We start from the raw sequence: 71,852 nt of genomic DNA, 5'->3' as shown, positions 1-71,852 counted from the left end.
CAGCGTGCTTCCATTTGGTAATCCAGATTCTACCCCTTTGAAATCGGTGCTGCAGATCGTATAATGCACCAGTATTAGAAATCCAGGATTGTCCTAAAGTCTCCTTCCTGGAATTGAGTGATTTGGTTATTCAACCCCCCCCCCCCCTCCCGGTATTCCTTGCCCTTACCTGAACTTATGGAGGGCTGACGTTTTCTTGGGGGTGAATGTATTATAGAAGTGGGGGCAGTGGGTGGTTATTAATAAGGTAATGTGTGTGTATACTTTATAAATTTGTTTTTTTTTTCTTGTTGATTGTAGCTCACCATGTATTTCCTCAATGAAGAGTATAGCAAAATTGAAATAAATACTATTACCATTATGTTTGTTTATTATTTGATATACTGCCCAATTAATGACCTTTCTGAGCTGTTTACAAAAAATATTAAAATAAAATAGGGTGTACTGCGATGGATTTACAGCCTGCTTCACTGACACAGACTACAGTAGACTCTTTTGGATTCGTATTAGGTAAATGAGACCTTTATTAGAGGTTCTAAAAAAAAACGCAATGATTAGCTATATAACTGAAAAGAAATAATACCTATAATCACTATAAACAATCATTGCATCACTGGTCCCTACATCTAAGCAATGCTAAAAGTTCCTAGATCAGGAAAAGAAGCAATGAAACAATCATCACTAGGCCTTACATCATCCAGGCTCTTATCAGCTGGGGGGGGGGGGGTCTGCTCACAGCAGAATGCCAGGAGCTTCTTTGACCAGGAGTTTTGGTTCTGCGCGGTGCATCCACCCATAGATGAGCTTCCCACTTTACTGCCAGAGGCCCCCCTTTTTTTTTTTATTAAGTTTAGAACTCATGTTCAAAGCTAAGAAAAATTACAGAATGCTTGAAAAACAAGCCATACTGTGGTCACATGTTTCCCAGTCCAGGTGGCTAATCTGATCTCAAACAGGCTTCACCTCCCCCTTCACATACCAAATTAATTAGAGCTGTGTCTTATCTTCTACATACTAAATTATTCTCAATCAAAGTCAAACAATCATTTCCAAACATAACCACTTCTAATCAAAAATACAGACCCTGAGTGCACTGGTAGATCAAGGCAGAGTTGAAAAACAATGTTTAAAATTCACTTTTATTACATAGGGAAATACAATCATCCGTGAGGTTCAAAAAGACACAGAAAACCTGAATTTAAAACTAGATGCCTCACAAAAAGGAATTGCGATACTAGAGACTAAAACAACGAAGCTGGCACAAAATACAGTCTTGATACAAAAAACTCTGATGCTATTCAGAAACTTTAACTTGATCTAGAAGATCTTTCTAACAGGAATCAAAGAAACATCATCAGAATAATGACTCCCAGAAAGAACAGAAGGTACAGAGAGGATTACTTTTCTTCTTTTATTCCTCAATTACTAAATATTAATTTCTCTGAACATTTAGAAATTGAAAGAGCACACCATGTTCCTTCTAGACAAATGCATAACTCCCCTCAGCCGAGACCGATAGTGGAAATAATTTTGCACTATCAACATACTTTAAAAATACTTTCATCTGCTAAGGAAAAAAGACAACCATTACATCAGGGAAGGAAAATTCTGATAGTGCCTGACCTGGCTAAGTCCACAGCCCTGAAACGTAAAACATTTCTGCAAATGAGCTCTGCACTTAAAACTCTTCGAGCAAAATATGGATTTGTTATCCTGCAAGAATTAGAGTTACAATTGATAATAAAATTGTGAATTACTTAGAACCAGAGAATCTTCAGGACTTCCTGGCTCATTATAAAATGCAATTGAATTCAAATGAATTTTCACTAATTCTACATTCTAAAACAGGAGTGATGGTTCCTGTCTATTTATTTATTTATTTATTCATTCATGACATTTATACCCCACATTAACCCCGAAATAGACTCAAGTTCTTCTCTTTAACAGAATTTGATATATTGTTCCAATGACAGATCATACTTGTGGATATTCAAAATGAAACTATGGAACAAAACTGTATGATGAACTTAATGGAGTCAAAGCCCTTGAGTGAAGGGGCGCAGCTGGCATCCTCATTCAAGATTTTGCCTGAAATTTACATAGTCCTGAACTACTGTAGCCTATATGAAAAAGCTCCTCTGACTGAAATATACACCTTGGAGAAAAACAGCTAATTTAACACACTTCTTTAATAAATACAGAAGTGAAATAACTTTTTATAATGTTGGAGAGAATCCTTACTATATATATTTCTACAGGATGGGGATTTGTATCTTAAACTATAGGCATAAATCCTGTTTGCGTCTAAACTTACTTTACTATTGCTAGTTTCGTCCTACCTTTGGAAAAAGAGAATTTCTTCAGTATTACAAGGTTATCAATAGAAATCAAACAAAATAAAACATGGAAAAGAAAGTAAGATGATACCTTTTTTATTGGACATAACTGTTTTAAGTTATGTCCAATAAAAAAGGTATCATCTTATTTTCTTTTCCATGTTTTATTTTGTTTGATTTCTATTGATAACCTTTAAGAGTGGACTAACACGGCTACCACACCTCTCTACTTCAGTATTACAACAAATCTTTTAAGGTTATCAATAGAAATCAAACAAAATAAAACATGGAAAAGAAAATAAGATGATACCTTTTTTATTGGACATAACTTAATACATTTTTTGATTAGCTTTCAAAGGTTGCCCTTCTTCGTCAGATCGGAAATAAGCAAATGTGCTAGCTGATAGTGTATATAAGTGAAAACATTCAAGCATTACTATGATAGTCTGACAGGGTGGGAGGATGGGGGTGGGTCAGAGGTATGCATGGGGACATCAAAGCATATCATTGATATTCTAACAGGATGGGTGTGGGTAGGTGAGGGGAGGGTGATCAACAGAGACATACAGTTTTATGGTTTATAATGGGCTAGGAACCCCAGGTCCTTGTTAAGTCCTTTCTGTTGGGTGTTAAAATATTCAATCATTCTAACTTCAAAGGTCTTACGTTCTTGTATGGTTTTAAAGTTACCTTTCGGTATTCTCACTGTGAAATCACTGATACAGTGTCCTGGTTCTGTGAAGTGCTGTCCCACCGGGGTGGGGGCCCTACTGGCTGTATTGTTCATGTGATGTCTATGTAAATTGAATCTTGTCTTAAGCATCTGGCCTGTTTCTCCAATATAGCATCCTTCGTTACATTTTTTACACTGAATGATATATACCACATTGGAAGATGAGCAAGTGAAAGATCCCTTTATGTTGAATATCTTTCCTTTGTGGATGACTTTGGGGTCCTGTGAAATATTTTGGCATAGTTTGCAACTGGATAAATTACAGGGAAGTGTGCCCTTCTGTTCCTTTTCAGTCTGTGATGGAAGTTTACTTCTGATTAGCTTGTGTTTTAAATTGGGTGGCTGTCGGAAGGCCAGTACTGGTGGGGATGGGAATATCTCTTTCAGTAATTCATCCTCCTGGAGTATAGGTTGTAGATCTCTTATGATTTTCCTCAGTTTTTCCAGCTCTGGATTGTATGTCACTACAAGCGGGATTCTGTCTGTGGATTTTTTCTTTTTGTACTGTAGCAGATTCTCCCTGGGTGTTTTGAGGGAGGAGGCAATATTCTTGGAGATTATTTTGGGGTTGTAGCCCTTCTGTTTGAAGGATTCAGTCAGGCTTTTAAGGTGTCTGTCTCTGTCCCCTGGGTCAGAGCAGATACGGTGGTATCTTGTGGCTTGGCTGTAAATGATGGATCTTTTTGTATGTGAAGGATGGAAGCTGGAGTTATGGAGGTAGCTGCATCTTTTGAACTAACACCAGATGGCACTATTGCTCTTTGTGGCTTTACTGTTCACTTCAACCACGGTGCCTGGATGTCCGGGAGCTTCTACACACTGGCTCCACCGGCTCTAGTTTCCTGTTCTGAAGTTTGATAATTGATCTGAAGGTTATCAGATCTTATCTGCAAGACTTATAATTACGCACTACGCCTCACAAACAAACTAGAATAGTAATTTCTGTATTATACCTGCAGCTCAGCTGACACTTGTATCCCCCACGATTGAAGACGAAGCTCTGGGGATAAGGGAAGTGCCTGCGACTTGAGCATATTTAATTTGAAACCAGATAGGCGACCATATTGGGCAATAAGGCGTATTAAAGAAGGTAAAGATCGCTGATGGTCTGTAAGTGTTAAAAGAATATCATCCACAAAGGCCATTACTTTTAGCATGTGCACTGAATAGACACACCCTTTAACTACTCAGACCCTCTCAGCACACACAACACAGGCTCTAAAATGAGAATGAAAAGTAAAGAAGATAGTGGACACCCCTGACTTGTGCCACAACAAATGGGAAATGAGCACTCGGGTACTCATAAAGTGCACCCACCACTCTGGCAACCAGCCTGTAAAACCCACCTATGTTAAGGTCTCGCATAGAAACAACCAGTGAACTTGGTCAAAGATTCTCTCTGCATCCAAACTAGTCACCAGAAGATGGATCTCTTTCCACTGACAGTAAGAGAGAGAGCCAAAAACAACCTATGTACATTGATTACAGAGTGCCTGCATTTCATAAAGCCTACCTGGTCTGATGGATAATCTCCGGAAGGCCTTACGCTAGCCTGGAAGCTAGAATACGTGTTAAGATTTTCAAGTCTACGTTAATTAGGGAGATTGGGTGGTAATTTCTGGGGTGTTCAGATGAGCGACCTGTTTTTTAGGTGTATAATGAGGGCCCCCCCCCCCCCCACGTCCTCGTCATCTGGGCCAATAAAACTCCCACTTTATTACCAAAGCAGAAGAATTTATTCTGTTTGTAATACATTGCGTAAGAGACCAGTTCATGTAAATAGGTATTCAGGGCCACTTGTGTTGCTTGCAGTGCTTCAAAAGCAGTTGAAGTGGGTCCTGCCACATAGGTTCGTTTAGCAGCACGCAACTTATGCTCTGGCGCTACTATTCCTTGAGCCATACGAGTGCATACATAAGCAGTAATTGTCCCCCTCATAACTTCTTTACTCGTGGGCCAAAAGAGCTCCGGCTCTATGATATGCTGACGATTATTGCTTCTGCAAATATGTTTAAAATTCAGGAGATGTATATAACACGGAGGAAAACCACCACCCTATTTGTTGCCTAAAGTAAGGGGCTAAGTCTAAGTCTGTCCATATCATAGCATTATCTGAAATCTCCTCAGGTCCAATTGAAGCCTCTGTTACCTGTCAGAACAGTTTACTATGAACTAAGATATAATCTAATCGTGAAAGTGTATGATCCCTTTCCTCTGGGTGGAGGAGATGCCAGGGATCTAAAAGATCTAAAGCCTTACAGAAGGAATGCAACTTACTTTCCCTCATCCCATGTTTAAATTGCACACCTGAGGAGCAATCTAGCTCAGGATTATAAACTGAATTCATGTCACCAGCTACTAGCAAACGGAGATTTGCATATCGTTGACACTTGTTTAATAACGGAGAATAAAATGTACAATCCCGGGGAACCAGACCATAGACCCCAACCAGAATCATGTCTTTACCCTGTAAATTTAATATATCTCCTACATAATCCCCTTGAGAGTCCTGAAATAGTTGTTGGGCAGTGCATCTTACAGATTTCCGTACCAAGATGGCTACCCCACCTCTACGTCATGTAGCTGGGGAACAAAACACTTCCCCCCACCCACTACCATTGCAGCTTCTTATGTTCATCTAAAGGTCAGTTGCAGATCAGGACAATGAAGATCCAGGAAAGTGAGGATCCATGAGGTCCCTTAAGCGTATCAAGCAGTTCCTCCCATTTGACCTATTCAGGACACTTATCCATTCCCTCGTCTTGAGCCACTTCGACTATTGCAATAGAATTTACACCGGCTGCAAAGAACACGCCCTTAAGAAGCTCCAGACTGCGCAGAACACGGCGGCGAGACTGCTATTTGGCAAATTGCGGTTTGAGGCTGCAAAGCCCCTTCGCGAGAAGCTCCACTGGTTCCCAATCAAAGAACGTATTGTATTCAAAGTCTGTGCTCTTGCCCACAAGATTGTCTATGGGGACGCTCCAGCCTATATGTTCAGCCTAATTGACGTCCCACCCAGGAATTCCGTGAAGTCGTCCTGCACCTATCTCAATCTCCAATTTCCTAACTGCAGGAACTTAAGATACAAGTTGCTCTTTGCCTCTTCTTTTCGCTTCACGTGTCCACGTTTCTGGAACGCTCTACCATCAAAGTTAAAAGAGACATCTGATCACAGCCAGTTCAAGAAATCCTTAAAGACCTGCCTGTGTGATCGATCTTACTCCTCTACTGCTTGATCTTCTGCATCCCCGCATTCCTCTCCCCTTGATTCCCTCTCTACCCCTCGTCTACTTTGTACCCTGATTTGCACTTATTATGTTGTACTTTTCCTTAACACTGTAAGCCACATAGTGCCTGCCTTGGTGGGATATAAATGTTCACAATTAAAAAAAAACAGCATACTCATGTGGATATATTTTCTTCACAGCAGTACTAATTTCTCACATTAGAGGATATTGTAATTAGTTTTGTTAAACTATTTGATGCAGGATACTTGTTAATGAAAAAATGGAAAGCAGGTCTCTCCCCTAACAACTCTTGTTGGCATTATAGTATGATTCTTGGCAACTGGAAAGATGCAAACATGTTAGATGCTACATTCTGGTGGAACACAGCATGTACGATATCAAAATTGGAATTAAAATCTGCCGGGAAAAAAGAACCCGACAGGCCATTCTTCTGACATGGAAACTTTTGGATACATATTTAAAACAAGAACTGTTATCAGATTGACATTCTATTTATGGATATATAAAGGTTCAAGGCAATGAGTGTCTTATATCTACTCCTAGCATCTCCCTTTTTAAAAAATGTATTTTAGTATTTTAATATTTTTCCATAATTGTTTTAATAGTTCTATTCATTTGATGAAAACTTTTGTATATGTTTTTGTTACTTTACTTTAAAAAAATGTAATAAAAGATTTGAACTAAAAAAAAAAAAAAGCTAAACGTTATTTTGCCTTTTCCATTTGTGAACCTTTTTTCACACATAACTCTGTAAATTTATACCTTGGACACATTGCCCTTAAATCTAACTCTTTTGGGTAGTCCATCCTTGGAATCTCTGGTTTGTATCACAGGCAATAGAGAGTGAAAATGGCTTGGCCAGCTTCCCTGTTCTCAGGCCACTGCTGCAGAGCTACCAAGTTACTCTGCTCCAGGAGGGAGACTTATTGACCAGTCTAGTTATTTTTTAACTTGTAAACCAATTCAGTATTTTATTTGTAGTCCTTGATACCACCAATTGAAATCAGGACTTCAGCTTCCACAATGTACCAGGATAGGTTGCAAAATTCCAGGGCTGGCTCAGAATTTCCCTCCTGGCACTGGGTAACCTGGCAGATGCCCAGGTTGAACTACGAAGCCTCTCCATTCAAAGCATGTGCTTACACAATCCCCATGCTCACTCACAAACTATTACTGCTATCATATCCACAGCTACACTGCGCACTTTTCCCTGCTACTTCTGGAGAGGTGAAATGATGGTGTAGGGGGCCCACAAATATGTTTGCCTAGAGTCCAATATAGTGTCAATGGGTGCTTTTGTCTTTTTTAGCAGCCTTTCTGGCTTGTGAACATGGATAGTGTGAACCATTTTCTTTGTGATTCCCAGTAACAGAGGATGTGGATAGTTTCTCACAGTCTGTGTCTTCATCACTGCTGGATAATGTTCATTTCCCATGCTCACTTCCTTGGGAATTTGTGTTTCTGCTAATTAATACAGCGATACATTATGCCTGAAGGTATATTTCAAAGCAGATGAGCAAGAATAAAGGCCTAGCTTTTTGGAAAATTTCTAAGAATATAAAATAGCACCATATAACAATAGGAGACTGGATCATCACAGCTATTTATCCAGATGACTACATTATCAACACTGTCTTACATTATACCTGCCTTGATTTATAATATATGTATGGTGCTTTCTAAACTGATGGAGAAATGAACATATGCTCAGCTTATAGGCCAGAAAGTTGTACTAGTCAAGATAAGATATCAAATTTAATAATCACTGACTAATGAATACAAAAAGGCGTGCTTTGAAAATGAGCCCCAATGTCTCTTACATGCTACTTAAATATTTTTTTTAAGTCCAAGAATTTTATTGGTTTTAGAAAAAGACAAATAACTTATCAATAACATCAACTGTAACACAGAGAAAAAAAATTTAAGTTACCTAAAATTATAAAGGTTTCTGATAATTATCCACGAGACCAAGTTTTAGCAGTAAAACATCTCACCCGTTTTGTCTGCAACAGAGGTTTCAAATTTATGAATCTGTAAAATTGAATGCCACCAAAAAGTAGAACTGAGATTAGAATTATCTTTCCAATGCATAAGAACCAGTTTTAGCGCAGCAACCACTAAAATGTTCAGTAATTTTTGTTGGGAAACATCCAATTGATCCAAAATACGAAAGCGCAGCACCATTGCGCGAGAAACTACACTGGCTCCCACTCAGGGAACGTATCACCTTTAAAATATGCACGTTAGTGCACAAAATCATTCACGGTGAAGCCCCTGCATACATGTCTGACTTGGTAGACCTGCCACCTAGAAATGCCAAAAAATCATCCAGAACTTTCCTCAACCTCCACTTCCCTAAGTGCAAAGGCATAAAGTATAAAGTACTACATGCATCAACCTTCTCCTACAAGAGCACGCAACTCTGGAACGCACTGCCACGCGGCCTGAGAGCGGTCTATGAGTTGACAGACTTCCGCAAACGATTGAAGACCTATCTCTTTGACAAAACATACTGCAAGGATCAAAACATATAAATCCCATATACACCATAACAAAGCCTCAAGATATTACCCCATGTACTCCACTTCCCCGTACTCTCCCCCATTCAACAATCTACCCACAGATAAAAAATGTCTACCCCATCGCCCTCTTGCTATTACTCGATCAGCGTAGTAATTCCCCAACGTCATATCCTTAAGCTTCTACGCCCCAAAGGTGATTGATCTGACTCTGTCTTCCTTAACTATTCACAATGTAACCCATAATCGTAATGTAACAAATTGTACTTCCATCATTTACAATGTATTGTAAGCCACACTGAGCCCGCAAATAGGTGGGAAAATGTGGGATACAAATGCAATTAAATAATAAAAAAAAAAATCTTAGAATAGCACAGAACCTAACATAATAATTGAAGGAATAATTGGACCCTGTATAGGAAGAATATTTGAAATAAGACCACACCTGACACCAAAATTCATAATTCTACAATCAAAAATCATATGAAGCACAGTGTGCGAGCCACAGGACCAACATTTGTTGTTATTCGAAAGACCAGCTACCGCCAATTTATGCGGAGTTCAAATCGCCCCATGATGGAAGAAAAATAATGACTGTACGTAGCTGGCCGAAGCTATAGGCCTGCTCACTTTAGACCACAGATAAGACCGCTGATTGGGTGATATCTGAAGTTGAAGATCGTTTTCCCAAACAACATAGGCTTAGTTTGCTGCTTAAACATTTTTGTATAAAAAAATTTGTAAAATTGTGATACATGGCCTTTGTAACATATTTTAGAGAGGAAATCATGTATAGGAGGGGACTTTACATTTAGGTTAGAGAGATCTCTGTTCTGGGTTAAGCAATGTTTAATATTGCACGACTCAGGATTTCGCCCCCACCATAGTACTGAAACCGTCCTAGTCACTCTCCTGGCCAAATTCAAGCAAGAAATAGCCACTGGTAAAAGTATACTTTTCCTCCAATTAGACATGTCGAGCGCATTCGACATGGTCAACCACAATATACTACTAAGACTCCTTGGCCACTTTGGGATTGATGGAAATGTACTTAACTGGATAAAGGGTTTTCTAACCACTAGAAATTACCAAGTAAAATCAAACTCAAACATATCACCACCGTGGAAAGCTACCTGGATCACCATTATCACCAATATTCTTCAACATGATGATGATCCCACTGGCAAAGTCCCTATCCAACCGAGGCCTCAACCCGTTCATCTATGCAGATGACGTCACAATCTACATTCCCCTCAGTCAAGACCTAACAGAAATAATCAATGAAATCAATGATGGCCTGAACATCTCCTGGGTAAACTCATTCCAATTGAAACTGAACACTGAAAAAACACTGCCGCATCCTCTCATCTCAACATAACAAGTACAAACCCACATCCATAAACATTCCAGAACACACCCTCCCTACTTCAGACAACCTAAAAATACTCAGCGTCATAATCGACCGTAATCTTACCCTTGAGAGTCAAGTAAACTCCGTAATAAAGAAAATGTTTTACTCAATGTGGAAACTCAAATGAATAAAACCCTTCTTCCCAAGGGAAGTTTTTCAAAACCTAATACAATCAGTGGTCCTAAGCCATACAGATTACTGAAACAGAATCTATGCAGGATGTAACGAACAACTTGCAAAAAAAAAACTCCAGACCGCCCAAAACACAGCAGCCAGGCTGATATTTAGTAAAACACGCTTCGAAAGTGCTAAACCTCTCTGAAAAAAGCTACACTGGCTCCCAATCAAAGAATGGATCATCTTCAAAATCTGCACCTTGGTCCACAAAATTATCTACGGCGTAGTCCCAGGATACATGACAGACCTCATAGATCTACCAACCAGAAACAGATTCGCATCATTACGATCATACCTAAACCTACATTACCCAAATTACAAAGGACTGAAATACAAAACAATTTATGCATCCAGCTTCTCCTACCTAAGAGCACAACTATGGAATGGACTCCCTAAAGCTGTAAAAATAATCCATGACCATCTGAACTTCAGAAAATCATTAAAAACCACCCTCTTCAAAAAGGCCTACCCCACCGATCCAACGTAAATCCCCACACCCAGCAACACAACACAACTATGATCATACTGGACAATATACAATCTTCATCCCTCTCATCCTCATGGTGCCTGATGCACACCTACCTCATTTCGACTGCAATATAACCTATATTTGTTATCAACCGACTGGCGAACGCCTGTATGGTACAATGTAAACCACATTGAGCCTGCAAATAGGTGGGAAAATGTGGGGTACAAATGTAACAATTAATTAATTAATTAATCTGGAGCCACTTAAAGTATTTGCTGACTGGTAAAGAAAAGCCAGAACAGCGATCCTCAAAGGGAACCACTGAACTACCAGAATACACATGAGCAATTGTCCTCATCCCCTTTTTTGCCCAAATTTCCCAAAATATAGGATGCTTATTAATTTTGATTAATGGATTGCCCCATAAGGTGGAATGTAGGGAACAAGAGCTTGAAAATTCCATATAATTATCAAGTTCATGTAAGCTAGAGAAAGAGGAATTAATTATATTATTATTTTTCTATCGTTCTGGAATAGATAAAGGCAAGAGATGGGGACTTAAAGAAGAGCCCCACACCAGTTGCTCCATTGCGACTTAAATATTAATAAACAGAACAGTTTTAGAATATTACAACTAGAACAACAACAAGCATTTGTATTAAGTATATAGAGAGCTTTAATGGAGAGAAGCAAAATTTGATGTTGATCTATTTGTCGTCAAGAGCATAATTTTGCCTTGGGAATAAAACTCTGTTGGATCATTTGTAGAATCTAAATGCAGCAGAAAAGGAACAAACCCCATTGCTTTCAGTTAAAGAAGGGAATATGAGTCACAAACGTATGTGCTAAACTAGTCCAATAAAAAAAGTCCTTGTACCTCCTACAGCTTGGTCATTAGCTTTTATTTTTTAGTTATACACATGGACTAATACAGCAGCTATACTCCTTTAGCCTTACTAAGTCCGTAAACAAAAAATACAATAAAATACTCATTTCTAGCTTACTGTACTGAGGCAGCCTGGGCAAAGAAATCATATTAATTTGGTGTTTAACTTTGGTTCAGTCCTGTAAAGTGATGGAATGTCATCTGGGTTTAATTTACTCAGAAGTCTAGCTTTTGCTAGACTAGAGGTTAGAAAGGTCAGAGAGAAATGAAACTTTCTTTGTCCCTTTTTGAGTGATGGATTGTTCATAGGTATTATTTACCACACATTCTCAGTAAGGCATACTGCAGTTTTAAAAAGAGTAGGCTGAATGCTGTTTAGATAATTCTAGATGATTTAGATTTTGTCTTATAAGGAATTCTGATTTCTGCTTATTTTAAAATAAGTTTTATTCTGTTTAATTAATAAGTTCTATTTCTATGTAGAATATCTTTTTAATCCAGTGTCTGATTTTCAAGTGAAGCTTTGTCTGCAGTTTAAGAGGTCATCATCTGGTTTGAATTATCCACAGTCCTAGCTAGGTGAAAGAGGTCAGGGACAAGTCAACTCTCTTCTCCTTGATGAATAGCTAAATGTAGGACTGGTTTTCTGAAAGTAATAACAAACCATGTCTGTGTGCCATTAAGCAAGACTGGCCCCTTGACCCCTTAATGAATGCCAGAACCCAGTTAGTATGAAGTTGATTGGGAATCTGATTATGAGAAATAATAATAAAATACAGGAAATAGGTGCCACATTGTCTAGTTTGAGAGGCCCCAGGTCATAGGTCAGTTTAGGAAATATCTCAAACCTATGTAACTGATATTTTTAAGTAATGTGTAAGTAATAATTAGTTCAAGACAGGGTAATCAATCTATTCTTTACCATCTGGTGAGAAAGGGGGGGCTAGAGAGGTGTAGGACTCTGTATAACTGGGAGCAGAAGCAGCTTACGTCAGAAGAACTAAGTAGTAGTAGTAGTAGAAGAAGAGAAGGAGCTGAGACGAGAGAGAGCTCAGAAGAAGAGACACAGAAGGACAGGACACAGAGAAAGCTAGAGCTGATGTCCTACTTTGTTTGCTGGCAAATAAAGAAGATTTATCTCTCATTCTGGTGTGTGGTGTTTGACTCCTGAAGTACCACAGATTCTGCTAACAATAGTGGTAATTCCTGCAACAGTACAACTGTTTTTTTTTAATCTGAAAACACCAGCCGGTATTTATTTGTTTATTGCACTTGTATCCCACATTTCCCCACCTACAGTATTTGCAGGCTCAATGTAGAGGCGAGCTACACTAAAACACCATAACAGTCCAGTACAAGCAGGGAAGAAATACAGCATCTCTCCATGTACCACCACCACCTGCGCATCCTCTGCCCACGTTACACCGGCACCGCGCAGCAACTGGCGCGTTTCCCACACAGACAGCAGCAAAGGAATCAGTTCCACAAGTGCACAGCACGCCGCTGCCTTCCGCTTCCACACAGCGCCGCTCCGCTGCGTCCTAACCTCCTACTCATTATTATAGAAGCACGCCGCTAACAACTAGCGGAAAGCGGGAGAGGAAGTCATTGCTGGTCCGACGAAAGGCGGAGCCGGCTATTATGAGCCATCTCCAGGGGTTAAATGGGCAACGCACGAAAACGACACAGCATTTGGAACAGCCCGCTGTACCGTGCACCTGTCTGAGAGATGCCAACAAGGAGGAGGTTGGGAGGTACCACAGAAGTCCTGAGGGGGGGGGGGGGGGGAAGTGGAGAAGGAGCAGCGGGCCGTTTCCCATAGCAATCGCGTCACGTGGTGGAGGAGCTGCAGTCTCTTCGCAGATTGCGTCGGGAGCATTTCTTTCTGTAGGGGAGGTATTAAGTGATTGCTAGAGAACTAGGGAGGAGAAGGCGGCAGAGCTCTCCGAGGTGTCTGAGTTAGAACTGACAATGGAGCTGTTGGGTTGGGGGACGCGTGGAGGGCTTGCCGAGCTGGTGTCGGATATGATGAATGATACGCTGCACTTCTACAGATGGAGCTTGACCATTGCAGGTAGGGAGCAGCTGCTGCGGGCTTTGTAGGGGTGGTACTAAGCCCCCTTCCCACGATGGCCTTATTGCCCCCATGATTTTTGTTTTCATCATGCTATTGTTTGGATGCTGGTGGTTCCGCCGTTGATCATTTCGCCAGACCCGGTGGGGGAGCATCTTTGGTTCACTGCGGAGGATTTTAGTAGCTTGCCGCTTACCTGCTCTCAATACCCTCCTCCCCCACTCTCACGCTAATTGAAGAGCCTCGGTGCGAGGGGAGGGGGGGAGGAGAAGCTTTGCCTGAATTATTTATAACGGTATCTTGGGACTGAGAATGCTGCAGGTGCTGGATTGTGTTGCAGTCGTTTCCTGTTTCATTTTCTCTACTGTTAGATACCTAGAGGGGGGGTTGCAGTGTTAATATGCGGTGCAGTTTGTGCGCCTTACTGGGATGTTTGTGTTGGTGGGAGTGGTGTTCTTTATTTCCCATATTTGAATTTCAGCTCGCATTAGACAGGTTAGTGAGTTGAGAAGACTGGAAAGTGGTTGGGGTGCTGCATACAATGAGTTGGCTTTTTCTAGCCTATATGATGCATCCAAAGTTGGTTTGAAAGGGAAGGGGGAGCCAAATGATTGTGCTGGGCCCCAGCACCACCAATGACCCCAGGGCGAAACTGAGTGCCATTATTAAGGCAGAACTTAAGGAAGGTTGTTATTGGCTAGCACATTTTCCTTAATTTCTGCCCTGGATCCCAGTGCATCTAACACTTGTCCTGGATGCTTCTTATAGATGTTGCACAGACTATCGCAAACAATTAACTAAGAACAAAGAGAAAGAGGTTAGAATTTTGTGTTTCGGGGGGGGGGGGGGGGTGTCACGTGACCTTCACCAGTATGGACGCGTAGGGCTTTCTATCTCGCCAGCATTTTATTTTAATGAACCATAGCAGTCTGCATTCCTTCTACTTTCTCGTGGTTCTGGTACACCTGGTATGATGGTGTCAAAAACCAGCAGAAATGATGGATCACATACTCTCTCTTCAGTCTCTAAGCGAAATAAATCTGATGTTTCCATGCCTGACAAGGACCTTCTAGCGCCATTACCTCAGGAAAAAATGGAATCCCTTGCTGAATGCATCAAGGCTTTACATGTTCTGATGCAACAAAATCTTACTGCTACCTCTGAAATCAGATCAGAGTTAGCTACGATTTCCACTCAGCTCGTTCAGTTTAATGCCCGAGTCGAATTCCTGGAAGATCGCATGTCAGCTCACAACGCGTTTCAGTTGGAGGCGAACCGTAAGTTGAACAAAATTGATTTTCTCCAGCAGGAGATAGAAGATCTCTCTAACCGCTTGAGACGGAATAATATTCGAGTACTTGGGCTGGCTGAACAAGCCGAAGGGAAGGACATGATCTTATTTGTAAAAACGCTCCTCATAAAACTTGCGGCACTCGATGCCTAAATGCCGTGGGAAAATCGCGGGCAGAGCTTCCCCGCATTTATCCCCGTTACCTGGTCCTTTGGATCGATTCATGAGGCCACTGGAAGTTATACAAGAAGGCGGAACGCCTCCGATCGGGAACGCCGGCGAACGGGAGACTTTGGCTTCCCCCGGACTGGAAACTACCTTAAGCCCCGCTGCACGCACTCCTCCTCCTCAACCGCTTGGCGCCAGTTCCTTCCTCTTTGACCCGACGGGGTCTCCCTCGGAAGGAGTAGGGGACCCGAAAGAACCTCGGGGAGAAGCGTCTCTACCATCGGGGGAAGGAATGGAGGGAAGTTTGCCCATATCATCATCATTTATTGAGGAGAGAGAAACTGAGGGTCGAAGTGCAGCAGATTTACAGTCTTCAGTAAGGTTTGAACTTCCTAAAGAGTTAGTAGCCAAGCCAAAGAATGTGACTTTAGACACTTTGTGGGATTTAATGTCCAACCTGGGACAATGTTTCCTTAAGCAAAATGAAGAGTTTTTGCCTAGAGTAAAGACTATTGAAAGTGACCTGAAAAAAAAAGAGGAAGAGTTTAAAGTTTTAAATGAGAAAATGGAAAAAATTGACCAAAGGGTTATGAAGACGGAAACTTTACAATCTTTGATGGTAAAAGAAGTAACTAATCTCAGGCGTAAATCAGAGGCTTTTGACAATTATACTAAAAATCATAACCTGAGATTCGTTAATTTCCCTAGGATTCCAAATGTTTTTCCTCTTGATATGTTGAAACGCTATTTTCGTGAAAATTTGAATGTTCAGGAAAAGGACTTTCCACCCTTATCCCAAGTTTATTATGTCCCAGAAAGGAACTTGAATCAAGAGACTGAAAAACCTATTGACGTTTCTCTTTTGCTTGAGACTTCTGACTCTGAATTGGTCACAGCCGCTACTTTGGTGGCGACTGTTGTCCTACTTCCTGATAAGAATTGGATCTTCCGCCTTTTTTTCCGTAATAAAGAGAATCCTTTTTTGGGTCTCAAAATATTATTATTTCCTGATGTCTCCAAGGAGACACGTCGACGGAGGAAACAATTCTTACTCCTTAAGCCAGAAATTTTGCACTTGGGGGGTGTCTTCTTTTTAAGGTACCCCTGCAAGTGCATAGTAAGGCTGGGGGGGAAGAAATATGTATTTACTGAACCTGAACATCTGTCAGCATTAGTAGCCTCAGTTAAAATGGAGAATGCCTTAAAGAATAATGTATAATTTCTTAGCAGAGAATGATTTACCTGGTACTTTTTTCCTATATTATTTCTCCCCTTAGATTACCTGATATCTTGGATCTCCCATTATGGACTTGAGTGTCGTATAAATTTGAAAGTGTACAGATTTATATGCTTGTTTCTGAGAAATATTTTCCTTTTACAATAGTTCCTACTTATACGACACTTTCCTAAGCAAGATGTTTCTTGTAAATATTGTTTAAATGAATAAAAGAATAAATAATAAAAAAAAAAAAAAATAAAACTTGCGGCACTTCCAACCGACTTTATAATTGATATAGAACATACCCACCGAGTAGCATAGCGACCTATTCCTGGGAAAGACTACCCGCGTCCTATAATAGTTAAATTTCTGCGCTATGACCAGATGATGTTAATCTTAAATGCTATTCGATCTAAATCTCCTGTGTTTCATAATGGGGCAAAAGTTCTTCTGGTTCCCGATCTCTCTAAAACCACTGCTAAAAAGCGAAAGTTGTTCTTGTCAATGCGCCCTAAGTTGAAAGCTTTACGAGCACAATATGGACTTCTGTACCTTGCAGTTATGCGTGTAACGTTTCAGAGCACCACTAAGCACTACAATGATCCTGCTGATCTGCAGAAGTTTCTCGATGCTGTCTCTTGTGCTGCAAATTGATATTTTTAAAGCTGAATTGAACTGCAAATGTTTATTCTTCTCGTTTAGGATGTTGCTCTCACATTGCTACAACATGAATATTTGTTGTAGTTCTAATGCTGGCTTAGGCCCTCTCCTGGTGTCTATACTGGGCTCATGTCCCCGCAAGGGATTTTCTTATCTCTGCTTTTTTCCTTTCCTCGTTGGAGTATACTCTTTCTGCCCAATTGCTTTTGTTTCTTACTAAAATTTATTTTGTTATATTTCACTTCTGAAGGGAATGTAAATTGTGATATCGTCTGTATAGATGAACGGGTTGAGGCCTTGCTTTGATAATGATTTGGCCAGTGGGATCATCATTATGTTGAAAAGTATTGGTGATAGTGGTGATCCTTGAGGTACTCCACAATCTGCTTTCCAAGGTGGTGATATGTTTGAGTTTGATTTCACTTGGTATGTTCTGGTGGTTAGGAAACTTTTGATCCAGTTGAGTATGTTTCCACCGATTCCGAAATAGTCTAAAAGTCTCAGTAGTATATTGTGATTTACCATGTTGAATGTGCTCGACATGTCAAATTGTAGAAGAAGTATACTTTTACCTATGGCTATTTCCTGCTTGAATTTGGCTGGGAGAGTGACTAGCACAGATTCGGTACTATGGAGGGGACGGAAACCCGATTGTGATTCGTGGAGTATTGAGAACTTGTCCAAGTAGTCGGTAAGCTGTTTGGTCACCATGCTCTCCATCAATTTAATTGCTAGTGGTGTAGATGCAACTGGGCAACAACATTAATTCCATCCCTCTATTCTCAACGGTTTGGGAATCTTTCAAGAGTTGGCTGAGAGGTGAAATTATCAGCTACTCGTCTCACCTTCGGAAGTCCAATAATGTTAAAATTTCTACTCTCGAACAAGAAATTCGTCAACTTGAAATGTCATTATATACTTCATCGTCTAAACCTATTCTTCAAAAGCTCAGGTCACTCGATGCAATATAACTCCCTATTGTCAAGCATCTCCAATGCAATTTCTTTCAAGCAAAATGCTGTATACTACTCAGAATCCAATAAAGCTGGCAAACTGCTTGCATCTTATTTGAAAGGCAAGAGAATCAAACAGCGTATACCTGTCATTCGGTCATCCACAGGTTCCTCCTTGACCTCCTCCTCCCAAATTCTTGAGGCTTTCGAATCCTTCTGTACGTCTCTATATTCGTCAGAAATCACAGCTGATGACCTTGAAATCTCCAATTTTCTTTCATCATTGGACTTGCCTCATCTTTCAGAGCAACATATTAACCGACAACCTATTTCTCACGAAGAGGTTGTCTCTGCAATCAAAAAAAACTTCCTCTAGCCAAAGCACCGGGTCCGGATGGTCTGCCGGCTGAGTTTTATAAATCCTTCTTGTCTTCTGTGTCAACTCGTCTCTTGGCCTACTTCCATACTCTACTTGCGTCAACTTCATCTGGTCGTTTTTTGGACACAAACATTGTAGTTCTGCCTAAGCCCAATAGAGACTATACCCTTGTACAAAACTATCGGCCTATCTCTCTTTTAAATACAGACTACAAAATTTATGCAAAGATATTGTGTTGTAGAGTGGAAAATGTTATTCACTCCCTAATTCATAGAGATCAGGCTGGTTTAATTAAATCCAGATATGGGGCTGATAATACTAGATTGTTATGTCATATTATCCACTTTGCTCAGTTAAAGGATTATCCTGTTTTATCTGTCACTTTAGATGCTGGAAAAGCCTTTGACCGGGTAGAGTGGAACTACCTATTTAATGTTCTTGAGCAATTTGGTTTTCCAAAGCTCTTTCTCCATATGTTGCATTTACTATATTTGTCATTTGTCACCTTCTGCACGAATTGTAGCTAATGGGGAATTTTCTAAATCATTTGTTTTGCATAGAGGTACTAGACAAGGCTACCCTATTTCTCCCTTTTATTTAACCTAGCCCGCGAACCTGGCTATTCGTAAATCAAAAAATATATCCAGCATCTCCTTGGGCAACGAAGAGTTCAAACTTTCAGCTTATGCAGATGACATACTGCGATATCTCACTAGCCCACAAGCATCCATGAATGCTCTTATCAGCTTAATTTCTCAGTTCTCTAAGATCTCTGGATACAAAATTAATTGGGATAAAACAGAGTTGATGCCTTTGAATGATGTTTGTGTTCCTTTTTCTATTCAAGTCTTCCCTCTACAATGGGAATGGCTCTCAATTACTGTTAAAATTAATTCTGATATGCTTCTTTGCAAAAATTGGGACCTCTCTATCAGCGTGGTCCCCGCTAAACTTAACTTGGTGGGGAAGATTGGACACTATCAAAATGATGTTAGTGCCCAAGATCACATATGTTTTGTTTTTTTATTTTTTATTTATAACCATTTAAATTTTTACAAGCTATAAAAAAACTTGCCAGAAATACAGAGAAAGTAATATATAGGAATTATTTCAGTCAGGTAATTCTATTCTCTTCCTTAGACCACTAAATAGGGAGAGTGAAACAAGACAAGGAGATCAATTAAACAGAAGCAGAAAAAAAAATGTGGTATTAACCTGATTATCCCCAGATATTACTCGTCTAATTCATTATTCCACATTGATCATCTGGTTGGCTTCTTCAAGGCCAATACGGTGTATAGTCAAATCATTTCATTGAAAACATACCTATTGTCCAATATTAGTTAGAAATAATACATCTGATTACATTCTTTCTCTTTTAAAAACCAGAAGTTATTTAACAATACATATACTTAAGTCTCTAATTCGAATCCCACTGATTAAAGTAATCCCAGCTGTCACAGGCTTCACTCCTTGTAAAGTAATAATTGAGGAAATCGATCACATATGTTTTAAGCATAATCCCTCTTCCTTTTTCCAGTTTCTTCTATAGAAGGCTGGAGAAATTGCTCTCTAACTTCCTATGGAATCTTAAGGTACCTAGAATCTCTTTGCGTAAATTAAAACTGCCTAAATTGCTTGGTGGAGTTCGTTTTCCTGACCTTCAGCTGTATCATACAGCTTTTATCATGCGTCAAGGCATGGAATGGATTGGTCCACTGAGCGCGGCTTGCCTTCCTAGATGGCTAGCGTTTGAGCAAGTTATCATTGACCCATTATTACACTCTCATCTAATTGGCATGCATCTTCCTAAAAGTATTATCTCCAATTCAATCATTAATACTATTCATAAGTTACTCTCATCTTTTGATAAGTCTTTAAGTATTTCCTGGTCCTCTATAGCACGTGTGCCTGACTGGAACAACCCTAAATTTTAAACTGATAAAAGCAAGTATCGTGGTCTGATTGGCAGTGCATAGGCATATGGACCCTTAATGATCTTATTGACTTTAAAAAGCAAACTTGGAAATCCTTCATAGATACGAAAACTGAATTCTCGCTGATTCCCAACTTTATCAATGGCTACAGATTACCTCTTTGCTGAGGAAAAGCAGCTTGCAAATTCAGCGTATATCTCAAACTCCAGACCGTGCTGATATAAATTTATGGCTCCAGCATACAGGCCACGCTGCTTCCCACATTTACAAGCATATCCTAAGTAAGCTTCCTTTTAAATGTATAGGTTTACTTAGATGCTGGGAGGAGGACATCCAACAATGCATCTCAGATAAGTTATGGGAACAGCTATGGAGTTCCATATTTAAGTGTTTTAAGTCTTCATCAACGTTGCAGGAATGTAAGACATTTGAAGTCTAAATGATGACATTTTTTGACACTCACCAAACAAGACTTAACAAAAATCTTGGTTTTCTATCCCATTATAAACCATAAAATTATACTGCTTTGTCACCCTCTTATTACTCACCTAGCTCTCCCTATTTCTCACCTAACCACCCCACCTGCTTCCTGTGTAACTGTCATTGGAATGCTTTTGTGTTTCACTTGTATGTTCTGATACTTGTCAACATTTGCCGATTTTTCTGATCTGAAGAAGAAGGGTTACCTTCGAAAGCTAATAAAAAATGTATTGTTAGTCCAATAAAAAAGTTTCTTATTTTCTTTTCTCTGTTTTGTTTTATTTCTGTTTATTACATTTAAAAGTGGCCTAACATGGCTACCACACCACTTTACTAATTTATTTACTTGAAACCTTGTCAGTAGTTACATCTTTACTAGTTCAATCCAAAAAAATTCTTTCTTCATAGGCTTTTATTCGTATTTTTTTCACCTTATTTGTCTAAATGAGCTTATACGCATTACTGTTTTTCTTATTAGCAGCTGCTTTTTATTTTTAACAGATACCTGTTTTACTTTAATTGGTTCTTTAATGCCATGATTTAGCTATGCCAGCAATCATTTGGTGGTTGTTACATAAGAATAGACATACTGGGTCAGACCAGTAGTCCATCTAGCCCAGTATCCTGTTCCCAACAGTAGCCAATCGAGGTCACAAGTACCTGGCAGACTTCTTAAAGACAGCAAGTACTCAATACTTCCAAGGCCCCTGAGGCAGGGACTTTGCCGAAACACAATACCATGTTGGACATTATTATAGAAATAAAGTTGTCATTACCTCAGTTCCGTCTTCCAGTTGTCATTGGAAGTGCCCTGCTGGTCGCACTACTTATCTGTTTGGACTTTTGTACATAGTGGACCACAGTCATCCGCTTCTGCTGTTTCCCCTATCCTAGAAACCCAAATAGTAGGAACATTCCATGCTACCAATCCCAGGACAAGCAGTGCCTTCCCCATGTCTGTCTCAATAGCAGACTATGGACTTTTCCTCCAGGAAATTGTCCAAACCTTTTTTTTAAACCCAGATATGGTAACTGCTGTTGTTACACCCTCCAGCAAAAAGTTACAGAGCTTATCTTTTGAATAAAAAAAAAAAATTTCCTCCTATTTGTCTTAAAAGTATTTCCATATAACTTCACTGAGTGTCTTCTAGTCTTTGTACTTTTTGAAAAATCGATTCATTTCTACTTGTTCTACACTATTCAGGATTTTGTAGACCTCAATCATATCCCCCCTTCAGCCATCACTTTTCCAAATTGAAGAGCCCTATCCTCTTTAGCTTTTCCCCATATGAGAGGTGTTCCATCCCCTTTATCATTTTGGTCTCTTTTCTTTGAACTTTTTCTAATTCCCCTATATCTTTTTTGAGATATGGCGACCAGAAACTGAACGCAGTAGTCAAGGTGAGGTCGCACCATGGAGCAATATAGAGGCATTGTATTATGCTCTTTCTTATTTACCATCCCTTTCCTAATAATTCCTATCATCCTGTTCGCGTTTTTTGGCCACTGCTACTATACACTGGGCAGAAAATTTCAGCATATTATCTACAACACCACCTAGATCTTTTCTTGGGTGCTGACCTTCAAGGTGGACCCTAATATCAGGTAACTATGATTCGGATTATTCTTCCCAATATGCATCACTTTGTATTTTTCCACATTAAATTTCATTTGCCATTTGGCTTCCCTGTCTTCCAGTTTCCTAATTTTTCACAGTCAACATGTGAATAATTTTGTGTCATCTGCAAATTTAATAATCTAATTCATCGTTGCAATTTCCATATATTATTTATAAACTAGGAAAAAATGCCTGTTTCTGAGTGGAATGAAACGGGCGCTAGCAAGGGGCCCCCTCCCTCCGTCCCTCGAAGCTACTTGCCTTGTTCGCTGTGGGCCATTTCGGCCCTCGAGTGTCAATAGCTCCGCCCTCGACGTCATGACGTTTTGACGCGAGGGTGGTGCAGACACTCCAGGGCACACCGGATATCTCGGGCGCCTCAACTTCCGTGGAGGCTTCAGAACGTTGGGGTTGCCTTTTATATATATAGATATGTCACATAGCACCAGTCCCAGTACTGATCTCTGTGGCACTCCACTAGTCACCCTCCTCCATTAAGATAAATGGCCATTTAACCCTATCCTCTGCTTTCTGTCCGATAACCAATTCCTGATCCGCAGACCATTGCCTCCTATCTCATGACTCTTTCATTTTCTCAGGAGTTTCTCATGAGGAACTTTGTCAAAAGCTTGCTGAAAATCTAAATACACTAAATCTACTTGTTATTCATGTCTTCAAAGAAATGAAGAAAATTAGTGAGACATGACTTCCCTTGGCTGAACCCATGCTGACTGTATCCCGTTAAATCATGTTTATTTATGTGTTCCATAATTTTATTCTTAATAGTTTCCACTATTTTACCTGGCACTGACATCATGCTTACCGGTCTGTAATTTCCCTGATCACCCCTGCAACCCTTTTAAAAAATCAGCGTCATGTTGGCCACCCTCTAATCTTCAGGTACTACGGACGACTAACAACAGGTTACAGATTACTAACAGCAGATCAGTAATTTCATGTTTTGAGTTCTTTCAGTACCCTTGGATGCATTCCATCTGGTCCAGGTGACTTAACTACATTTTAATTTTTTGATTTGGCTCAGTACGTCTTTCAGGTTCACCGAGATTGCTTTCAGTTCCTCTGCATCATTACCCTTGAAACCCATTTATAGTACAGATAGATCTCTTGCATCTTCTGTGAACATCAAAGCAAATAATTCATTGAGTTTCTCTGCTATGACCTTGTCCTCTCTGCATGCCCCTTTTGCTCCTTTATGATCTAACAGTCCCATGGATTCCCTCACAGGCTTTCTGCTTCTGATGTACATAAAAAGATGGTACTGTGAGTCTTTGCTTCTGCAGCAAGTTTCTAATCATATTTTCTTTTAGCATTCTTTATCAGTGCTTTGTATGTAGCTGCATTAGGCCCTGCTGTGCCTTCTAGAAGCTATCTGTTAATGTTGTAGGCTGTGGCAGAAAGTTCAAGTTTTAAAACTGTAGGGAAAATGTTTTTATACTATGGGGGAAAAAAGCTGTGCAGCAATCTAAAAAAACTCTAAACTGGAATTTCCTGTGTATCAGCTCTGCTCTATACTGATGCTATGGTTAACTCTAGCCTTAACTGCAAGCCTTTGGAGAATGTTATAATGCCTTTGTTTCGCGCCACAACTGCACCTCAAATGCTATGTGCAATTCAGGTCACCACATCTCAAAAAAGATATAGTGGAATTAGAAAAGGTATAGAGAGGGGCGACAAAAATGATAAAGGGAATGGGATGACTTCCCTATGAGGAAAGGCTAAAGCGGGTATGGCTCTTCAGCTTGGAGAAGAGACAGCTGGGAGGAGATTTATTTATTTTAAACACTTATAATCCACCTATAAACTAGGCAGTTTCCATAAAAACATACATACCAATGCAAAACAAAACATCTTCATAGATATGATAGAAATCTATAAAAAACTGAGTGGAGTGGAATGGGTAGATGTGAATCACTTGTTTGCTGTTCCCAAAAATACAAGGACTAGGGAGCATGCAACAAAGCTAGTAAGTAGTACATTTAAGACAAACAGGATAAAATATTTCTTCACTCAACGTGTAATTAAACTCTTGAATTTGTTGCTAGAGAATGTGGTAAAAGCAGTTAGCTTAGCAGGGTTTAAAAAAAGGTTTGGATAATTTCCTAAAAGAAAAGTCCATAAGCCATTATTAAGATGGACTTGGGAAAATCCACTGCTTATTTCTAGAATAAGCAACAAAAAAATCTGTTTTACTCTTCTGGGATCTTGCCAGGTACTTGTGACTTGGATTGGCCACTGTTTGAAACAGGATACTGGGCTTGATGGACCTTTGGTCTTTCCCAGTATGGCAATGCTTATGTTCTTACGAATGTATTATCAGTTTGTTAAGAAGCTATTTGTGTGGTCCTGTTAAAAGGATAAAGCTATTTGAGTAGGGCTAAATATTTGTGCTAATCTGTATGTTTTTTTTGCTCTTGCCCTCTCTGTAATGTCTCCTGAATGCATAACTATTTTGGCTGGATATCAAGGTGTGTAGCCAAAAGTTGTGCATTGGCCACCTCTGAATATTAGAAGAAATGATTTGTGCTGCTAGGTCCAAAAGTAATCACATCAGTCTTTTAGGAACATGTTGTTTATCTCTTTAAGGATATGTTATGAGGATAAGTGCTGAGAGGAGCTCATACTCTGGAAAAAGTTGTGGACATTCCCCCTCAAACCACTTGTTCACATGCCTCTTTCAACACTGAATTATTGTGTGTGCTCTGAAAACATCTGCTTCAGTTGTATAATAATTAATGGGAAACCTCCAGCACTCAGATATGCTTTTTCTTTTTATATTTGTTTTTAATTGTTTGCCCTAATTTAGTATTTTGGTTGTTACTTGTTTGTTGTTTGGTTTTTATTTGTTTCTGATTTTGTTACTGTTTTCCTACTTTGAGGAAATCTTTTGAAAAGACAGATAATTAAAAAAATGCTTAAAAACGGAGGTTTTCAACCCAGTCCTCGGGGGAGACCCAGCTGGTCGGGGATATCCTGAAAACCCCGACTGGCTGGGTGTGTCAAGGATTGGGTTGAAAACCTCTGTCTTAAACAAATTCTCTTCCATTTGAACACATATAGTCCTCAGCCTGCACTGTTTCAGGTAGACCCTGGTACGTGATAGGTAAGGCTGCAAGATTTTATGTTCCGAGCCTTGCTGGACTGTGTGGAAGGGAGGGATTTTGTTAGACTATCACTGTATCCTAAGCCTTACATCCTCAGGACTCATGCTGTTATAGAGGGGGTGCTACCATCTTCCTTTCCACTTCTGCCGTTTTGTACAGCACATCCATCATACATATTCTGCTGCTTCAGCGTGCCTTCTGTTGTTTGTGCTATTAACAGATATATGCATCAGTACTCCTGATGGTCTGGAGGCTAGACCATTGTTACTCACTGTTGCTGCCCTTTCTCTGAAAATTGTTGTTTGTATTTGTCAAAGGGGCACATGTCAGCTGTCCCTATGTAGCTTTAACAGGTTTCTTTTAGCACGCTGCATTACCAGCATTAAAACAGTGGAATTGCACATACCATAATTTGCAAAGCATCAGGTGTAATGTTTGTTAATGCATTACGGTGGTGGGAGGCGGGACTGGTGGTTGGGAGGCGGGGATAGTGCTGGGCAGACTTATACGGTCTGTGCCAGAGCTGGTGGTGGGAGGCGGGGCTGGTGGTTGGGAGGCGGGGATAGTGCTGGCCAGACTTATACGGTCTGTGCCCTGAGGAGGACAGGTACAAATAAAAAGTAGCACATATGAATTTATGTTGTTGGGCAGACTGGATGGACCGTGCAGGTCTTTTTCTGCCGTCATCTACTATGTTATAATTCCTGTAGCAACTATTAATAGTGTGTTGTAATTTGCCCAGACAAACGTGTTGTGAATTGGCCGTTGATGCAGTCTCCGTTGCCTACGCTGGCTATAAGCACTCTTTATCTCCTCCTAATATGGCTGGGTCCCAAATGGATGAAGAATAGAGAACCTATCCAGCTGCGCTTCATACTGATTGTCTACAATTTTGGAATGGTTATACTGAACTTCTTTATCTTCAAAGAGGTTAGTCTTGAGTTTATTGTACTTTGTTGCAATTCAGAGATGTACAAATTACCAAGGTAATATATTGTCCTGTCAAGGCAAATGTTGTGTGAGCTTAAACACACAGGAATCATTCATTGCCAATATTTATGCATGGTAGTGAACTAACAAAAACAATTTTTTTAAACAACCCCCCCCACCAATGCACAATATAGGTGGTGAAGTTTTGTGCACAAAATAAAAATATAATGTAAGGGTGATCCATCTAATGTTATTAAATATAAGGAGAGGAATAGCCAGAAATTAAAAGGAGTAACGACCTCTGTAAAAGTCTCTGGTGAGACCTATTTTAGTGTACTGTATATGAATATGGAGATTACACCTTCAAAAGGATATGAACGATAGAGTTCAGAGGGCAACTACTAAAATGGTCAGTGGTCTTCCTCAGAAAGGGGGACGGGCTTAAAGATCTCAGGATTTATAAACTGGAAGAAAAAGTGAGCGAGGAGAGAGATGGTAAAGGCATTGAAATAGCTTCGAGATAAAAATGCACAGGAGCAGGGCTTCTCAGCTGAAAGGAGGTTTTGGAACGAGGGATCACATAATGAGAATGAAAGGGAGAGTAATCTAAGGAAATATTTCTTTACAGCTAGGGTGGTGGAGACGAGGACTGTCTGAATTCAAGAAAGCATGGGGAGAACAAGGGGATTGAAGAGCTGAGTATGTGGTGTGCTGGCTACACCGGATTAGCTCTGTGGTCTTTATCTACCATCATGTTCTATATTTTGCTTTTGGGATTTGACAGGTCTTGCTTACTCAAACTTTTGTAAATGTAATTTATGATCATTTTAAAGCTTAGGTTTTAACAGGTCTTTTTCTCCTTGCAAACAGAGTAGAGGAGTAGCGTAATGGTTAGTGCAGCGGCTAAGAACCAGGGGAACTGGGGTAAAAATTCCCTCTGCTGCTCCTTGTAATTTACTTAACTCTCCATTTACCTAGGTACAAATTGAGAACCTGTATAAAATATATATCCCGCTTTCCTAAAGGACAAGTCCATAAACCACAACTAAATGGACTTGGGAAAAATCCACAATCCCAGGAATAACATGTATAGAATGTTTGTACGTTTGGGAAGCTCGCCAGGTGCCCTTGGCCTGGATTGGCCGCTGTCGTGGACAGGATGCTGGGCTCGATGGACCTTTGGTCTTTTCCCAGTGTGGCATTACTTATGTACTTTGATTGTAAATCACTGAAAGATGGTATATCAAGTCCATCCCCTTTGCCCTTTCCCCCTAACTTTGAAAGTCAAGGTGTTAGCAATCTTGAATACCAGTCTTCTCTGTCCATGTGATAGTCTGAATAGTGTGTGATATTTGTGAGTGGAGGAGTAGCCTAGTGGTTAGTGCAGTGGGCTTTGATCCTGGGGAATTGAGTTCGATTTCCACTGCAGCTCCTTGTGACTCTGGGCAAGTCACTTAACCCTTCATTGCCCTGGTACAAAATAAGTACCTGAATAAATGTAAACCGCTTTGAATGTAGTTGCAAAAAACCTCACAAAGGCAGTATATAAAGTCCCATTTCCCTTTCCCTTCCCTAAATATGAGTAGACACTGTAGGAATTTTTACAAGTGTAAGCACATTATAATTGTAAACCGTTTTGATTATATCACATGACCCCTATATCAAATGCATGATGGAAGGAACAAAATAATCACTATAACTAAAACATAATCAGTCAGGAGAGACCCATAATCAGGAATGCATCTCCTGGTTCCCCAAATGACGATCACTTTGATCCTGGCTCTGTTGAGTCTGAGGCAAAGCTTCAAACTCTTGGCTATGGACGCAAATTTATAGATCAGAGATACAAACTCCTTTTTGTATAACACTGATTGGTTTCAAGTGTGGTGCTTTTGGTCATAACTAAAGGTAGCTCTGTGAATCATCTACAGAATAACGAGATTGAGAGCAAAACAGCATGCAGCATAAATACCCCTGAGGAAGCCAATGGATTAAATAAGATAAACCTATGCTTATAAGAAATTAGTGGCTCTCAAGATTTTGATTTAAATTCAAGATCTTTACCATAACTTTTTACTTTGAATCACTAGCAAAAAATAAAAAGAATTAGGATTTTTTTTTTTGGACTGGTGCATGAGATGTGGAACAGCTGAAGAGCAGACATTAATTTTAGTCTGTCTTAAAAGTTTTCTGAGGTCTTTTTCCTTCTTTTTATGGATTGATTGTGAAATAAGGTTTTTCATATCTCCTATTATTTTATGATTGACTTCAGAGTTTATTTGGGGCCCTGTTTACTAAGCCATGCTAGAGGTGTGTTAGTGTTTATGCCTGCTAACTATGTAGGCGTCCATAATATTCCTATGGGTGTCTACACGGTTAGCGTGCGCTAATTTTTAGCACGTACTATAAACTCTAGCGCATCTTAGAAAACAGGGCCCTAAGTGTGACAATTTGGTCTGTCTACATCTCTGAGCTTTTGAAGTATTGAAAGTGTAACTTAGCAGAAAAGAGAGGCGATGATCCACAGCCTAAGCATGGTAGTAGAAAGACAAGTATCTGGCAAGGTGTGCAGCTTTATTAAAAGCAATCACTCGACGTAGCCACGTTTTGCCTGCAGGCTGCGCCAAGGATAGAAAGTAATGTACAAACAATCAAATTCAAATCATACAAATGATAAAAATCATGAAACTTATCCTTAAAAATAAAAGCTTCAAATTAAAAAAAAAAAAGTAGGACTTCAAAACCAAATGAATATAAAATCATACTTAATGAGACAGACAATAACTATTAGAATTAAGCATAACAGCAGTGAACCAACTCAAACAAAAATAAAACATATCATTTTGGTGCACAGTATCTATATTAACCTCAACAGTAATATAGGTGCTGTGATCCAAAATGATATGTTTTATTTTTGTTTGAGTTGGTTCACTGCTGTTATGCTTAATTCTAATAGTTATTGTCTGTCTCATTAAGTATGATTTTATTCATTTGGTTTTGAAGTCCTATATACGATATTTTTAAATTTGAAACTTTTAATTTTAAGGCCAGGTTTTATGATTTATATTATTTTTTAATTATTTATATGATTTTAATCTGATTGTTTGTACATTTAGTTTCTACCTCTGATTCAACCTTCAGCCAAAATGTGGCCATGTTGGGTGATTGTTTTTAAAAAACTACACACCTTTCTAGACTGCTGGTCTGCTTGTCTTTATACTACTTGAAAGGGTAACTTGCTATTTGTTCTTCATTTTTTAAACATGTAGCTTTATTCATCTTTTATAACGCTTTTTTTTAAAAAAACAATTTCATTTGGAATCGTCTGTGTATCACTAAATCTGTCGTGACATTGCAGACCTTTGGACGTTGTCTGTTTCTGTAACAACTAGGCGTTGAGCCCGTTAAAATGGGCTAGTATGGGGTTTTGGCAAGGCCCCCTCCCCGCTACCGCCCCCCCCTGGAGTCGCCACCACCACCCCTGCACCCGAGCCCTCTCTTCGGTATTGAACTTACATTGGCGAAACGCAGGCAGCACACAGATCAGCTGAGCTCCCGTCGGCCTTCCTTCTCTGCCTGTGTCCCGCCCTCGTGTGACGTAACGTTGGTGAGGGCGGGACACAGGCAAGGAAGAAAGGGTGACGGGAGCTCAGCTGATCTGCGTGCTGCCTGCGTTTCGCCAATGTAAGTTCAATACCGAAGAGAGTGCTCGGGCCGGGTGGAGGGGGGCAGTGGTGGCAGCGACCTCGGGGGGAGCGGTAGCGACGTCGGCGGCTTCGCGCAGTTTCCCTCTCTGTCCCGCCCCTGTCATCACGTATTGACGCGGGGGCGGGACAGAGAGGGAAGTCTCTACTGCGCATTTGCAAGTGAGTACGGTCACTCGCCATTTATATGTTTGACTAGCAGTTGAGCCCGTATTGGGTTTTTCCTTCCTTCCCCCTCCCTCCCCGCGGGGTCACCACCGCTACCGTCCCCCCCCCCCCCCCCCCGGAGTCGCCGCCATCCCTCCACCCGGCCCGGGCCCTTTCTCTCTCCGCTACTAAACTTACACATCCATTTGCCGGAACGCAGCACGCACATCAGCTGAGCTGCCGTCGGCCCTTCCTTCTCTGCCTGTGTCCCGCCCTCCTGTGACGTAACGTCAACGAGGGCGGGACACAGGCAGGGAAGGAAGGCCGATGGCAGCTCAGCTGATGTGCATGCTGCGTTCCGGCGAATGGATGTGTAAGTTTAGTAGCGGAGAGAGGGCCCGGGCCGGGTGTGTGTGTGGGGGGGGTAACAGTAGCGGTGACCTCGGGTGGGCGGGTGCGGTAACCTCGGCGGCGCAGTTTCCCTCTCTGTCCCGCCCTCATCATCACGTATTGACGCGTCGGCGGGACAGAGAGGGAAGTCTCTACTGCGCATTTGCGAGTGAGTTGGTCACTCGCCGTTTATATGTTTGATATGTTGACATTATGAAACATGACATCAATATGTAAATGAAAAGTAGCAGGTGCCCAGATCCTGTGCCATAGAACTTGAAAACCATGGTTGTAATTTAGCAAAACATGTCAAAAGTACAGTCTTCTATATTGATGCGTACACTATACTACTGTGTTTTTGAATTTTATAAATCCCCTTTAGTCATTGTCTCCACATGACGTGTTGGTGGCCTGAGATCCCCTAGGATTCCTCCTCGGAGGTGTACAGTGTGCCCTGGAGGTCCGAACCTGAATCTCTTTTGCTGTAGCACATCTGATCTTTGAAGCTAGCTGCAGAAGAAACATGTTAAATCCAAATTTCTGCGAAAATCCAAAATATTAATTTCAAGAATATTGTTTGTGAGCAGTATTCCTGAAATACAATTGTGTGTGTGGGACGAGGATGTCATTCTATTGAACAGAGAGCCTTAGGAAAGGTTATAGTGAAAGTGGAACTGTATGCTAACATGTGCTCACCATCCCAGGGCAGTCATGCTGTGTCCTTCCGTCAGTTTCCGTATTGAATAAGGAGGGAAAGCTGACTTCCTGTCCCACATTTAGTAGAACCTTCTGTTGGAGCTGTGTTAAAATAGTATGTTGTTCTTTTATATTTTCTTTTTCTAACATTGAAAAGTTGTGTGTTGTGAATATCTGCTAATAATGGAACAAAGCAGTGCTGCTTAAATACCTATATGTTCTGACAGTGTTGATTAAGTGATGCTGTTAAGTACTGCAGCTTTTTCACTTATGTGATAATAGATTACTACTACTATTTAGCATTTCTATAGCGCTACAAGGCATAAGCAGCGCTGCACAAACATAGAAGAAAGACAGTCCCTGCTCAAAGAGCTTACAATCTAATAGATACATTTAATATTGTGGTTGATTTTTTTTCCAGCTTTTCTTGGGAGCCAGAGCTGCAGGATACAGCTACATCTGCCAGACTGTGGATTATTCAGATAATGAGCATGAAGTCAGGGTGAGTCTTAACTTTTGAATAAGTTACTGCTGCTAAGGGGTAAGTGCGTGTGCATTTTACTGCAATGTATAAATTGTTTGCCTTCCGTGTGTTAAGAAATCAGAAGAGATGCTTATATACCTAAGATCAGTGCTTAACTAGTCGTGGACTGGTTTAGAGCAAGAGGCAAGCCCATTTAGGATAATTTTTAGAAGTTGAATCCCAAGTGTGTTTAGTTCATTGTCCTTAAATCGAAATACATCAAAACAAATGCGCTGAAGCATCAAGACAATGCCACTTATACCTGGCAAGTGAAAGCAAAGAAGAAAATGACTCTTTATAATCACAAATCCTTAAAATGCTACTGCCTGGTTTTGTCCAATATTATTGAAAATAAAGGCTAGAGTCACTAACAGGAGAAGGTATTAAATACCTCTCATGTGTTAAATTATTATTCCTTGTCATCAAGCAGATGAAGCCATTACATATGGGTTGTGTCCATCAACCAGCAGGGGGAGATGGAGAGCACTCAACTTTTCACAGTGCCTCATGGCCAGCCAGCTCCACTGCCTCTTCAGTATTCTCTATCTCCCCAAGCAGGGTGGCTGCAGCTTCTTCAAGCTCCATCAGAAATCTGCCTGGGGGTGGCTCCTGGCTTGCCAGTTGTTAGCCGGGGTGTTAGAGGCTATAGCAGCTTCACTTTGAAGGCACATAGGTTAGCCCTTTCCCTGCCTTACCCATGCCCCCGTGGATGTGGACATATTAGCTTGCTTTTCCCTGTCCTTTCCCACTCAGTGGATGCAGGCACATTGGTTCGCCTTTCCCTGCCTTTCCCACTCATCTGAGCCTCCGGAGTTCTTATTACCTCTGCTTTCCTCACAGCGTTAAAAAAAAAAAAAATGGAACAGAGGTTTTCCTTTGATTCTTCTATGGGACCGGAGCTGTGATACTCGGTCCGGTGAGGTAAGAGTGTTTTCTAACTCCTTCGGGGTGGGCCCGCGATCGGGGCGTTTTTGACGCGAAACCGCCATTTTGAATTTTCCCGCCGTTTTCGGCGATGGCTGCAGAGAATGTAAAGCGCTGTTCCCGGTGTGGCAAGCGCAAATCAGCAGCGGGGCTCTGTAAATCGTGCTGTACAGGTGCAAGAACCGGCCCGAGTATGGCGAGCGATGATTCTTCCTGCTCAGAGCTGGCAGCGGACGCCATTTTGAATTCTCTGCATGGCGCGGCCTCCGTAGAGACGGGGAGCCCTGAGCCCGGGGGGGGGGGACCTCCAATTGAGGCTATTCAGGGAGCGGCTAGCCCCAGGGATCTGGGTGCCCAGGGCGAGTTTTTCTCCCCTGATTTTGTGTTATTATTGCATAAAGCATACATGCTGAAAAGAACTCTCCCTCAAGGGTTGTCTGAGGCACCTTCTATTGTCGTCTCCCCCCCCCCCCCCCCCCCCCACCCGGTGGATTCTGGCCTGGGACTGTCCGCTGAGGCTATTTTCCCTGATAATTGGCATAAAGAAAAGCATAGAAGGGCTAATTCCCCTTCAGATTGTGGTGCACCTCCCCCCCCCCCCCCCCCCCCCCCCCCCCGTGGTCGGGCTGTGAGAATTCGGAGAGTTCTGGCAGGCCTTCGTGGTCTGAGGAGCCAGAGTCAGGTGCAGAATTACCACAGGATCTGGATGATCCCTCCACGGTGAGTATTTTCCACCGTGATGAGCTGCCAGCGCTTATTTCAGATTTTCTTACAGGTCCTCTCTATTGAAGATCCTGGGAGTGGCGTGGCCTCCTCTGGAAATCTGAGGATGGCAAGTACCAAAAAGCCTGCTCGAGCCTTTCCTTTGCATGACTCCATCCAAGAGCTTATTTCCGCTCAGTGGGCTGACCCCGAGGGACCTTTGAATGTTTCCAGGGCTATGGGGCAATTATACCCTCTTCGTGAGGAGCATTTGGCTCGCTTTGCAATGCCTAAAGTAGATGCCCTAGTCACTGCGGTGACAAAGAGAACTACCCTCCCTGTGGAAGGAGGAGTTGCCCTGAAGGATATACAAGACCGTAGGCTGGAAGCAGCACTTAAACGGTCCTTTGAAATTGCAGGTCTTACTGTTCGGGCGTCTGCATGCAGTTGTTATGCTGCTAGAGACTGCCTGGCGTGGTTGCAACAGGCAGTGGAACAGCCCAGAGATGGAGCAGAGCCCTTCTTGGATGTGGGGGGCGTTCTGCTGGGTTCACTTCTCGTGCCCGTTTTTCAGCAGAGGAACTCCTTTCGCTCGGACAAGCGTTCCGCAGCCACCGGCTCTAGGCCTGGAGTTCAGGGGCGACCCTCTCAATGATGGTGCGCCGGCCCCCTCCTCACTTTCTGTCATCGGAGGACATCTTTGCCGAGGAGTGGGCCAATATTTCCTCAGATCAGTGGGTTCTGGACCTGATCAGAGATGGCTACAGAATAGAATTCAACGCCCCAGTAAGAGATGTGTTTGTGGAGTCCCGATGCGGTTCTGCCGCCAAACGGGCGGCGGTAGTGGAGACTTTGCAAGGTCTGATTCAGTTAGGGGCCGTGTCCCCGGTACCTCCCGCCGAACACAGCTGCGGCCGATACTCCATCTACTTTGTGGTGCCGCGAAAAGGTGGGTCTTTTCGCCCTATTCTGGACTTAAAAGAGCTAAACAAGTCCTTAAGAGTGCGGCATTTCCACATGGAAACCCTGCGCTCCGTCATTGCTGCAGTACAGCCAGGAGAGTTTCTCACGTCTCTAGACCTGAAAGAAGCTTACTTGCACATACCAATTTGGCCCCCGCACCAGAAGTTTCTGAGGTTTGCGGTGTTGGGAAAACATTTCCAGTTCCGGGCCTTGCCTTTTGGCCTCGCTACAGCTCCCCGAACCTTTTCGAAGGTAATGGTGGTAGTAGCTGCTTTGCTCAGGCGAGAAGGTATCAGGGTTCACCCGTACCTAGACGACTGGCTCATCAGAGCAGACTCTGTAACAGAGAACTATCAAGCTACAGCCAGAGTGGTCTCAGTACTTCAATCTCTAGGCTGGGTCATCAATATGGCCAAAAGTCACCTGACCCCCTCGCAATCTCTAGAATATTTGGGGGCCAGGTTCGACACAGACTCGGGCTATGTATACCTACCCGAGCTAAGGCGGTGCAAGCTTCAGAATCAGATCCGTCTGCTCCTGAGGATGCCCCGCCCGCGAGCTTGGGACATTGTCCAGCTGCTGGGATCGATGACAGCCACATTGGAAGTGGTGCCCTGGGCGAGAGCGCACCTGAGATCTCTACAGTATTCCCTACTTCAAAGATGGTCTCCAGTTTCTCAGGATTATCAATGCAGACTTTCTTGGCTCCCTGCGGCCCGACTCAGCATGGAGTGGTGGCTCTCAGACAGCATGCTGCGGCGAGGAATGCTGCTGGTGCTCCCCGATTGGTGTCTAGTAGTGACAGATGCCAGCCTGAAGGGCTGGGGCGCACATGCCCAGGGTCTATGGACACCCGAGGATTCGGAGTGGTCCACCAACCGCCTGGAGTTGAAAGCGGTGTTTCAGGCGCTTCTGGCCTTTCAAGTGACCCTGGAAGGATTGGCTGTCAGAGTGATGTCGGACAACACGACAGCAGTGGCCTACATAAATCGACAAGGCGGCACTCAGTGCAGAGCACTGGCCGCGCAGGCCGAACAGATTTGCCACTGGGCCGAGCTGCATCTTCAGTTTCTGTCGGCAGCTCACTTTGCAGGTCAGAGCAACATGCAAGCCGATTATCTAAGCAGGCAGATCCAGCAGAATGGGAACTAGCAGACAAAGTATTCCTGCAGATATGTGCCAAATGGGGCAAGCCCGTGATGGATCTAATGGCGACAAGTTCAAATGCCAAAGTCCCGTGCTTCTTCAGCAGACGGAAAGATCCTCGCTCGGCAGGGTTGGATGCCTTGACTCAGCCCTGGCCTCCGGGCCTACTATATGTGTTCCCTCCGTGGCCCTTGATAGAGCGCGTGCTCCTGCGGATTCGGCTGCATCCAGGAGAAGTGGTCCTCATCGCCCCGGATTGGCCCAGGAGGCCTTGGTATGCGGACCTCCGACAGATGCTAGTGGAGGCTCCCCTTTCTTTACCTCTGGTACCGAACCTGTTGTCACAGGGCCCGGTAGCCATGGAGGATGCCTGCCGCTTTGGTCTTATGGCATGGCGATTGAGAGGGCGCAGTTGAGGGACAAAGGCTATTCAAACACAGTCATTTCCACTCTCCTGCAGGCCTGCAAGCATTCCACTTCCATGGCTTATGCCAGGATTTGGCGCCAGTTTGAGTATTGGTGTGCTTCAAAGCGATCACACCCATGCGGGCTCCTGTCTCGCCGATTCTGGACTTTTTGCAGGATGGTGTACAAATAGGCTTGGCCTATAATTCCCTGCGGGTGCAAGTGGCAGCATTGGCCTCCCTTTGTGGTAAGGTTGAAGGCGTGTCTTTAGCTGCTCATCCAGATGTGGCATGGTTTCTTAGTGGGGTGCTTCGGCTCCGGCCTTCCGTGCGCGCACCCTGTCTAGCTTGGAACCTGGGGCTAGTTTTGAAGGCCCTGCAGGCTTCTCCTTTTGAGCCGCTTCGGCGAGCATTGGAGAAAGATTTGACACTAAAGGCCGTTTTTCTTGTGGCCATTACTTCGGCGAGACGGGTGTCAGAGCTCCAGGCGCTGTCCTGTAGAGACCCATTTCTGCAATTCTCAGAGTCCGGGGTCACGGTTCGGACCGTGCCTTCCTTCATGTCTAAGGTGGTTTCAGTGTTTCACCTAAACCAGCCTATTTTCTTGCCCTCCTTTGATAAGGAGGAGTTTCCAGAATCTTTTGGACAGTTGTACCTGTTGTATGTGCGCAGGACTCTGCTGCAGTATCTGCGAGTTACTATCTCTTTCAGGATCTATGATCATCTGTTTGTTTTGCTATCAGGTCCTCGCAGAGGGTCTCCAGCGTCTAAAGCCACTATTGCCTGCTGGCTCAAAGAAACTCTTTTCAGCTTATCTGCTTGCCGGCCGGTCTCCGCCTGTAGCCTTTAAGGCGCATTCTACCAGAGCGATTTCTTCCTCTTGGGCTGAAACTGGAGCACTCTCATGTCAAGAGATATGCAGTGCAGCAACATGGGCTTCTAAGCTCTTTTTTGCCCGACATTACAGGCTGGATGTGGCTTCTAGGAGGGATGCGCGTTTTGGAGCACAAGTGCTAGCGCTTGGTGTGACCTTTTCCCACCCTATATAGGGATTGCTTTGTTACATCCCATACGTAATGGCTTCATCTGCTTGATGACAAGGAAGGGAAAATTAGGTTCTTACCTTGGTAATTTTCTTTCCTTTAGTCATAGCAGATGAAGCTATGAGCCCTCCCTGTATGATTGTCTGTATGCTGTGAATCTGTTTCAGGTTCTGTTCTTGTTTCCTGAAGTTCCTTCCTTGGGAGAAAGTTGGAAAACAGTCTTCAGGATTCATGTTCCCTTATAGGAGGATGAGTCCATTCCCTCCAGTTTACGTTTTGGAGGATGAGTTTATTCCCTCCAGGAGGATGTGTTCATTCCCTCCTTTTGAGTTCATGCCCTTGTTAAGGGGCCATCGTTCGCTGTGAGGAAAATTCATGTTATTCCCATTGCGGTTTGCCATACTGCTTTGGAAGCTTCAAATACTGAAGAGGCAGTGGAGCTGGCTGGCTGGCCGGCCATGAGGCACTGTGAAAAGTTGAGTGCTCTCTATCTCCCCCTGCTGGTTGATGGACACAACCCATACGTAATGGCTTCATCTGCTATCACTAAAGGAAAGAAAATTACCAAGATAAGAACCTAATTTTCCCTTTATTACTATTTGGCATTACGATTTCATATTAGATAAAAACAATGATACTATTTTATGTGTCTGCAGTGCTAACAGCACTAGACTCGATCAAAGCATTACCATTCTAAATTCCTTTTTGCAAGGCTTTATTATTACTATTTTTTTTACTTATTTTTTTTAAACATGCAAAGCAAAACCGTTGGTCCAGATCCTAACCTTGTAAATGGATCTTGAAATTGAAGTGGAGGAGTGGCCTAGTGGTTAGAGTGGTGGACTTTGGTCCTGGGGAACTGGGTTCGATTCCCACTGCAGGCACAGGCAGCTCCTTGTGACTCTGGGCAAGTCACTTAACCCTCCATTACAAATAAGTACCTGTGTATAATATGTAAGCCGCATTGAACCTGCTATGAGTGGGAAAGCGCGGGGTACAAATGTAAGAAAAATAAAAACTTCTTTTAAATGTTGATTTATTCTGCACATCATAGGAGCATAACAGCATAAACCGAGATGTAGAGAATCAGCTTTGAAGCAATATAACAGATATCTAAATAATGGAATCTACATCTTCCTTAGCGTTCCTCTGGACTGGTCCAGGAACTGACTGATGGGTTATGCACTCCTTCCAGCAGGTGGAGACTTGAGAACTTTGACTGTAGGAAGCCAATAAGAGTCCTGGCCATCTAGCCCTAGATTCAGTATTCTCAGTCTCCAGCAGGTGGAAGAAGGTGAACCCTTTAGTCTCTCCCTGTCTAGTTCAGCTATTAAAAAAAAAAGGGGGAGGGGGGTTAGTTGATGGTTTCTTCTGTGCTCCTGGTTTTTTTTTTTTTGTTTGGCTTTCTGTGGCTGAGTGCGGTGTACACTCCAGTCAGCCATGGGGTGTAACACCCGGAGGAACTGGGTCCCTCCCCCAAAGAATTCCTCCTGTAGCCCCCAGCGATTTTGTTTACAATTTGGGCTGGGGAGAGCTGAATGTCTCCGGCAGGAGAGTATTGCAGCTTTTGGAGAGGCAGCCCAGATTTAAAACAAAAAAAAAAAAAACTACAAAAGAGGACTCAAAGCGCGAACTGCAAAGCAGCTTTTCAGCGCGGTTTGTGTGGGGATTCCCTTGCACTTCAGTTCGGCAGCCGTTCGTTGTTAAAAAGACCCGCGGGGCAGTCCAATGGCTGAAAAGCTGCACAGATGTTCAGTGTGTCAGCATCGGGGGGGGGGGGGGGGGGGGTCGGAGCCTCTGGCGCTTGCAAATACTGTACTGCACTTGAAGCTTCAGGTTCAGCGGTGCCTGCTCCTTTGGTTCCCGTGGGTCCGGTCACGGCTGCTTCTCCTGCACCACTGGTTCACTCCGGAGAATATCGATATTGACAGTAAAAAATAATCAAGCCGAGTATATACCTTATGTGGGGTTGAATAAAAAGTATAGTCCCTCTCTTGGGGGTGAAGGATGTGCCCACATGTCCAGTACTCCCCGGTGTTTCAAAAGGAAGTTTATGCCCTTATGAATATGATCTCTCTTTCTGGGTCTTGGTGGGTTACAGTAAGGATTCCGCAGTTAAACTGAAGTCTCTTCCTAATATACATTCCATAGCGTTCCACAGATTGATCCAAAGACTTATGGGTTATGTCCCTCTGCCAGCAAGTGGAGATAGAGAGAATATAGTGAACCTCAGAAGTTCTCTCTAGCAGGTGGAGGATCATAACTCGCAGCTTTGTATTGATTTAGGCTCCTGGCCCATCTCCCAGCTTTGGAGAAGGGTACATCTGGTGGTGTCAGATCCCTTTCTTCCCTTACCCTGCCAGCCCCCCGGTGCTTGCCTGGGTTGTTTGCCCTGACATCTCTCTCTGCTTCTCTCTTCTGCCTCCAACCAACAAAAAAAGAGAAGTGCTGTTAAGCTTGTAAGCGTTTGAAAAAAGAAAACCCGGAGTTTGGAGCGCAGCTGTCTAGGGGGAGTTGGTGTCAGACAGGCTGAGCTGCGTTATGGCCACACCGTCTGAAACCACTAAGCACTGCTTCTCTTGTAGGAGCCAGAGGGCAGTGTTGGGAGCTTGTGCCGCTTGCGCCCAGGGTTCCACGAAAACCCTTCTGCTGTTGGACAATAGAGCGAGGCCTGAGTTGGGGGAGCTTGCGGAGATGTCAGAGCTGGTTTTGTCGGGCACCTCTGGTCTTTCATCTTCATGCCCTTTGGGGGATGCCATTTTTCCCTTCCCCATGTGTGGCAGCGGTTGCAGACATGCAGACGGAAGAAAATCATTTGCAGCTGGTTTTGCCGGGTGCCTCCGGCCTTTCATCTTCACACCCTTTGGCGGGCACCATTTTTTCTCAACCACCTCGTGCGGCCATGGTGGCAGATGCGCAGGCAGAGGAAAATCATTTGGAGAAGGCTCCTGCATCGGGGTGCCTAGGCTTGGAAGATGGAAGATTCTCCCTGTCTGAGTTCCTAAAGCTAGGCACCTAAAAAGTGGGCAGAGACAGGTTGAAGGAATGAAGTTAGGCACCTGATGCAGAATTCTAACGCTAGATGCCTAACTAAGGGGGTCTTTTACTAAAGCTTCGCTCGAGTTATCTGCAGCAGGACCCATTTAATTCCTTTGGGCCCTACTGCAGATAACCCCAGCTAAGCTTTAGTAAAAGACCCCCTTAGGTGTTTGAATCTAGGAAGATGAATAGCAGTTCTAAATTTTGATGTCTCTGGTTTAGGGACCTTAAAGTATCTCTTAAGTTTGGTTGATAGTTTTTTTTGTTTTTGAATATTGACTTCTAAACAGTTACATTTCTCCTTTTATGTTTCACATGGACTTGTTCTAGTTGTTTACTTTCTTCATTTACAGATAGCCTCTGCATTGTGGTGGTACTATATCTCAAAAGGAGTTGAGTACTTTGACACTGTATTTTTCATCCTGAGGAAAAAATTCCACCAGATCAGTTTTTTACATGTCTATCACCACTGTTCTATGTTTACCCTCTGGTGGATTGGCATAAAGTGGGTCGCAGGAGGTCAATGTGAGTACTCTTCTTCATTCTATTGTAATTAAAGATTAGTTGTTTGTGTGTTTTATCACATTGAACGTCTAGCCATGCTGGTAAAGGCTGTGCAGAAATGTCTTCTCTCAACTCTTTTGCCAGGATTTCCTGTCGTTCGCCATTTTTCTCTCTTTTTTTTTTCCCTTTCAGCTTTCTTCAAGTTATTTTCTGCCTCTGTCCAGATTTAATTCTTTCTTCCTCTCCAGTCCTCAAATGTCCTCATTTTACTGTGTTTACCTACAGCTTGTCACCTTTTTCCCTCACCTCAGCTCTCTTGCTTCATTTACTCTTATTTCCCCAGTATCTCACTAACTCTGTCTTCCCCCATCCAGCATTTGCCCTCTTTCTTCCCTCCCCCACAGTCTAGCATCTACATTCTTTTCCCTCTTCCATCAGGATCTGCCTTTTTTTTTTCTTTATCCCTCTTCCATTCAGCATCTGCAAATACCCAGGTTTAAAAAAAACCAAATGTGTTTACCCACCATAGGTGTGTGTATATATGCATGTATGTGTATATAGTGTGTGTGTGTGTGTGTGTATATATATATATATATATATATATATATATATATATATATATATATATATATATATATATGTTGCTTGCTTTGATTGTAACACAGAAAGGGTGGGTATATCAAATCCCTTCCTTCCCACTTCTATCCAGCATCTACGCATGTGCTCTCTTCACTTGCCAGGTTAAAATAAAAACACGTGTGTATACACACCACAGGTGTGTGTGTGTATGTGTATATATACACCCATTTCCCCCTTCTATCCAGCATCTGCCCTTCTCTCCCCCCTCTACTTTCATCCAGCATCTGACCCTCTCTCCCCTCCCCACTTTCATACAGTATGTCATCTACAATCTAATAGACAAAAAATAAAGTAATCAAATCAATTAATGTGTACAGGAAAGAGGCGAGTGGTTACAAGTGGTTACGAGTCAAAAGCTTCTAAATAAATTCTGTGTACAAAGTATCTAGACAGCAGATGTACAGATCAGTAGGATGCACAGCAGTCAAAACAAGTAAGGTCAGAAACAACACAGTTTATACCTAATTATTCAACCACCCTTAGGTTTGAATCAAGGTAAGGTATACACAAAAGTAGCACATATGAGTTTATCTTGTTGGGCAGACTGGATGGACCATGCAGGTCTTTTTCTGCCATCATCTACTATGTTACTATGTTACCTACTTTTACCCACCGCTGCTGCTTTCGCGAACCAGCAGCAAAGGTGTGCAGTCCACGGCCCACTTGGGCCACCAGGGAAATTTTACTGGGTGGAGGTAGGTAGCAGGTGCTGGGGAGTCTGACATGCTTGCTGTTTTTAAATGTGTGTCTTGTCAGTGTTTGAACTAATCCCCGTTTCATGCACTGATAGAAAGGGAGATGTTTTACTCTCAATACAGTAAACAGTTGCATGGTACCGCAACAGTGTACACTGTTTCTAACAACACACTTTTTTTTTAATGCTGAGGTCATCTTTTTTTTAAATATTACTTTAGATGAGTTTAAATTAGTTTCTGCTATATTAGTCATGGTATTGGGTGTTGTGCTGATTGTTTTTAATGCTGCCCAATGCTATTGGATTCATTTTTGATTTCTGAGATAGTTTGCATGTCATTGGTTCACTGAGAGTAAGGTTTGTTTGGTTGTCTTTTGTTACTGCATGCATTGGAAAACTGCAAGGAAGCTTAACTCGGTGCTCTAACGAGATGCTTAATGCATAGCGGCCTACGACATTAGTCACACCTGATTTGCCAGAGATGATTTATTAAATAACCGCATTCCGTTTCCAGAGCAGTGCTTGTGAAAACACTGATTAATCATGCTCCTTTGAAGTCTGTATTATTCATTGAGTTTGCATATATGGAATATAAAGGCAGTTCTGTAACGATGTGTGTGCCGTTATGTGTGCCTTACTATGTGCTATTCTAGAATGGCATGCATGTGTTATATTGCATGACTGCCAGGGTGGTATAGGTGGAGGCAGAGCTTGGGGAAGGGTATTGGTGGGACTGTCACTTAATCAATACTGTATGTTAAGTGTGTTGCATTCCACTTTGGCATTTACACCTGCCATTGATCTGGCATAAACGCCTCCATGTAGGTGCACCAGTGCAGGTTCACACTAGGGTTCTATAATAGAATCCAAGCACCCAGTTATAGTATTGCCCTCTATATGTTTATATAAAAAGTAATGCTGTAATGAAATTTTTTTGTTTCCAAACAGCCTTTTTTGGAGCTCACATGAATGCTTTTATTCATGTGGTCATGTACTTGTACTATGGATTAGCTTCTTGTGGACCTCAGCTTCAGAAGTACCTGTGGTGGAAGCGATACTTAACTATTTTACAACTGGTAAGTGAATAACAACTCAAATTTGTTGAGAGTTTCTGCTCCATAGATCTAATAATTTAGTCTGATAGTGTTCCGGCCAGTGCTGGTGATGGTCTGTCCCTCTCTCAGTGGGATGGATATTCCAGCCAATTTTGGTCTTGCTTTATCTTCTCCCCCTGCTTTTGGGTCCTTATTCCACTTTGTGCTACTTTAGCCCCCTCCCCCCCCTTTTTTTTTTTTTGAAAAGGTTAAGAAAACGGGTGATTGTAAGGCTTTGATAATTGTTTGCTACGATCTGGCCAAAACTCTATATTAATGAATCCTAGGAGAACAAAACTGATAATCCTTTCATGGTGGAAAGTTAAACATGACATAGAACTGCTTGCCATACTGCTTCCATTGTATGCAGATGTCTCTCATACATGTTGATTAGGGGTATTCTGGAACCTGACCTGTTAGGTGCCCCTTGAGAACTGGGGGTGAATACATTTTCTTTGTTCCAGTGGTTGCACTCTTGACTATTATCAGAATTTTGCCAGTGGTAATTTTTTTCTTTCTATGTTTTCTTGTTGTGATTTTGATCTCTAGGTGTGACACTTTACGTGATCCTTTGCATCTACCAACACAACAGTCTGCTCTTTCCTCTGCTACCACCTATATAACCCCTGTAAAGTCCAGTATTTTTCTAAAATATTATTCCTGACACTTTGATTTTCTCTTGGCTGAACTGCTTCAGTTCTCTGACCTCCCTCTATTTGAGCTTCATTTACTAATTCCTCCAGCACCACTGCCCACCTCACTCTTTCACACTGCACCTTTAATGTTCTCCTTACATTGGATCCCTTTCCTTCCTCGGTATCTATGCCCTCTGTACGCTAGTGTTACAGACTCACTTGTTCTTCTACTACTTTAATTTACTCTCCAATTTGCCTCCTAAGCAGGCACTAAAGATATGCATTTGTTTTTTAGATGAAGGGTAAAGGCAAGAAATGAGAGCATTTTCTGTTTGTATATTTCATGCCTGGGTCAGACACCATGAGGGTCCTGTGCTTTCAACTATAACAGACCCCTTTCCCTTCAGGTTGAGCTCCATAAAATCAGAAATCGCCAAGGCTTGGAGAACAAGCCTGAGGTATTTCCTGCAGATGAAAAGTAGATCTGGTCTCTAGATACGAGACAGGAGATGGACTGGGATGCAGGAACACCATGTTGAGACCCAACAGGACAGCCTTACTGAACAGTACCACCACCAAAACAGCAGGCAGAAGAATGGTCAAAAAGCAGGCTCAGGTAGGGCTTTAAGAGCAGGTTCATATGCAAAAGGCAGGCAAGGGTCCAATACTGAGGATCACCAAAAGTACAATATTTAGGAACTCTCACAAATGAGGTGGTCAAAAATGAGTGCAGCCTAAAACTCAGCAGTGTCAAAGAGTAATTCATCACCTACCAATTTGTTTTCTCTTTAAGTCTTGCTGAGGACCTTCACTTGGTGATCTATTGTATAACATCTACACCATATCTTAGCAAGGCCACATTACAATTGAAGTATGTTAATTCTCACAAGTGGGTGACGCTGACCTGCGTCACACGGTCCGGAATTTACAAAAGTCTAGGAGCTTTGTGGAGCATGAGACTTTTAGAGTTATAGGGATCTAGAGAATGTAACAATTGGATGTCATCTGCGTATACATAGGATATGAAACCTAAAGATTGGGCCAGGTGAAGAAAGGTGCCGTGAAAATATTGAATAATGCAAGAGACAAAATAGAACCCTGTGGTACCCCTGAGTGCAGCAGAAAAGGTGTTGATGTGTCAGTGTGAAAATGAACAGTGTAAATTTGGTTGGAAAGATAAGATTGGAAACAATCTAGACTCATAATTCCTATCTGAAATAGGCTATCCAATAAAATGCTATGATCTACCAAGTTGAAAGCCACTGATAAGATCCAGAGACATCATAATCACAGGGCTATTATTAACTAATTGTTGGGTATGTAGGTAGTCACCCCCAATAGAGCGGTCTTAGTACTATGATGTGCATGAAATCTTGTATGGTTTGGATAAAGGGTGTTAGTTTTAATCAGAAAATCTTGAAGCTGGGTATAAATAATTCTCTCTATAACCTTTATGTGAAATGGCAGATTAGCAATTGGTCAGTAATTACTGCTCTCTGGGTGGTTTAGAATTGTCTTTAGAATTGTCTTTCACTTTGAGTCTGATAGCTGCAAGTTTCCATTCATCTAGATCAACCCTGGATGAAAAAGTCGAAGAAATCATTTGTGGAACATAGGGACTAACTTGACTATAGAATTGTTTAAAAGAGAAGAGGGTACGGGATCATGTGGAGCTGTAGTAAGATTCATGCCTGAGATTATAGTACCCAAGTGGGAAGCTGATGGGATATTAAACATTGAGGTAATACTTAAAGATATCAAAGTTTGTGTATGTAATGACATTTGTACTGTATTTGTGGCAGATGATAGTCTGTCTAGCAAAGAGGAAATTTTCTTATGAAAGTAATCTGCAAGATCTTGACTTGAAGGTAGATTAATATTTGTCTCTCTTGATGGTAGGTGGTCAATGTCGTTATAGTTTGATATAACACAGCAGTATTAGGGGCGTTAGTGATTTTAGTAGTATAATACGTTTTTTTAGCGTTTTACAAAGCAGCTTTATAGGATCATGCAGTGTCTTTTTTATAGTTCACTAAAGAGGTAGAAGAGGATCAGTGTCTCCAATTTCGTTCAGCCTGTCTAAGTTGACATTTTAGTAGGTGAAGTGTCTGCATAAACCACGGTTCACTACATCGTTTTGTACCCCTTGAGGAGAATGTATTAATTGGAGCTAAAGTGGGGATCTGAAGTGACATACTGAGCATTGTGAGGGTGGAAGAATAAAAAACGGAGGATAGGAGAAGGGAGACATAGACAGTCTGTCTCTCTATAAGTATTTCAAAAAACTGAGTTTTAAAACTTTTGACTCTCTGGGTCTGGACAGCCTGCATACTCAAGTCAGAGACGAAAGGAACCAAAAAATGCAGGCAGGTTAGATTGCCTGCTTGCTTCTGCTTGTAATTATTAGTTATCCTTTTTATATTGCAACCAGGAATACACAGTGCTGTACAGACATATATTGTGTTAGAGTTTCTGCTCCATAGATCTAATAATTTAGTCTGATAGTGTTCCGGCCAGTGCTGGTGATGGTCTGTCCCTCTCTCAGTGGGATGGATATTCCAGCCACTTTTGGGATTGCTTTATCTTCTCTCCCTGCTTTTGGGTCCTTATTCCACTTTCTGTGCTACTTTAGCCCCCCCCCCCCCCTTTTTTTTTGTTTTGGTTCTGTAGGATTTTCATTCCATTCTTGATGTCTTTGAGTGCTGTTGCTTTTCTGGTAGATGCTACTCGCCAGCAAGTATGATTAAAAATGAATGGAAAATGTTGGGTTTAGTAATGATCCAAATAATTCAGAGTCTGAAGATGAACCAGACTGAAAAATTTAGCTGTGCACATCTTTAGCAGGCACCTTTGGGCATTTTGGCCGCTTAAGCCCTTTCTCTGGAATAACCTCTCTTCCTCCCCTCCCCCCCCCCCCAAAAAAAAAAAAAAAAACCAAATTAATATCTAATCTCTCTGCATTTCTTCTTTCCTTGTTATTTCATTTTTCTCTCTAATATTATTTTATTTGGCATTATTTCTTTATAAGCTTCCCTGGTTAAAGTTCCGTATTAAAAATGAAATTTTAGATATGGAGGAGCTGTTTAATTATGCAAACACACATACAATAGTGGCATGACATCTTGCATTTATATTCAGTCTGCACCGAATTCAGATAACCATGTGTGTTTTCAAAAGACTGTGTCAAAGAAGCTTTAGCACAAAGCATGTGGCCATTTGGATTATGGTAACCTCTTCATTACTTAATCCATCCTTAAGCTAGGTTTGCATTAAACTGAAAAAAGTATATATAAGAAGTGATCTGTAAGTAAAAATAGAGTCAGAATCATAAGCAGATAGTAATATAGGTAAAATGTCAAAAAATACAATTTTGTTTGTACAGTGTTTTAATTATTAAGATGCTAAGAAGTCTTATGCATGTGTTGACTAAATAGCACTGCACAAACCTTGCTCTGGGTTTGACAGGTTACACGTTTTGGGATCAGTATTCAGGGGGACTTATGGGTAGGAATGACACTCCTACCTGGCTAAGTCATTTTCAGTGTCGTCATCCAAATAGTGCAGCTGAAAATCAGTCAGACTGCCTCATTGTTAGGTAGGTAGTGCTGGGGCAGAGCCTAGGTGGATCTGGGAGTTGTCTGGTTAGGGGGTGATATTCAGCCTGCTAACTAGGCAACTGCCTGGACAACGTTAGGACAGCCAAAAGGCAGTAACTTTATCCCGTTACTTAGATGGTACCTGTATAGGTATCACTAGTACCTGGTTAAGTCATGCCGGCCAAGATGTTCTTGGATATTCAGCACTGGTTGGTATCCAGAAACCAGCACTGAATATGTGGGTATAAAATATCCATGGTTACTAGCATTTTAAATTTAAATAAAACAAACAAAAAAAACCTGACTCTAATTTAACTAGAGCCCTAGCAGAAATGAAGTCACTCATAGCTTGGTCTGTCTGGCCTACACAGGAAATCTCTGTGGTTTACTAAAGGGTCCTTTTTTGGTCTTTTAACAAAGACAGTAGAATGCAAAGGAGGGATCCAAAAAAGACACTTGTGGATAAGGAGCTTTGCAGGTGGTGGTGCTTTGTAGCTGGCAAGTGGGATCTATCTTAAACCAGTGGCGTAGCCACAGGTGGGCCTGGGTGGGCCAGGGCCCACCCACTTAGGGCTCAGGCCCACCCAACAGCAGCACTTGTTTAGCGGTAGCTGGTGGAGATCCCAAGCTCTGCCAGCTGAAGACTTTCCCCTGATAGTAAAAAAATTCTACTCTCCACAGTACTGGCACCTGCGCATGCTCAGTTTTTAGCGCATGCCTGCTGCAGACTGCCAAGGTGGAAAGAAGCATATTCCTGCCAGCTGAGAGATTTTTTTGGTGGTGGGGGGGGGGGGGGGAGAGCATTTGGTGCCCACCCACTTCTTAACTAGGCCCAGCCAAAATCTGTTGTCTTGCTACGCCCCTGTCTTAAACTGTGTAGACAGGAAAATGGGGCACACTGGATGGGCTGGTTGGTCTGTCATTTACTATATTTTGTTACTTCGTATAAATGTATTCATTTTCCTGGGTCAAGTTTTTTTTTTTGGCAATGTCGTCTTTTGCTAGGAAAGCAGATAAATATGGCTTTCTTCTACCCATTTTACAAATACAATCTGCATGTTCTCTTTCAGGTTCAGTTCCATGTTACTATTGGTCACACAGCTCTGTCTTTGTACATCGACTGCCCGTTCCCAAAATGGATGCATTGGGCTCTAATCGTTTATGCTATCACGTTCATTGTTCTCTTTGCGAACTTCTACTACCGGACATACAGGGATCCTAAAAGACCTGCTAAGACTGGAAAAATAGCATCGAATGGGGTAATTGCAAATGGAGTGAACAAAGCAGAGAACAAACCGGTGATAGAAAATGGAAGAAAAAAGAGGAAGGGGAAAGCAAAAAGGGAATAATTTAACAAGCCCTTGTACATGGTAGAACCTCTATTTTGGTAAAATACTGTAAAGGTTCTGGAGGCTACTGAAGATTTAGGACATAGTGATACTTTCCGTATTGGTATCAATTTCTAGCATTTTTGAAAGCTCAACAAAGAAACACTTTGAAGTTGTTTTTTACTATAATTTTAAAACTATTTAAGATCTGGTGGGTTGTACTGTAACCTTTTTAGACTGCTGGTGTTTTGTGAATATAAGGGACTTTCACGGTAAGTGAACTCTAATCAGCAATCCAAAGGTCAAAATTACAAATAATGTGGTCTTTTTACTAAGGTGCGCCGAAATGTTGACTGCACTGGTGTAGATGCATGTGTTGGATGCGTGCAGGTCGATTTTTCAGCGCACCTGCAAAAAAAGGCTTTTTTTTTTTTTTAGCCTAAAATGGATGTGCAGCAAAATTAAAATTGGCACGCATCCATTTTGGGCCTGAGACCTTACCGCCACCCATTGACCTAGCTGTAAAGTCTCACGCATTAACCGGGCGGTAATCGTCTGCGCGTACAATGCTGATTACCGCCTGGTTATCACTGCGCGCCAAAAACTTTGCAGGGCACATAGTGGGCAGGCGCATAGAAAATGAAATTGCCGCCAGGCCACACAGTAGCCATGCGGTATTTCAAAATTGACATGCGTATGTGCCTACGCGGCTTAGTAAAAGGGCCCCAATGGAATTTATTATATGAAGCAAGCGTTTCTAGATAACCTAATTATGAAACCATTGTAATCTGGTCTCTGTTGATAGTTTTATGTCTTTCAAAAAATTGTGTTATGCTTTCTCAACAAAGCATTCAACAACTTTTAAACATGTTGGTCAGTAATGTTTTTTTTGTGGCAGCCGGTTATGTTAAAGGACATTATATTATGGTGGCCCTAGCTTCATATTAATTTTATGTGTAAAGAATAGGATAGTACCGTGTTAATTTTGTCTCCTGATGGAGTGATTGCCTTACTAATCCTAAAATGGGTCAACACCTAAAATCTAATCAAATGAGTGTCTATCCAGGTACAAAAGTAGTGTATTCTTGCATGAAAAGACAGAGGACATGAAGTAAAGTGTGCTACCTTCATTGATGGCCCTTTAACTTGTTTTCTTCTTTTATCTTTTAAAACATTTACAATATTTTCCTGCATTCGAATAATAACCCTCAGTTACTATTATACTAGGCTTTTATCAGAGGGCTCTTACCGAATTTGTCTTTCTGCTTTAATTCTGAAGTAGCACGTAATATGAATCTTGCTTTTTCCAAGCATTTTCCTCATTTAACAGCGCTGTGTTGATCTAGATTGGCATTATGAACATTGTTTCACAGCAAACAGAAGCAGTCGGGGTCAGCAGTCCAGAAAGAAGTCTCTTTTGCACAATAGTAGGTATGTAGTTCCACCTCAAGGGGTGTCAGTTCCTTCTGGCAGGTTTTAATCCAAGTGCCTAAGTAATGGGAGTGAATTCAACAATTTAAAAACCAAAACAAGAAAATCTTTTTAAATTGTGCTATTGCAACTCATCCTCTGCCTTTTCCGCCTAAAGGCAATAGGGACTTTGAGGGGGAGAGAAGTACTCAATTAAAATTATCTGCTAGACCTGAAACGGAGGGTAGGAATTTTTCTTTATGTGCTATGGCTTGTGAGGTCTGCTCTCAGGTAACCTTGTATGTATGTGAAATAATTGTTTACACATACCTCCCAGTCACTCAGTCAGCCAGCCTGGGTTTTTATTATTGTCATTTAGACATTGAAATAATAATACACTAATGTAGCGCTAACCTTGACAAAAATGCTGTACAATTTAATAATCCAAACTGTTCATACGTATCCAACTAGAGTGTACTTGTACAACTTATCTAAATAAGTCCCCTCTTAAAACAACAGAAGTTAAATAACCATCAAATCGCATTTCATTTATTCTTTCTCATTGACCTCAGCGATGTTCGTTGCCAGTAGACTATTGTTTTTTATGGCAACGTTATCAACATCCCAACGTCTTCATAGGTCAGCTATATTGACTTCTTAATTTTTCAAAACTTATTTAAACTTCTTTATTTAACTTATCTTTTTAATCCATCTTTCTTCGGATCCAGGGGTTCAAAATGTTTGACATATGTTTCGCCCGAGACCGAGCTGTCTCAAGAACAAACCCCTATAAAATAGACAATTTAATTCATATACTCAATTCCTTGCTCAAAACCCAACAAAGTTTTTCAGGACATAAGCAGGGACAATTTTAATCAAATTTAATCAAAAATGTAAGAACAAGAGCCAAGACCGTTCAACAGCAACAGACTCACAAAGACCAATATCGCCCGGGAGATTCTTGGGGTCGGAGAGCTCGGAAACAATAGTTAATATTTCATCATATGAGCTCAGTGACCAACAGAAAAATCTTCTGAATTTGGGACTCGGGTTTGTGCCTACGACCTTGCATGATCCGTTCCGCCTTAGAATAGCCTTACAAAAATTCTTTCAAAAATTACAATGTAAATTATTTTTTTATGGATCATTTGAGTGAGATGGTAATATCAATGGTTAAACCTCAGTCCAGATGGTACCCTCCCGGACCTATAAATCCTGTGGTGTCAACATTTAAAGATCTAGTTTTACGTGATTTGGAGATAATAGAAAGAAATAGTCATCAAGAGAAACCTAAAAATAATCTAACAGCTGGACAATGGTCAGCTCTGAAGAGCCTTATGAACGAACCATCAATTATTGTTCTAAGAGCGGATAAAGGAGGAGCGACGGTGATTTGGGATAAGCAACAATATCATCAGGAGGCTAATAGACAACTGAGTGACCATGTGTCTTATAGAAAGTTATCTGAAGATCATATGGGAAGTTTACAAGCTCGGATTAAAGGACTAGTAACAGAAGCAGTGGAAAAGAATATCCTGACAACAAAAGAAGAAAGATTTCTGATTGAAGAAAATCCTCAAACCCCTAAAATTTATTTTCTACCAAAGATCCATAAGAGAATTGACTCACCACCTGGACGCCCGATTGTCTCCACTAAATCATCAGTGCTAGAGCCATTATCTATTTTTATTGATCTATTTTTGAAGAAGAATGTATTGGACATGAAGTTGTACCTCAAGGACTCTTCACGTTTTTTGAGAGAACTTGAATTGGTTGACAGAGTTTCTGCTGATACATGGCTAGTGACACTGGACATCGTGTCACTATATACAAAAATTCCTCAATCAGGAGCTTTACAGATTATTAAAGAAATTGTGGAAGCACGATCTGGACCCCAGCGGATATCATTGGAATTCATTCTCATGTTGGCAGAATTAGTGATTTTTAACAACTATTTTTGGTTTGATAATAATTTTTATCTTCAGACAGAAGGAGTGGCAGTGGGGGCCACTCTCACTCCTTCAGTATCCACGTTATACATTGCCCAGTTGGAATCCAAGATGATATATTTTTCTCAACATTTCAAATCTGTTCGTAAATGGAAACGCTTCTTGGATGACGTTTTCTTTCTATGGACTGAGTCAGAACAGGCTCTACAGGATTTTATAAGATGGCTAAATACTTTAGATGCAAATATTTCCTTCAGTATGTCATCAAGTAAAACAGCGATTGAATTTTTAGATCTATTGGTCTATAAGGAAGTTGATAAATTATTTACATCTTTATACCGCAAGCCTGTGAGTAGGAATACTTTTTAACAATTTGGAAGATTTCATCCTTATCATTTGAAATTCAACCTTCCAGTCAGCCAATTTTTGAGGATCAGGAGAGTCTGTTCCTCTCTTAATGAGTTTAAACGTCATTCAAAAGAATTAAAACTAAGGTTCATGTCCAGAGGCTACCTGAGATCTGCGATTAAAAAGGCTTACACTCGAGCAAGATTTGCACACACAGACTGGCTTCTGAAGGAGAAGAATAATAGCGAGGAAACTGGTTGTTTGACTTGTGTCCTACCTTTTTCTGATATTAGTCAAAAGACAGTACAGATTATAAAAATTCCCTGGCATATCCTTCAATTATTCCCCTGCTTTTCTGAGGTACCAATAATATCATATACAAAGGGTAAATCGATAGGAGAACGTTTAGCGTCAAATTTTTTGATCCTCCAGATTAGGGTTAATAATGGGGATCAGGTAATTTGTGGGCATTGTTAATGGTGCTCATCGGCGATTGTAGGCAGCTCTTGGGTAGTACTGGGGAAAGATTTCACTTTAAGATCTAGTACCTACGCGAACTGTGATAGTAGTAATATAGTTTACGCTATAGTATGTCCTTGTGATCTCATTTACATTGGGAGGAGTTCTAGATCTATTAAAGTTCGTCTTACGGAGCATAAGTCCCGTATAAATACCCAAAATTCACAAGCTCCTCTGGTTGAGCATTGGTTGCAGAAGGGCCATAGTGTTGATGACATAAAATGGAGGATAATTGAGCAGATAGAGACACAGAAGGAGGGTGGTTCAGTTAACAAGCTTTTAAATTATAGGGAACAATGGTATACCTTTTCGATGCAGACAGTTGCCCCTAGGGGTCTTAATGCGGAGCTTGAATGGGCTTCGCTAATAATAATATAACTTACATCCAATAGGAAGCCAAGGGGGAGGGATTATGTACATCATTATCTAGAAGGTATTTAAATTTCTAAGAAAAACGCTGGCGCCATCTTGACAGAATTTAGAGCAGAGTTCTCAGGGTGAGTGTTTTGATTAAAATTGTCCCTGCTTATTTCCTGAAAAACTTTGTTAGGTTTTGAGCAAGGAATTGAGTACAGGGCCGTGCCAAGGGTCTCTGGTGCCCCCCTGCAGACTATCAGTTGGTGCCCCCCCCCCCCCCCGTCTCGCTTCTTCATTAGATGTTTCTCCATTGCTACCTGTCTTTCCTTTAGACTGAAAACTACAGGCCCAGCCAAACCTGACAAAAGGGTCTACCACACCCTTCAATATCAAGCATATACTAGAAAACTGTAAATTAGCTTACACAGGAAAGCAGTTTAAAAAAATAAACACAATTCCTGCTGTTCCTTAACACTGCTCTTCAGAGAAAGCACTGCCTTTATAAAGAGGCTTTTCAGTGGCAGTTAGCCTATTAAAAACTATTAGCATAATTAGGAATGGCCAGCCCTTGTAACTGCAGAGACCTAAGCTTTGATTATGCATGTTCCTGTCTTTGTTACAGTGGGGGGGGGGGGGGGGATCTCTTCATCTCATTTACACAGTCTGACCTCCCTGGCTCACTGGGAGCCCAGTCTCTTGGAGACTGCTATACATTGCAAAATAAGATAGCAGATGTAAATTCTCAAAGTGGACATATTCCAAACACTAAAATGAAAATAAAATGATTTTTTTTCTACCTTTGTTGGCTGGTGACTTTCTTTTTCTGATCATGCTGGCCCAGTATCTGATTCTGCTGCTGGTATCTGTCCTCTTAACTCTGTTTCCAGGGCTTCCTTTCCACTGTATGTATCCCTCATTGATAAGTCTCTGACTCTAAAGTTTAGCAATTTCATTAAAGCAAAATGTATTTTCAAATATCACAAACTCTCCCTATCCAAGTAGAATGTTTTATATAAAAACAAACACACAAAAAAAGCAATCAGATTTTTACTTACCAGCTATTCTACACTATACGTCAGCTAAACTTCCTCTTTGAACCTCAGCCAATTAAATGGATTTTAGCTGTAGCTATGATAATTATGTACACATCATTGCAGTCATGCCCTCCTCTCAGTGTACATGCTCAAAAAACAAAAACTTTGAACCACTTACAGATAATAATTACACTATTTATTTTTTATTTCTCCCCAGTCTCACTTGCACACCTGCCTCCAAACCTGTTCTCTTTAATTTGAATGTTGTTCCAGCTCACCCTGAATGAAAGTTGTTCACACACCAAAGCCATAAATAGCTGCTGGTTGTACTCTTTGAAGCAGCTTTAGCAGAGCAGTGTTTCTGTCTCAGCACTGCTGGGCTACCTTCACTTCCTGATGCGGGAAGGGCAGGGGAGAGAGGAGAATCACAACTTCAGGTAAAAGATTTTGCAAGTGAGTGGCGCCCTCTAGAGGTCAGCGCCCCCTACGTTGCTTACCTCGCTTACCATGTCAGCACGGCCCTGATTGAGTATATTAATTAAATTGTCTATTTTATAGGGGTTTGTCTTTGAGACAGCTCGGTCTCGGGTGAAACATATATCGGACATTTTGAACCCCTGGGTCCGAAGAAAGATGGATTAAAAAGATAAGTTAAATAAAGAAGTTTAAATACAAATAAGTTTTGAAAAATTAAGACGTCAATATAGCTGACCTATGAAGATGTTGGGATGTTGATAACATTGCCATAAAAAACAATAGTCTACTGGCAACGAACATCGCTGAGGTCAATGAGAAAGAATAAATGAAATGTGATTTGATGGTTATTTAAGTTCTGATGTTTTAAGAGGGGACTTGTTTAGATAAGTTATACGAGTACACTCTAGTTGGCTACGTATGAACAGTTTGGATTATATTTTTGTGGTATCCAAAAATGTTTTCTAAAAGTGGCCATTTGTTTGAGTATTGTACAGTTTAATAAAACATGTATATATAACCGTATATGCATCTACATAGAGAAATTAGGCAAGAGGTTTTTTGGCAGGTTGTTAGTTTATTATCAAACTAAGGGCCCTGTTTACTAAGACACACTAGCATTTTTAGTGCGCACTAATTCTAGAGACACCCATATATTCCTATGGGTGTCTCTGGCATTAGTGTATGCAAAAAACGATAGCACACCTACAGCACGGCTTAGTAAACAGGGCCCTAACTGTGAGTGTCTTTAATTTTTATTTTTCATTCTGCAGTTTTATTTGTAAATTAAAACATTGTGGTATGAGAATAGGCCTATGCTTGTCTACTCTAAGGCAAAGTGTTCCCTGTGGAAACTGATGTAGCACAGAGAGCCAAGATTTTATTTGGAGCTTGAGTACCTGTTAGAATCCTTATTGGAGAAGGAGAAAATTACAGATGGTTATCCTCTGTACCTGACAGCTGGGGGATATATTTTAACTGTGTAGTCAGGAAAGCTGGGCAGATTAGATGAGCCGGATGGTTGGTTATTTTGGTGTCATCATTTTACTTTGTAATGGTATTAATACATTTAAGCGGGTTGCAAATGTAATAAATACATTTTGTCTGGGTCAGGATTCCTTTGCCTACAGCATTTCAGAGGAAAAAAAGAATATGTTAGATGACTGCTGTTCTATTCCTATCACCTCTCTTGGTGACTCCTTTCTTGTTCTCACTCCTAATCAGTGAAGTCTCTGACTAGATTTTTTCATCAGTTCCTGCAGCTTTTCCAATTGACGACCTGTCTTCTTCTGTTTTCAGCAATTGTACTGTGCTTCTGTGTACTCTTGTTGTATTCAACTTATCACTTTCCTTGGAACCCTTTTCATTTTTTTATTTTTGTTACATTTGTACCCCGCGCTTTCCCACTCATGGCAGGCTCAATGCGGTAGGCAATGGAGGGTTAAGTGACTTGCCCAGAGTCACAAGGAGCTGCCTGTGCCGGGAATCGAACTCAGTTCCTCAGTTCCCCAGGACCAAAGTCCACCACCCTAACCACTAGGCCACTCCTCCACTCGAACTCTTTTCATTATTCAGATTGGCTACTGAAACTCTCTTGTTAAGTCTGTGTGTACTTTCCAGTTTGTGTACAATTTCTGTGCTTACTTTTCTCCCTAAGAGTCTGGAGTGAGCTGTATACGTGAAATTGTACTTTTGTCATCCTCCTTTGCTTTTCAGTGTGCTTTTTCTTTTCTGCTGAATCTGTTTTGCTTTGTTTGCTTCTGACTTATCAAGTTAGTGATTTGTCCTACATCCTTATTCTCCTGGACTTGTCATTATTTGACACTCTGAACCACAGAATTTCCAAGAATCACTCACCTCTGGATGTTTCTGCTCTGATTTTTAACAGCTTCTTCCCGTAACATATTGACATGTTCCTTCATGGTCAAGCAGATCTTTCTCTGTTACTAACTGTTCTATATATTTATTTATTTATTTATTGGTCTTTCTTTCTTTGGTTCAACTGGTGGAGTTGGGAAGTTATGTGATGGGGCCTGGGTCTCTCATGACCTAGCAGCTTATTCTTCTTACAAGCAAAAAAAAAAACCGTTTCTCCAAAATTGAAACGGGCCCTAGGAAGCCTCTCGTGTAAGCGATGTCTTGTCTCTCCCCTGCCCTCCCCTCCATATCCAGCAATTTTCCCCTGCCCTACCATCCCATCCATGTCCAGCGATTCTCCCCTTCATGTCCAGTGACTTGCCCCACCCCTTTTAAGCACCCAAGTTACAGTTCAGCCCCAGCCCTCACCTGCCCCGCCCTCTTCTCCCACAACAGCCCTCCTTTCCTTCCATTTTACCTGAAGTCGCAGCGGCGTCAGTGAAAGCGGCAGGCTCGGCTCGCCTCCAGCCTTCCCTTTCCTTCTCTCTGTGTCCTACCTTCTTATGATGTAATTTCCACTTTCCGCGAAGGTGGGACACTGAGAGGGAATGGAAGGCTGGAGGAGAGCCGATTACGTATATGTCATTTGCATATGGTTACGAACCCAGCCAGCCAGCCAGGGACACAGATTGATGAATTATTATATAGGAGATTGTTTCTATGTTGCTTTTGCATTCTCTGTTTACTTTCTTTCCTTACTCTGTCTCCTTTTATATAGTTGGTGTTCCTTTCCGATTACTCTGATTGTATTGCTAATTCTATTTTTTATGTACTCTGCTTTAATGGTTGCCTTTAAGCGGTTTATCAAATAAAATAACCTTGAACCTTTTATTTTCCTGCTTCCTGCCTTTCTGATAATTTTCTCGGGGGGGGGGGGGGGGAATTTTCAAAAACCTACTGAAGATACACTTAAAAAGTTGATATTCAGCATTCCTACCTAGCTCACTAGTGCTGATCAGGTCCCCACAGGATATTCAGGGGCACTTAAACGAAGAATGCTACTGAATATCCTGTCGGCTGCTGCACTGACCCCGGGACAGAGTCGGGGTATAGCCAGGAGTTACCTGGGAACCAATGATATTCCGCAGCGGTATCCAAATAACTATCTGATTAACTAAATTAACTGGGAAGCTCTCTGAATATTGCCTCTGAATATTGGGAGCTTTGATTGGGAGGGGAGGGAGATCTCCTGGGGGGTGTCGGGATCAGGGCGGGGGCTTTGATTGGGGGGTCAGGATCAGGGGGTGAAGGCTTGGATTGGGGGGGAGCAGAATCTGCATCGCAGCCCCTTTCAGCTCTGGCCAGCAGCATTAGGCTACAGCTTTGAGTCCTTTTTTTTTTTTTTTGTGAATGTCTTTATTAAAGCGCAGGATGGTACATTTATCACAAATCACAAAACCAAACATTTATACTGCCAGTAACCAACAGCTGAGGATCTGAAAATCTTACTAACATCAAACAATTAACAGCGTTGCTTTCCACACACACATGAAGCAACCTGCCCATTTTCTGTTACCCAACAGACACCCCGTTCCCCCTCCATTCCACCCCCTCCTGGAGAGCTTTGAGTCCTAATACTCCTGTCACGGTAAAATAACTTATCGAAACCTAATACAATCAGTGGTCCTAAGCCATGCAGATTATTGCAACGGAATCTACGTGGGTTGCAAAGAACAACTCATTTTAAAAAACTCCAGACCGCCCAAAATACAGCAGCCAGGCTGATATTCAGCAAAACACGCTTCGAAAGTGCCAAACCCCTTCGAGAAAAGTTGCATTGGCTCCCAATCAAAGAACGGATCATCTTCAAAATCTGCACCTTAGTCCACAAAATCGTATATGGCGTAGTCCCAGGATACATGTAGGCATATTTTCAAAGCACTTAGCCTTCCAAAGTTCCATAGAAACCTATGGAACTTTGGGAGGCTAAGTGCTTTGAAAATGAGCCCCATGATAGACCTTATAGATCTACCAATAAGAAACAAAGTCAGATCGTCAAGATCTTACATAAACCTACAGTTTCAGCGTGCTTGTCTGACATTGCTGCCTGGATGTCTCAACGCCACCTGAAATTAAATATGACCAAAACCGAGCTTCTCATTTTCCCCCCCAAACCCACCTCCCCGCTCCCCCCGTTTTCTATTTCTGTTGATGGCTCTCTCATTCTCCCTGTCTCCTCAGCTCGAAACCTTGGGGTCATCTTTGACTCTTCTCTCTCCTTCTCTGCTCATATCCAGCAGACCGCCAAGACCTGTCGTTTCTTTCTTTACAACATCCGTAAAATCCGCCCCTTTCTTTCCGAGCACTCTACCAAAACCCTCATCCACACCCTTGTCACCTCTCGTTTAGACTACTGCAATCTGCTTCTTGCTGGCCTCCCACTTGGTCACCTCTCCCCTCTCCAGTCAGTTCAAAACTCTGCTGCCCGTCTCATCTTCCGCCAGGGTCGCTTTACTCATACTACCCCTCTCCTCAAGACCCTTCACTGGCTCCCTATCCGTTTTCGCATCCTGTTCAAACTTCTCCTACTAACCTATAAATGTACTCACTCTGCTGCTCCCCAGTATCTCTCCACACTCGTCCTTCCCTACACCCCTTCCCGTGCACTCCGCTCCATGGATAAATCCTTCTTATCTGTTCCCTTCTCCACTACTGCCAACTCCAGACTTCGCGCCTTCTGTCTCGCTGCACCCTACGCCTGGAATAAACTTCCTGAGCCCCTACGTCTTGCCCCATCCTTGGCCACCTTTAAATCTAGACTGAAAACCCACCTCTTTAACATTGCTTTTGACTCGTAACCACTTGTAACCACTCGCCTCCACCTACCCTCCTCTCTTCCTTCCCGTTCACATTAATTGATTTGATTTGCTTACTTTATTTATTTTTTTTTTGTCTATTAGATTGTAAGCTCTTTGAGCAGGGACTGTCTTTCTTCTATGTTTGTACAGCGCTGCGTATGCCTTGTAGCGCTATAGAAATGCTAAATAGTAGTAGTAGTAGTAGTAAATACAAAACAACTTACGCATCTGGCTTCTCCTACATAAGCGCACAACTATGGAATGGCCTCCCAAAAGCTGTGAAAACAATCCACAACCACACGAACTTCAGGAAATCACTAAAAACCAACCTCTTCAAAAAGGCCTACCCCAACGACCCAATGTAAACCTCTTCACCCAGCAACACAGCATGACTATGATCGTACTGGACAACATGCAATCTTCATCCCTTCCGACCCTCCATATATACCTCATACGATCACTATACAATCTTATATTTGTTATCAACTGACTGGGCAAACGCCTTTGACGGTACTACATTGAGCCTGCAAGTAGGTGGGAAAATGTGGGGTACAAATGCAACAAATAAATTTTCTGCCCATAACATGATTTGCAGTGTATCACAGCAAGTCATATTATGGTTTTTGCATAGTAATGAGCTGCTTTACATGCATTTGAATCTCATTACTATTTAACCCCACGGTGACTTAAATATCACTGTGGTAAAATATGCCAAGTTGCATATTTTAAAACCAGAAATGAAGAATAAACACAATGTCCAAACCATGAAGTGTGCAATCAAGGCAGTTAAACTTATGCTTTATTAAAATGACAAGGGACCTGACACGGGCCTGCATCAGGAGTCCAAAAATAAATATTGCTGTGCCAGACAGAATTGTAGAGAATGAAGCTATCTCCTCTTGGGTCACTTCCAGGTGATCACAACTTGATGCACAAAAAGGGCTTTCAAAAGACTAATCCTATATTACCACAGCGATTATTTAAGTTGCCCTTGTGGCGGGGGAGGGAGTAGAAAAGCAAGGGGGAATACTGAAATGAACTATTTTAATTGCAACAAACTTTTTTTTTTTTTTAAGAAAACTAATAAAGCTAAAAGGAAAAAGAAGGCCACTTTGGTTCTCTAAAGAAGTAGCTGAAAATTAAGGAAAAGGTTTAGCTTGATGAGCTAGAAGATATCACAGAATAAGGAAGACGGGCAACAATATCTGGATAACCTAAGAGAAGCTGGTAATGTATTCATGAAAGCAAAAGTGCAAATGGACTTAAAAAAAATAGCCAGTATGGTAAAATGAGGGGGGGGAACATGACTTTTTTTTTAATGTTGGTGATGAGAAGAAATGCAAAAGTGGCAGACTCAAGGATGAATAGGAGGAATCTGTAGAAGCTGATAAGAATAAAGCAGAATTGCTTAAATATTTGTTTTATTTTCACTGATGAAGGGCCAGAAGTACGATGGTCAAAGATGAACACAAATATGGATGGTAATGAGGTAGACCTTGAACAATTTTCAGATCACTGTGTTCATGAGGAGCCAGCTAAACTAAAAGTAGACAAAGCGATGGTGCTGAATAGGATGCATCCAAAGGTATTGAAGGAAATTAGGGAAGTTCTGGCAGCTTTGCTGTCTGACCTTTTTGAATTCTGTTTTATTGGCGATAGTGGCCCTGGAGGACTGGAAAGGGGCAGATGTCCCTCTCCACAAAAGCAGAAGTAAGGAGGAGGTTGGGAACTACAGGCTGATTAGTCTTACCTCTGGTGAATAAATTTATGGAAATACTTCCAAAACAGAGGATAGTGTAGTTGATGGAATCTAGTGGATTGCAGGACTCGAGACAGCATGGTTTTACTAGAGGTAGGTCTTGTCAGACAAATCTGATTTTTTTTTTCTATTCCTTTGATTTGGTGACCAGAGATTTGAATTGAAGAAGTGCTAGGTATGGTGTATGTAGATTTCAGAAACATCTTTGACACAAATCTACATAGGTGACTTACAAATCAACTAAGTGACCTCAATATTGGCCCTGAAGAAACTGATAGGTTAGAAAGTGAGTGGAATGTGGCAAAGGGTAATGATGGAATTCACTCTGAGGAAGGGGGCATTATCAGTGGTGTGCCACAGGGATCAGTTCTTGGTCTGGTTCTAACATTTTTTTAAAGTGATGATTATGACAGGCCTATTGGGTAAGGTTTGCCACTGTGTGGGTCATATGAAAATCTGCAATAAAGTAGATGCCCTGGACCATGTGAATAAAATGAGGAATGGTCTAAAAAATGAAGGGTCATGCATGTTGTTTATTTATTTTGTTACATTTGTATCCCACATTTTCCCACCTGTTTGTAGGCTCAATGTGGCTTACATTGTACCGGAGAGGCCTTTGTAGGCTCCGGTGTGAACAGATACAAGGTGATGTCGTGGTAAGATAAAGTTCATGTGGTACAGCCACATTAGGTTGGATCGGTATGGTATGCCTTCTTAAACAGGTTAGTTTTTAGTGATTTCCGGAAGTTTAGGTTGTCGTACGTCGTTTTCAAGGCTTTAGGTAATGTGTTCCACAGTTGTGTGCTTATGTAGGAAAAACTAGATGCATAAGTTGATTTGTACTTAAGTTCTTTGCAGCTTGGTTAGTGCAGATTTAGATAGGTTCATGTAGATTTGGATGTATTTCTAGTTGGTAAGTCGATCAAGTTTGTCATGTAACTCGGGGCTTCTCCATAGATGATTTTGTGAACCATGGTGCAGATTTTGAAGGCGATGCGTTCTTTGATTGGGAGCCAGTGTAGTTTTTCATGGAGAGGTTTTGCGCTTTCAAATCGCGTTCTACCAAATATAAACCTAGCTGCCATGTTTTGAGCGGTCTGAAGTTTCTTTAGGGTTTGTTCTTTACATCCCACATAAATTCCATTGCAGTAGTCTAAGTGGTTTAGTACCATTGATTGTATCAGGTTGCGGAATGTTTCCCTCGGGAAGAATTGCCTCACGCGTTTGAGTTTCCACATTGAGTGGAACATTTTCTTTGTTGTGGATGCCACTTGGCTCTCGAGTGTTAAGTTACGGTCCAATGTAACGCCGAGGATTTTCAGGCTATCAGAGATAGGAAGGGTGTGATCTGGGGTGTTAATACTTTTAGGGCTGCAAAAACCCAAGAGAGCAGTACAGTATAAGTGGTGAAGTACTCCTGTGCATGAAAGAAGAGTGGGACTTGGGGATGATCATATCTAATGATCTTAAGATGGCCAAATAGATCATAGGTAGAAAAGGTAGCTGTAAAAGCCAGAAGGATGCTTGGGTGCATGGAGAGAAATGGCCAGCAGGAAAAAAGAGGTGATGCTACATTTTTGGTAAGACTTCATTTATAGTAGGGTGTACAAATTCTAGAGACTGCACTTTCAAAAATATATAAGTACAGAGTTGGTCCAGAGGGCAGCTATTACTATGGTCAGTGGCAGGAAAGGGGGAGAGAAGATAGACATTAAAATACATAAGTGGCATAAATGAACAGGAGGCAGGCCTCTTTCAATTGAAAGGAAGCTCTGGAATGAGGGGGCATTAGCCCTCCATTTCAACTAGGATCCCCTTCAAAATCCTAACAGCACATAAAGAGGGGCATTTTCAAAGAAATGTCTGTCAAAAAAAAAAAAACATTCTGCTCATAACATCCCCCCAAAATGGCCATCTCACAGCCATAATTGAACAGGAATAAAGTCTAGATTTACTGTTCAATTATGAATTTATATTGTTGGGCAGACTGGATGGACCGTACAGGTCTTTATCTGCTGTCATCTACTATGTTGCTATGTTGTGGCTGTGAGATGGACATATTCGCACTGAAAACATCTAAAATGGATAGCCATTTTCCAAAGTGAAAAAGTCCAATTTTTGAACAAAAAAAACAGGGACATGAATGTCTGGCATTATTTTCAAAACTATGGCCACACAGATGTTCCTGTAAACAGCTTAGATGACACATTGATAAACAGTGTATCAATAAATAAAGAAACGACATAGGATGAAGGTGAAAAGGGATAGATTCAGGAGTAATCTAAGGAAATGTTCCTTTATGGAAAAAGTGGTGGATGCGTGGGATGGTCTCCTGGTAGAAATGAAGATTATATCTGAATTCAGGAAAGCTTGGGAAAAGTATCTGGGGTCTCTAAGGGACAGGAAGGGATAGTAGCGATTAGCAGATGGTACGGATGGACAGACTGGATAGAAAATGACAGCAGATAAAGACCTTAACAACTATGTTTCTTTGTAAATGATAGCACCTAGGTTAGAAAATTGCCCCCTATGAGGTAAATGCTGTTATAGAATATATAGCTTAAGTCAGCATCAAGTTGCTTATTTATGCTCACACACTTATGCCTTGTCAATAGCAGGTGTAAATGTATGTGCCTAAATGCAACAGTTACTTGTGTAATTCCGGTATTTTGTAAGGTAAGTGTGCAATGTCAGCCCTGCCCATGAACCTGCCCTTGTGAACACCCCTTGCAGTTCTGCACTAAGGGGGTCTTTTACTAAAGCTTAGCTCAAGTTATCTGCAACAGGGACAATAGGAATAAAATGGGCCCTGCTGCAAATAACGTGAACTAAGCTTTAGTAAAAGACCGCCTAAGGTAGTTGTGTGTATATGTTATAGAATGCTGCTAAGCGCATAGCTAGCAACGATGAAACTGTTAGTCGTGTACATAAGTGCTAGTGTTTTCAGACCTACGTGCGTACAGTAGGCGACCTGTTATAGATGGATAAATTATCCTATATAATAAAACTCACCCTCAACGTTCTGAAGACACTGACGTCAGTGAAGCCAAGCCACTGACGTCACTTCCTTCAACACAGGTTTGAAGGGTTCGTGGTGGTGAAGCCACCGAAATAGCCAAGTCGCCGGGCCCCGCCCTAGCATCAAACGTGATGACGTCGAGGGCGGAGCAATGGCGTCACACACCGAGGGCGGAGCAATGGTGTACGGTGCGTGGAGCAATGGCGTCTGAACGACCAAGGGGTCAGTAGGTACGTAGGGAGGGAGGGAGAAGGGGGGGTGTTGGGGAGGAAAACCTTGCTAGCGCCCGTTTCATTTGGTCCAGAAACGGGCCTCTTTTACTAGTATGTTCATATCCCATGGTGGCAATTCTGTGATGCCAAGCAGGGCGTGCATATTTAGAATAGTATCTGAGTGTCCAGATTCCATTACAGAATAACAGCACAATCCAGCATTGGCGTGTCTTACATTTAGATGCCCACAAGTTACACCAGCCGTAGACCTGGCATAACTGTGGGCCCTGCCTAAGTTAGAGCCCTGCCCATGCATGCCCTCCTTGCAGTTGCAGGCTGTAGCATTTACACAGGCCTTTATAGAATGATGTTTAGGTGCTTACACACGCAAGGCGCATCTGACTGCAGGAGCCTAATTATAAAATAACCCTTCACATGTAATTATTCTTGCATATGTTGGTATGTTAATACCTATAGATGCACGTTACTCTGGCTTGCCCTAATGCAGGGGTTCTCAACCCAGTCCTCAGGACACTCCTAGCCAGTTCCGTTTTCAGGATACCCCCAGTGAATATGCATGAGAGAAATCCACGTGCACTAAAGATTTCTCTCTTGCATATTCATTGGGAATATCCTGAAAACCTTACTGGCTTGGTTTGTTCCCAGGACTGGGTTGAGAACCTCCGCCCTAATGTTAGACTTGTTGATTTAAACAACTTTTTTTAATATATATTTTTTGTAGCCTTTTGTTTAGCCTCTGTGTGTCTTAATCAAATTGTAAGTTTCATGGAGCAGGAGCTGCCTATTGTGTGTATTTATACAGCACTGTCTGTGTCTAGTAGCACCATAGAAATAGGAGCAGCATGACGCCTTCTGTAAGAAAGTAAAGCCATGCAATAAAGGTTGTTTTCTCTGTAATTGAGTTAGTCTAGGTGCAGTACCAAAATAACTCCCCATTAAGCAGTGGCTTCAGGGACTAGAGAATGTCTTAAGAGGGAAGGTAGTCATTGGTTCCATTGTAGTCAAAGATCCCAATTAGCAGAGAGGTAATCGGAAACTGAATGTAAAGAGTAATAACTTTAATAGCAGTTTCTAAAGGGAAATCCATTTAAGTGAAATGGTAACTGCACAGCATACAGTGGCTTAGTTAGGTGTTGATTTACTTAAAGCCATTGAAATCTCTGCAATGCTAAAGACTGGCAGTGTTCAAGCATTTGTAACTATCAGTTTGGCAGCGTAATCTGCGAGGGTAGCTGTCCATGTCAGCCTTGCCTGCATCCATCTCACCACCATCCTATGCCAGTCCTGTGCAATTTGAAGTCTGTTTTCCTTTTCCCAGAAGATCCTTGTATTGAGGAATCCCTGGTGCATATTGCCACTTCCTTTTTGTTGTGCTGCCATTCACTACTTTCCCCAGCAAGCTGAGCATGAGAAATTAGCCTCCCCCTGCTAGTACCAGATCTCAAGGTGGTGTAAGACTCTGAACAAGAACACCTAAACAAATATAAGTGCATAAGTAATGCCATACTGGGAAAGGACCAAAGGTCCATCAAGGCCAGCATCCAGTCCCCGACAGCGGCCAGTCCAGGTCAAGAGCAACTGGCAAGCTACCCAAACGTACAAACATTTTATACAAGTTATTCCCGAAATTGTGGATTTTCCCCAAGTCCATTTAGTAGTGGTTTATGGACTTGTCCTTTAGGAAACCGTCCAACCCCTTTTTAAACTCTGCCAAGCTAACCGCCTTCACTACGTTCTCCGGCAACGAATTCCAGAGTTTAATTATGCATTGGGTGAAGAAACATTTTCTCCTATTTGTTTTAAATTTACTACACTGTAGTTTCATCGCATGCCCCCTAGTCCTAGTATTTTGGGAAAGCATGAACAGACGTAGTCTTGTGCTCTTTAGTGAATCATACAATTATATCCACATACAATCCCACTGTAACAGTCAATTTAAATAAGATCACTTAAATTGTAAAGGGTAGGAAAGAGCCTCAGAAAAATATGGGTAGCTTTAACACAAAATTCTTGCTCCCTGTTTTTCAATCATTGGCTTAAAAAAAAAACCTCCCTTTTTTTTTCTTCTTTAATATTTCAAATACATGCAGCTTAAAATGTAAATAAATCTTCCATCACTTTCCAATATAACAGTATAACAGCAAACATTCTTTCTTCTTATGAACTACTTCAAACATAAAAACATTTAGGAGTGTACACTTATCTTGCACCGTTCAATCAACTCAGCCATGCAGTCATTTAAAACTCGCCTGATGCGGTCAGCGTTTCGCTGCTCCCATGCTGCTGCGTCAGGGACCTTTCAAATTTGCTGCTGATGGCTCAGTGACACTCAAATCTCTACTTCTTATATCAAATCTCATGTTAATTTTGCTTGCTGTGCAGAATCATTCATTTTTATTAATACATTCTCATTAATGTACACATGCAGTTTTTTTTCTGAAAGTGTCAGGGGCCCTTTTACTAAGCTGCGCAAGTATCTTCATGCGCCCAGCGTGTGCCAAAACGGAGTTACCGCAGGCGACAGCGTGGCTCTTGCGGTAATTTCATTTTTGGTGCGCGTCCGATACATGCGGCCAGAAAATGTTTATTTTCTGCTGCGTGTATTGGACCCGTGCCAAATGGCATTTGGCACATATAGGTCATTACCGCCCGACACTTTACTGCTAGGTCAATGGCTGCGGTAAGGTCTCAGACCCAAAATGGGCGCACCGCAATTTTGATTTTGCTGCACGTCCGTTTTCGGCAAAAATTTTAAAAAGGCCTTTTTTACAGATGCGCTGAAAAATGATTCTGCGCATGGCCAAAACCTGCGCCTACTCTACCGCAGGCTGTTTTTCAGCACACCTTAGTAAAAGGACCCCTCAATTCCTTGTATATTGGCTTTGGTGAATTACTAGGAGTCATATATTTAGGCAGAGATGTACGTTTAGTCCTGTGTAAGTGCCCATGAAGTTTAGACAGTCTCTTACATTAAAATAGGTAGCAGATAATTACTGGAAGACCCATCTATTCGCCTCAGTTTCATTCCATGTGCATAACCTTAGACCCAAGCTAGACATAGAGTTGCCATATTTGTTCTGATCAGGTCAGACCAAAGGGCTATCAAGACTAGTATTCTGTTTCCAGCAGTGGCCAATCCAGATCACATGTTCCTGGCAGGACCCCAAAAAGTAGCTAAATTCCATTGCTGCTTTAAGAACTGTTTAGGAATTTTCCTCCAGAACCAGTGTTCATCTAAGCTGTGTGTGCACATGTACCTTCTCGTGAATCTTGCACACACAGAAAAACATTAGCACATTGAAGAAAATATAATACTACAGTGAACTGTATTAGTCTTTATAAATTAGCATCGAGAAACTGAATTTTTTGCATCTGCCTGATTTTAGCAGTTGAGTGCGACCAGTTATTGGCACTCTGCTCAGTTGGCTATTTGGGTCCAAAATCTCAAATAGTGCATGTTGAAAATCCTGAAATTTTCACATATGATGAGGACAGCAGAAGAGTTTGCATGTTTCAGGAACATTTTCTACAGGGGAAATATGGAACATTGTATGGAAACTAGATTTCTTATAGTTCAACAATTTTATTATGGTTCAGCAGAAATAAACATACGCTTGGCACAAGGGCGACAGTAACAACCCTCACATTCTGTAGTAACTGAACAAGAACAGCGCATTTGTGCTATCCTCCCAAATTTTCAATTTTCCTCCCCATTTACCCCGGCCTCCTCTTGCCCCCCCCCCCCCCCACCCCACCCCCATTCCCTTTTTTGGAAACTAGATTTCTTAAAGCATTACCTCACAACTAATTGTCATACAGATGGTGTAGCAAGACTGAGAAACAAAAACCCTTTATTATGCTGAAGATTTGATTCTGTTCTAGTGGTGGGGGGGGGGGGGGGGGGTTAAATTCTGCCAAATCAGCTTAAACTAACTGGGGAAATATGGTTTATTTTATTTAATAAACTGCCTTTCCTGTAGCCATAAGAAGGCGGTGTACAATAAAAACATAATATACAAGAAAAGAATGCCATTAATTTGAGAGAGACAAAGAATAGGCAGAAGGTGTAGTGGAGGTAAAGGATAGGGAGGGGGGCCCTACTGGGACAATTTTGAATCTGTACAATAGGAACTTAATTCCAATTAATGCCCTAAAGATTTATTGAATAGAAAAGTTCTTAAATGTTTCCTAGTTAAGTCCCTCAGCAACCCATTCCAAACCTGTACAGCACAAGAATGAACAAATTATCCAAAACTTATTTGTAAGGTAAGCCTTTAAATAAAAAAAAAAATAGAGCACTGCCTTACCCTTAAGACACATTAATGTTCTTAAGCTTGGATATGAAAACTATTGGGTAAAGTAAACTGGTACAAAGGCTAAAAGATTTTATGGATTAGGTTCACAATTTTAATCATAATGCTGGCATGAAGTGGGAAGCTCTGTAATTGAATTAATAAATGTGTAGGTTCATCATCTTTGAGCCTTGAGTATTTCTTTAACCTTTGTTTTTAGAAGTAGTGGAAATTCCTGCGTATAGCGTATTATAACGCTCCAATGGGGGGAGAATTAATGTCTGAACCAGTGTATGAAACTGCTTTTCATGAAAGTAAAGACTTAACCATAAAAGCAGCTATAGCTTAAAGATCTTTCCAATTTATTAAATTTTTCTGACAGAGAGGAGTGAACTTTGGATGTCTTCAGCAGTAATAGGTAATCCAGATCATAAGAGCAGCATCTCGGGTAACAAACCCTCAGAAGTATCCATCTACTATATGTTCTTTTTTTTATTATTATTTAATTTTAAATAGTGGGTCAGTTACCAACTTTCCACATGCTCTGTACACATGTATGTACTGAGATAATGTAAAATATCCTCCAAACAGGTACCAACATCAGAACTCCGCTCATTTTCTCTTGCTTCACCCTATGCCTGGAACAGTCTTCCTGAATCCCTAGGCCAAGCCCCCTCCCTACCCATCTTCAAATCCTTGCTTAAAGCTCACCTCTTCAATGCTGCATTCGGAACCTAACCTTTCGAACATATAGGTTGCCCCAATCTGTCTGACCTATATAATTAACTGTACATTTGTCTTTTTAGATTGTAAGCTCTTCGAGCAGGGACCGTCCTTCCATGTTAAACTCTACAGCGCTGCGTAACCCTAGTAGCGCTTTAGAAATGTTAAGTAGTAGTAGTAACTGCACCTGCAGAAGTGTTAAACTGGACTCCCAACTCATGTAATCCCTTATCAAATGAGCTTGTATAGATGTTATAAATTATACAAGAAAACAGTGATGCTCAAGACTTCCATCTAAAGGATAGTCTCATTCCTTTACACCCTTCAATTCTTATGATTTAGGAACTCACTAAACCAATGAGAACTGAACCTAAAATCCCTATTTCACTTAATAAAAATGGGAACTGCAAAAACCTGACAGCGTAGGATTTAAGCAATTGATAAATTCCAAGTAACTTTAGGGATTGCTTTTCAGCTGGACTTCATGCATCGTGCTAAGCAAAGACCACACATTAATCTTGAAAGAAACCAGCAGGAAATAGAACTGAAGAATATTCAAGGATTCTCACTATTCAGAATTAGCAATTTAGCATATCATAGTTATGACGGGCGTAGCCAGTCAACAGATTTTGGGTGGGCCTAGGTAAGAAGCGGGTGGGCACCAATTGTTCTGCCCCCTCAACCACCACCCAAAAAATATCTCAGCTGCTGGGAAAACGCTTCTTTCCACCTTGGCATGCGCTGAAACCTGAAAATACGCAGGTGCCGGTATCATGGAGAGCAGCGTTTTCATTACCATCTGGAAGAAGTCTTCAGCTGGTCGAGCTTGGGATCCCACAGCTACCACTAAACATGAGCTACTGTTGGGTGGGCCTGAGCCCTAAGTGGCCCACCCAGGCCCACCTGTGGCTACGCCACTGGTTTATGAATCCCTGACGCAGGCACATCATAGTAACATAGTAGATGACGGCAGAAAAAGACCTGCATGGTCCATCCAGTCTGCCCAAGAAATGTGCCACTTTTTTGTGTATACCTTACCTTGATTTGTACCATGCTGAAGCATGGTGATGTTGGGCCACTGTGAGCACCATGAATTGTTAACAGTTGAGTTTGGGGACTTATAATAAACTTTCAGTTTTGATAGACTCCTGAAATTTGTCTGAAGGAAAAATTATGCCTTTGAATTTCTTAAAATTAGCGCACAGATTTGGACTCAACTTATAAAAAGTTGCACACAAGATTTTTGTTCATGTAGCCATCAATTAGAGGGAAAAAGGAGTCCAAACCTTTTTTTTTTTTTTTTTTAACTCTGCTACACTTAATTGCTTCCAGCAATTAATTGCAGAGCTTAATTGTGCATAGAGTGAAAGAGGTCTTCTACCGTTTGTTTTAAATGTGCTACTTTTTAACCATGGCCTGTCCCATAGTCTTTGTACCAAACCATTGACTAACATTTATCCGTTCTGCTAAATTCATTATTTTATGGACCTCTCTCATATCTTTCCTCAAATGGCTCCAAGCTGAAGAGCTATAACCTATTTAGCCTTTCATTAGAGGGGACTCACTTCATCCCTTTTACCATTTTGGTTCCCTTCTTTGCACCTTTTTTAAATTAATAAACCAAGCAAATACAAAATGCACAACATGACAAAGGTACTCCCTTAGAAAACACCTATCCCCCCCTGAGCCCCCTCCCCCCTTCACAACCCCCAAGCTGTGGTAAAAAGGGCCTTGTGGTAGTGTTGGCATGTGGATTTGTTTATTTCTTTGTTTGTTTAGATTTTTTGCTCACACCTTTTTCAGTAGTAGCTCAAGGTGAGTTACATTAAGGTTCTCTGGATATTTCTCTGTCCCAGGAGGGCTCACAATCTTAAGTTTGTACCTGAGGCAATGGAGGGTTAAGTGACTTGCCCAGGATCACAAGGAGCAGCAGTGGGATTTGAACCAGCCACCTCTGGATTGCAAGACCAGTGCTCTAACCACTAGGCCACTTTTAGCGCAGTGGGTTAAAAGCCCGAAAAAGGAAATGGCCGTGTGGTAAGTTCCGCATGACCATTTCCAGGGGAGCTCTTAACGCCATCCATTGAGGTGGAAGTAAGGACTACTGCGCTAACCCAGTGATAAAAATTACAGCTAATTTCCAGGAGCACTGGAAATGACATGCACTGGAGGGGGGCGGGGGCGGGGCAAAGACCCCAAAGAACATCTTTATGCCTTTTCTAATATTGATATATCT

At 41.6% G+C, this 71,852-nt stretch overlaps 1 protein-coding gene across 2 annotated transcripts; it reads left to right on the top strand.

The window, feature by feature from the left end:
• The first annotated feature begins 13,483 nt into the window (after window positions 1–13,483).
• On the top strand, window positions 13,484–49,179 carry ELOVL4 (ELOVL fatty acid elongase 4). 2 transcript variants are annotated; one of them, XM_030195632.1, is made up of 6 exons: window positions 13,484–13,536; window positions 26,426–26,613; window positions 31,972–32,052; window positions 40,648–40,819; window positions 43,080–43,207; window positions 48,527–49,179. In XM_030195632.1, the coding sequence occupies exons 1-6, from the start codon at window positions 13,512–13,514 to the stop codon at window positions 48,803–48,805; spliced, it is 873 nt and encodes a 290-aa protein (XP_030051492.1). In that variant the 5' UTR covers window positions 13,484–13,511; the 3' UTR covers window positions 48,806–49,179. The 2 variants fall into 2 exon arrangements, with proteins under 2 accessions (XP_030051492.1, XP_030051491.1); XM_030195631.1 differs by lacking the exon at window positions 13,484–13,536 and adding an exon at window positions 13,591–13,856.
• Window positions 49,180–71,852: the final 22,673 nt, after the last annotated feature.

The sequence above is a fragment of the Microcaecilia unicolor genome, chromosome 3, assembly GCF_901765095.1.
Source record: "Microcaecilia unicolor chromosome 3, aMicUni1.1, whole genome shotgun sequence".
In the NCBI taxonomy this organism is placed as follows: Eukaryota; Metazoa; Chordata; class Amphibia; order Gymnophiona; family Siphonopidae; genus Microcaecilia; species Microcaecilia unicolor.
Note: the sequence above shows the minus strand (reverse complement) of the source record. Positions and strands in the feature narration are given on the sequence as shown.

Bases quoted from the DNA above. Each gene is read 5' to 3' on its own strand.
- ELOVL4 (XM_030195631.1), top strand. From the start codon at position 13,754: ATGGAGCTGTTGGGTTGGGGGACGCGTGGAGGGCTTGCCGAGCTGGTG. The intron at 40,820-43,079 runs GTGAGTACTCTT...GTTTCCAAACAG, and splicing joins GTGGGTCGCAGGAGGTCAAT to CCTTTTTTGGAGCTCACATG. The intron at 43,208-48,526 runs GTAAGTGAATAA...GTTCTCTTTCAG, and splicing joins ACTTAACTATTTTACAACTG to GTTCAGTTCCATGTTACTAT.